Here is a 72,089-nt window from a genome sequence, read left to right as displayed (position 1 = left end):
TACTTTGTTTATTAATATCTCAGTAGTAAAATTCGTTAAAAAAATCCATTTCTCAGTTATTTAGTTAGTGATTGGTTAGTTGCACGTTCCATAGATCACTTCAACGATTCTTTTATCGAAATTATGTGGAACGAATCAGTTTACAGGATATGTATACGTGATTAGTGTTTACTTTTACTCCTACTCATGCAAGTGCATTTAATTCTTTTTATTTTTTCCTTTGTTTACTGGCTACTAGTTTTTAAGTAGATATTTGTCATTGGAATAGAAGGAGTTGTCCAGTAGAAATGATTGAAATTATCTTTCAAGCTTGCTTCACTACCTGCCAAACATTTTATGGTATGGGACAAATGATTAAAAATTTTTGTTGCTGCATACTGAACTCCTTTCTAAGCCACTGACAGCTTGAGCAATGGATAATAAAGGTCATTTTCCCTTTGGTGTTATAGGTATGGACTTCACTGTTCTCAGATTGTGGTGGATTATTTACGAGGAATTTCTTTAGTGAACATAAGTATTGTCATGCCACTGTGAAAAAGTGCAACTCCTTGAAGAGGGACCTACAGGAAGTCCATGGGTGAACTCCACATATTCTTACTGCTCGCTTTTGTGCATCAATATTTTCTTTCTAAATTTACCCCAGAAAATTATTCTGTAAGACATTGTTGAATGGATACATGTCTGGAGGTCGATACGTTTGTTTCCAAGAGTAGCAGTTATTCGCAGAGCAAAAGTAGTTGAATTTACCTGTTTGAGAAGCTCAGTCATAAGCTTTTTCCAGTTCAAGATTTCGTCAATATGAACACCAAAAAATTTGTTCTCCCTGTTTATTGACTCATGCTCATGTGCTACATCGGCTGTTTGTATGACTGTATTTGTTGTACATAGCTGAATGTAGAGTGTGGTTTTTTTTCAAAATTCTGGGAGAGTACATTTTCAGAGAACCATTTAATAATTCTTTGGAAAATATCATTTAGTAGCTCTTCTATTGCTTTCTCTCTAATGGTATTTATTTTGAATCTAGTATTGTCTGCAAAAAGTACAAATCTTGCTAATTGAATGGGTAGCGGAAGGTCATTCAGAAATGCGTGATGGACAGGAGTGTACCCAAAATTGAACCCTGTGGAACTCCCTTCATGATTTTTTTTTTCCTCAGCTGAAATATGTACATATAATGAAAATTGTAAATTTAAACGTGCTAACCAAGAGCATAAGAGATATATCGATTACAAAGATGTATGTGTGAAAGAACGCTATGAGGCAGCTATCGCTAAGGTAGAGCATGTGTAACAAAGAGCTTAGGTTGCGCAGTTGTAGGCAGTTGTTGCTCAGGAGAATCAGGAAGAGCGCGCCAGAGGCTGGCAGTGTCTGTTGTGACGCTCCAGAGTGGGCAGTCGCTTGGTATTAAATATTCAGTGTACTAATTTCGGTTTTGTGTATTAATGATTTGTGGAAGAAATAAGATTTGAAGTAAAATTAACTAAGAAAATTCTATAAATAATATTATTAACTTTCGATGAAGAATCTTTCTGTGTATTGTTTCATTGATCTACAATAAAGTAATCAATATTCGTGTATTTATGCGCTTTTGCTGTTGAACGAATTTGAATGAGATCAGCTTTGTATGTAGCCTCAATTTTTATTGTGTTTTTCGTAAAGATCATTTGTTTGTGTAAATGTAATTTTTATGATATGGCTTAACAACTGCAACTCAGTTTCATAATAAGGTAAGATCTTCAAGTAAAATATTACAGACATTCTCCTCAGTCATGTTCTACCTACCAATTCCAAGCCGTTTTTATCTAAACAAATTCTAAATGTGTCTCAGTCAAATATCTTACATTTTCGCTTTGCAGCTGTATGTATTTCAGTAGCGCAGAGAGCAAAACAGTGTGTTATCCAAGGGGTTACCAATTCAGGGTAAGAAATTTATTTCACACAGTTTATGGGTTTTCGCACAGGGATCACTATTGTACTTATTCAGATTAACAGGCTCTTAGTAAGATCGAGTAGATCTGAATGTACTTACCTCTAATTTGTCATTATCGAGCACAGGTTTTAATTAGTTTGGGTGTACTGGTGTTGCTGTCTTGCTAGTAGACAGATTGTTTAAAACAGGTTCACGTAATCAGATAAACAGTCAGCACACCACTCAATATACCTGTTCTTTGATAGACAGCCGGCCGGAGTGGCCGAGCGGTTCTAGGCGCTACAGTCTGGAACCGCGCGACCGCTACGGTCGCAGATTCGAATCCTGTCTCGGGCATGGATGTGTATGATGTCCTTAGGTTAGTTAGGTTTAAGTAGTTCTAAGTTCTAGAGAACTGATGGCCTTAGCAGTTAAGTCCCATAGTGCTCAGAGCCATTTGAACCATTTGATAGACACAAACACTACACCATACTTAAGACATACACGTCACACACTCATTAAAATTTTGTACCTTTCCTACATTGTCTGAACTATTCAGCACAACTTCTTGCGTTCTGTCCATTATGTATGGTACAAACCAGCTGTGTTTAAAACCATCAGTTCCATAAAACATGAGTTTTTCTAAGAGAGTAACATGATGTACACAATGAAACGCCTTGGAAAGTTCACAAAAAGTACCAACTAGCTACATGTTATTATTATATTTAATATGGTCATGTATCTGCTGGGCTCAGGCTTATGAAAAAGGTTGAAAATTGTCTTTCACTGTTGTTGGTGAAAGCATTGTGATCAGAATTCAGGTTAACGTGGAGCAGTGGAAGCAATAATCCAAGGGCTCAGAAAAAAGATGATACAAGTGATGTTAGCATCATTCATTGTAAAATGCATATCTACTTTGAAATGCAATAAAAAATTTACGCTCCAGTCTTGGAGAACATACATTCATTATCAATGTCAACGATGCTTTGTTGGGTGTGGTGTCAAAATATTAAGAAGTAAAATGACATAATGCAAGAATAATATAAGAACATTTAGTAATTTAAGTATACGCGCATGTGATTACTGATGAAAAAAGTAGTATAGGTGAACCACATATTGTTTTATGGATTCAGTAGGCCATTGCTTTGTCCAAAAATCAAATGACGAATTCTTAGGATAACAGTTTACATTATGAAGCCATTTATAATACTTTAATCATTATCTGTGTCCGTTGCACTACAGTACGAACCTCACGCAAAGATCTGTACAAACTGTGTTGCGGTTGCATGTGGCCCACGTCTAGGTCCTTGCCCTATACCTCTACCAATTCTTCTCACATTTGTTGAACTCCCATCATATTTAAATGACTCATATAATTTATGATAAATGTAAAGACTATCTAGTTGAAAGGTTGATTACCTTCCTTTCGTTTTTCTTTGGAAGTTTATCTTGAGGAATTCAAAAGTGGGATTAAAAGTAGGCTTCCCCAGCATTACAAATGGCCTATTTTCCGCATAGCGTATCCATCGAATTGATAGCCACTTGAAAGTATTTTCCTATTCATTCTTGCTGATATAAGGCTTGATATCAACAACGCAGTCCATTGCGTCAAATGAAACAAAATCACTTTGTTGCACTTTTATAACCTCCAAGATCTTGCTGGCTTTAGAAATGCCTTAGCCTAGTCGTTAGGAACGAAAACATTCTCGAGTTTAGACTTACGTTTCTCTATTATGCCAAAATCCCTATCACACTCCACTTACGTATGACATGGCGCCAAAAATTTATGGTCAAGAGCATCAAGAATATCTTACCTAACGACATACTTTCGAAACTTTGCCATATTCTTGTTTCTGTTCTGTCCTCCACAGCAGTCACTGTATGCTATGAGATGTCTGGCAGTTGGGTGTTCTTTCAGAAACATATTCAAACAGGAGGCAACCTCTTGCGACGACGCGATGTTACAGTTTCGTCCCACAAAAGCATAGTTGCTTTGCCTGTTCCTAAATTATGAGACCCAAAGTCTTTATATGTCGCATGTAACATACTTGGTCGTGAGAAACGGAGTTGGTAATGGTTTTTTAATATCAAATGCAATGGCCAAAACTTCACCCACTTCGTTCCCTTTAGGTATTGGATGGTCTTCATTCTTAGATTTCACATTGCTTTCAGCCAAACGACCGTGCGATTCCTGTTGTGCCTGCAATTCTTTGATTTGGCACGTATCTGTTGCTGATTTTATAGTCATGGCAAAATAATCGCACTTATTACATATATCTGAATGAGGACGGCGGAAGCTGACAATAAACTGAGTATTAGAAATGTGGCGATATTGCCATTCTTACACAGGTGTTTCATTACGCCAATTGCACTCTTCTATATCTGAGATATACCTTTTTGTTGTCGTCAAATGCTGCATAAGGTACTGTTTGTTGGGGTTCTGTAGCGTTGAGTAATAACTAGTGTATCGGAGGAATGAGCTCATATGTTTTCTAGCTGACTCTAGAAGAGGTATTGACGTTGATGGTATGCCTTTTCACCCTTTTCTATCGAGGGAAGACTCACCAGTTTCACCAGCTCCATTCGTTGTCCTGGTAAACCGTCCATTTGAAATGTCGAGCGTTTTTAAAAAGTCTTTACACACATTCTGTTCCCTGACACGGATCTGCTTGGTTGTCTTCTTGAGCGAAATCGCAGTTTTCTTACGTCGTAATGGAGTCTTCGAAGTCACTGTAGACACTATAAATGTATTTTGCAGTTTCCAAGAACCCAAAGCCTGAACTCACGGAAGATCTTCCTATGCGTTTCATCATTTATGTTACTTCATTGATACGTGCAGTCGTGCGTAATCTGCTTTAACGTTCTTCTCTCCTTAATCTTACCACCAAGTACAACGTATTCCTGGCCACTACTTCGTAATCTTTTCCTTACATTACATTTCCATATCCTGGTATATCTTTCCTTCGTCCGTTGTCCTTGTGATTTATCACTTCATTACGATCACAGCCTGAAATATGTATAATGTTCCATGACCAATTACTACAATGGCATGAAATTGGTGAAAGTCAAACACAATATAATGATACAACATTATTCGATACAAACCTAGTTCATCAAATCCTTCATCTGTGCTTGAACGTATTCGCCCGTATCAGTTTGGTGTAAGACACGCACGCACGTTCTTTCTTTCTATGACAGACACGTCCGATTTTTTTTTATTTTTTTGTCAGAACCATACTCTGAAATGCTCCGTCAATAGAATATAGAACCATTTATTTACTATTTTAATATTATATTAGATTAAGAATAATAGGCTGTTTTAAAACTGGAGTGTAACATTTATTTTACGGTACTATTCATGAAAATATCGCTTCGTAATCATTCCATACAATAAATCAATACAGCATTAAAATAAGAAATGTGGAATATTGATTCATAAACAAAGGACTATTAGATATCTTACCTTACATTATATCACAGATAATCGAGCACCAAATTGTCTTCTGTTCTCGTTTGTTTGCCATTTTGTGTCATGTATAGTAACAGAGGGTGTACTTGTACCACCATTTTTCTCACCAAACATGTGCTACTTCAAAGATTGCAAACTGTTAGACAGTAGATCGCAGAACCATTCAAGGTTGTAACTGAACCACTTTTTCCGGAGTTCTTATGTACCTGTCAAAACATATACCACTGAAAGATGTGTTTTTAATTTTTGCTACTTCTACCACTTTTAATGAGCCCTTCAGTTAACATTTTACTTCACGAAGTGTTCGCCGGCCGGTGTGGCCGTGCTGTTCTAGGCGCTTCAGTCTGGAACCGCGTGACAGCTACGGTCGCAGGTTCGAATCCTGCCTCGGGCATGGATGTGTGTGATGCCCTTAGGTTACTTAGGTTTAAGTAGTTCTAAGTTCTAGGTGACTGATGACAACAGATGTTAAGTCCCATAGTGCTCAGAGCCATTTGAACCACGAAGTGTTCGCTCTATGCGCCATTGCTCAAAGCGCGGACGTGACATGTAGAAACTGTAAGTGGTAGTGACACAACGAGAGGTTGTTGTGGCTGTAAACTTTACGGCCTAGACGCCCCAGCGACGTTCCAGCTAAAAAACAGATTGAAAATGCCTACAAAGCAATGCTTTATTCACCAGAGAAAAGAGGAAGTCAGTAAGTGCCATGTCATGAGAATGAGAGGGGTGAGACAACATTTGATATCCCAGAGAAACAGCAAGTGTAACTCCATCTTGTGTAGAATTATTTGGGCCATTGTATTGGAGGAAAATCTCCCGTTGAACAGCACCCTTCACCCTTTGTCTTCACAGCGTACTATAACTTCATCAGGAGAATTTTGTAGTACGTTCCTGTGGCAGTTTGTCCTTGGAATTTTATTTCAGCATTCTCGTTCACCAAGTTTTCTCCTTTCTTATGTACCTTCGCAATTATTATTCTAGGGACATTTTCATCTTCCAAGATGCATTGGGCTGCGCATATACACAACGTGTCCCAGTTCTGTTAGGACTCTGGCTATGAAAAGTAATAATGAGCTATGCTCATAAAGTCGTTGCATTTACTCAAAATAGTCTCCCCATGAACCAAACACAGCTGAAATCGTTTTAACAGTATTTTGAAACAGTCACTCCAGTTCTTTTTTGGGGTTGCATTTAGTACCGCAGTACAGTTTTCTTGGATGTCCTTAATTGCACCATTACGGTGTACTTTCATTGCCATCTTCAACTTGAGAAACAACCAGATGTCGGCTGGCTCATAATCTGGCGCATAAGGTGGGGATACTGGGCTGTGATCCATTTGCTGGCGAAAACCTCGTGCACAATCTTCGCTTTTGTGGGCTGGGGTGCAGCCACAGAGCAGCAACCAGGAACCTTCCTCTCGGTATTCGGGTCGAATTTGACTAATTCTCGTGCACAAACGCTGGAGAACTCAAAAAACTTGTTGCCTCACGGCTCCACTGCCATTTTTTCGGCGAGTGCAGACAGATACATATCGCAGCCGGGAAGCCTGCTGCAGCAATGCTAGCGCTTTGACTTTCAACATAGCTGTTTTTGAAACTTCAAGGATCGTAACGCCTCAGCTCGCGACGAGACAGCATTGCAGTTCGGAATTTCACACAAGCAGCCCTAACAAAACTGGGACACATTGTGTACATTTCTGGTTTGACGAACACTCAGGGACCCTTTACACTTCCACTTACCCCCTAAAGTACCATATCTTAATCCCATAGGAAATGTATGGGACTATTTAGGATCTTAGGTGAAACGAAGCAATCAACATCCTCGCAATCTCGTAGCCCTATGCCATCTAATCGTCAATGAGTGGCTTCAGTTGGTTATGGCCTATCGGGAAGAAACTTGGGAATCAATTAATCGCTGAAGTAAGCCCGTTATCAAGATCGGAGCTGGTGTGACGTGCTATTAACGTGATGTCTCACGTATGTGATTAATTTTTTGACCGGAGTATTTATGTTTTTTAGTTCGTCTGAGAGGTCTGAAGATATCCATCGCTGAATGAAATTCATTATCTGGACTTCTAAAAACTTGAAGGATAATGAATTTCCATCTCCATAGCTGAGTGGTCAATGTGACAGACCATCATGCGGGGACCTGGTTTCCGATTCCCCGGTACTACCAGAGATTTTTCTTTGGGGAGAGGAGCGAACAGAGGTGCGCTCAGCTTCGTGACCCCAACTGAGGAGTTACCTGAGTCTCCTGCCACACTTTGGTAGACCTGACGCCACCAGCAGTTGACCAGCGGTTTGTTCGCCCTGAAGATGATCCCTGAAATGGGCTGAAACCGGTCGGCACTAAAAAAATAAAAAAAACGCGATTAAGACTGTTTTCTTAATACTAAGTTAATTTTATAGCAATCGCTGTTACTCTACAACCATGTTGTCCAAATTGTCGTAACTATTAATAACTATATAGCATCGTTGGCCGAAAGTAGACGACGGCGAATGGTTTAACCCCAAAGCAAACGGAATTTTAGTCATTTTGGTCCTTGTAGTCCATATTTCGCTGGAGAATGATTCATACCGAAAATGACAGGCTGTAGGGACACCATGTAACATAATATGCGGTCTCCCAGGGCTCCTACTAAACCATACAGGAGAACGAATTTTATGTTCACGATGGTGCTGAAGGGACCTTTGAACCTTTTCACAATGACAACGTAAATAACACGCGACCTGTGGCCCTTTATCTGTACATTAATTTCTAACGGTGGCCGTGCCCCCATGATGCCTACGCTTACTAAATGCAGGAGCTTATTTATGGAGTTTGGAATGTAAATAAGAAAGAAATTTGCATCTCGTTGACAATGAACTGGAGCTTTGAAGCGCAGAAGAGGGATACTGGTAGCTTTTCTGAGTGAGGCTGTTCGGATAGCTGATTTCTTAAGAGCATCGCCGTGAAAGACCAAGCTCCGATCGAATTCGCATCCTGGTTTATAAGAACGGTTATAACTGTCAGTAATTTGCTATTTCTAATTTAAAAACGAAGCACCATCAGTACAATGCAACAAATTCATTTATGGAAATAGGTTGCATTCTATGTTACACACTACCTGACAAAAATGTGAAGCACTCATAATACATGATCTAATGTCAACGTAACTTCAAACATTTTGACACAATCGACGGGTATGTCAATGATTAGAGTATAGTAGAGCCAATTGGGGCTGAGGCTCCCTCGAATTACAAAAAACTCTGATAATACGGAAATATCTCTAAATCAATGGGTAAATCATGAATAAATAATTAACGAGCACAACAATGGTTAAAAAATAAATAAAAAACAATATAGTACATTCCTGTGTTATATGCACGTATATGGGCACACATTTCCAAACTGCAAATAAATAAGTTAAATTTGAAAGAAATTGTTCATTGTCCTTTATTTTAGCAGCAATGTCGCGCCTTCTTCTAAGAACATTGGTGTCGCTTGGAGTAGCTTCCGCTTGCTGCTCGATATAACTTAGTGCCATATCTGGCGCTGCTAAACTCTCGGTGTGAGTGATCATTGGTACAGTTTCTTCAGGCAGTTCCTCGTCGTCACTTTCTTCAGCGGATTCACGAACCACTTCAACAATTGCAAGATTGATCACTTCGAACTATTCATCCCTGTTCATCCATCATTCGCTTTCCCATTTTCACACCCAGCAAACTTTATCGTCAGATCTGCCAACGGTAGGTCACCTGCGTCTGAAGTGTAGGTATCCGTTTCATTCCGTAAAATCCGGTTCCAAGACATTTTTAGTGTCTCTGCCTTTATTTCAGACCGTGAATCGGCTGTCCATTGAACTACGTCTTTCATAGTTTTTTTATTATTTTTATTATTCTTTGGTGGCTCCTTCGCCTTCTGTTGTTTGTAGAAACGTCTTAAACAAACGACGAAAATACCTCTTTTACAAGCACTGTAAAACGCAGTGGTCCGTAGGTTGTATTAAATTCGACACGTTAGGGGGTAAGAACAATGCGCGAATACTGTAATTTTTTCCTCATCAGGCTGTGAACCAGGGCGTCAAGCGTTAAGATTGCTTTGCAAGGCAAGCACAATGCGCGAATACTGTAATTTTTTCCTCATCAGGCTGTGAACCAGGGCGTCCAGCGTTAAGATTGCTTTGCAAGGCAAGCACTTCTCTGTAGGTATTCTTTGGTCTTCGTAACAAAATCTTCTAAAAACCACGTCTTAAAAATATTTTTGTCCAACCTAGCAGATATTTGGTGGACATATGTAACAGGCAGTGCAGAAGCAGTGATTTTTTTTTAAAGCTATAGGCTCAGCAGACTTCCATATTACCAGCAGCTTCAGTTTATGGTCTCTACTTGCATTCGATGCAGCAAGAACTGTCAACGTCTCCTAAACTTTTTTGTGGTCCGGGACAGCCTATTCTTCTTTTGAGGCTGGGGTTTTAGATGGAATCATTTAGAATTTAGACGTGTTTCATCATTGTTATACAGTTGACCAGGAGTAAGATTTTCTTCTTGTACAGTTTTTCTTAATTTTTCACAAAACTGTGTAACAGTTTGAGAATCCACAGAAAGTTTGTCACAGCAAGTTTCAAGTTGTCTTACGCCATATAGCTTCTTCCACCTATTCAATCAACCTGAACTTGCAGTAAAATCGTCCTCGGCTTCCTTTAACACATTTCTAAAAACATACAGCTTTTTCTTGCAGAATAGACCCTGAAGTTGGATTTCCTTTTTGTCTTTGTTGAGAAAACTAAACAAACAATGCTTCACCCATTTTTTCACACTCAGATTTCCTCATCGACTTCCATTCAAATGACGAAATAGAACACTTGTTTGAAGAAAACTTCTCAATTTTGTCTCTGTTCCTTCGCCAATCTACAACTGTCACTTCACCGACTCCATACTCGGCAGCAAGTTTTTATAAATGTTTCTCCTTTGTCTAGTCTTTTAAAAGACTCCAGTTTCACATTCAACAGCACAAATTTTCTCTTACTCCTACCACTCATTGTAATATATCAATTAAAGCAATAAGTAAGTAACATATATATATATATATATGCCCACGGTACACAGTACATACATAAAACAATTTAAAATTAACGTGATAGAGGTGGGCTCACTACAGTGCAGATGTTACTACACCATCAACTACAGTACATGCAACAGTGGTCAGTCAGTGTTGTAAAATATGTACTGTATTGTTACTTGGCGTACTGTATTTTAATGGCTACTACTGCTGAGCAGACACAACAACAGGGGTAACAACAAGGATGGTATGCACTGTACAACTGATTGTAAGTGAAGGGTCGACAAAGAAAGAGCAAGAGCACTCGTCACAACCTAATGATATCTGTCCATCTGTAATAGAGATGCCTTAACAGTCTGAGGCCAAGGTTATTTCTGTGCATTATGAACGAAAACGCGAAGTCGGACAGTTTCATCTGTGCTGTGCATGGAAAATTGAAAGAAAGTTCAAAATAAAATACATTCGAAAGTGCTTAAAACGTACATGCAGACAACGTATGAGAACGGGTTTTTACTCTAGTTTTACGTAAAATTTTAATTTTTCTTAATAAAAGTTCGAATTACACGGAATCTCTAAATACCGGGGCTCGAATTACCGAGGCTGGACTTTAGTGTAATTTTCTGTGACAGAAGGAACTGTCACTGAGTGCGTTACTGTTATTCGTCTTCAGTGTTAGCTGGTGCTGTATATAAGGGACGTGAACAATGTCAGACGTTGAGTTGTCATTACGAAAGATTTAGAGACGTCACAGGCTCACGTGAGACAAAGTTAATAGCGACTAACAAGAGTTGGGAAGGGGTCTCATTCTGAATCTCCATTTAGCCGCCCGGGCGAATCGTGCAATATCCAGATTAGAGGGGCATTCGGATGTAACAATGCCCAAATGTTGGACAGCTTGGGAATGCGACGGCAGACATACTCGTCTTCAGGGTTCCGGTCGACCACATTTTGCCTTCCCACAAGGGAACCAAATGTTCAAATGAGTGTGAATTCTTATGGGACTTAACTGCTAAGGTCATCAGTCCCCAACCGTACACACTACTTAACCCAAATTATCCAAAGGACAAACACACACACCCATGCCCGAGGGAGGACTCGAACCTCCGCCAGGGCCAGCCGCACAGTCCACGATTGCAGCGCCTTAGAACGCTCGGCCACAAGGGAACCAAGCACAAAAATGTCCAAATGTGTGTGAATTCCTAAGGGACCAAACTGCTGAGGTCATCGGTCCCTAGACTTACACACTACTTAAACTAACTTATACTAAGAACAACACACACACCCATGCTCGAGGGAGGACTCGAACCTCCGGCGGGAGGGGCGGCGCATTCCGTGGCACGACGCCTCAAAACGCGCGGCCACTCGGCGCGGCTGAACCCAGCACATCCCAACCCTTTCACAATTGCGCGTACCAGACGAGTAGAAGTAATAGACTCCCTCTGTCATCCCGCACCATTGCTCAAAGACTAGCAGCAGCCCCACCAGGGAATTGTCGTCCCACGTATAGGCTCCACCACAACACAAACCGCTGCCTTTGGAAAGGTGCCGTGACTGAGAAGCATCAACTGCTGATGAACAGCGTCGTGTGATTCCGTACTACCCCAGACGTCCGTCGTCGGCAGGTGTATCGGCGACTCTGGAAAACGTTCCATTCTTCTAATGTTTTGGAGAGGCGCGGCGTTGTTTCTCCTGGCATCTTGATATGGGGAGTCATTAGGTATGACTCTGGGTCACAGCAGATAGTGATTCAGGGAACTATGTGGTACGTCACGGACACCCTGCTTTCTTATATGTCACGTCTTATGCGAGAGTATCGTGGTGCCATTTTTCAACAGGACGATGCTGGCCACATACACTATGTGATCAAAAGCATCCGGACACCTGCCTGAAAATGACTTACAAGCTCGTGGCGCCATCCATCGGCAACGCTGGAATTCAGTATGGTGTTGGCCCATCCATAGCCTTGATGACAGCTTCCACTCTCGTAGTCATACGTTCAGTCAAGTGCTGGATGGTTTCTTGGGGAACAGCAGCCCATTATTCAAGGAGTTCTGCATTGAGGAGATATATCGATGTCGGTCTGTGAGGCCTGGCACGACGTCGGCGTTCCGAAACATCCCAAAGCTGTTCCATAGGATTCAAGTCAGGCCTCTGTGCAGGCCAGTCCATTACAGAGATGGTAATGTCGTCTAACCACTCCGCCACAGGCCGTGCGTTATGAACAAGTGCTCGATCGTGTTGAAAGATGCAATCGCCATGCCCGAATTGCTCTTGAAAAGTGGGAAGCAAAAAGGTGCTTAAAACATCAAAGTTGCCCTGTGCCGTGATAGTGCCACGCAAAACAAGAAGGGTGCAAACCCCCTCCATGAAAAACACAACCACGTCATAACACCACCGCCTCCGAATTTCACTGTTGGCACTACACACGCTGGCAGATGACTTCACCGGACATTCACCATACTCACACCCTCCCATCGGATCATCACAATGTGTAACGTGATTCGTCGCTCCACACAACGTTTTTCCATTGTTCAATCGTCCAATGTTTGCGCTACTTACACCAAACGAGGCGTTGTTTGGCATTTACCGGCGTGATGTGTGGCTTATGAGCAGCCGCTCGACCATGAAATCCAAGTTTTCTCAGCTCCCGCCTAACTGTCATAGTACTTGCAGCGAATCCTGATGCAATGTGGAATTGCTGGGTGATGATCTGGATAGATGTCTGCCTATTAGATATTATAACCCTCTTCAACTGTCGGCGGTCTCTGTCAGTCAACAGACGAGGTCGGCCTGTACGCTTTTGTGCTGTACGTGTCCCTTCACGTTTCCACTTCTCTACCACATCGAAAACAGTGGACCTAGGGAATCTCGCGTACAAACGTATGACACAAGTGACACCCAATCACCTGATCACATTCGAAGTCCGTGAGTTCCACGGGGCGCCCCATTCTGCTCTCTCACGATGTCTAATGACTACCGAGGTCGCTGATATGGAGTACCCGGCAGTAGGTGGCAACACAATGCACCTAATACGAAAAGCGTATGTTTCTGGGAGTGTCTGGATACTTTTGCCCACATAGTGTATGTCTATGAACTGACTGTGTGACATTGAGATATTACCGTGACCAGCAAGATCACCAGACCTTCCCCGATAAAATATTCATGGAACCAAATTGGACTCAACTCTGTCCCATTGTCAGTGTCCAGGATATCAACGATCAGTTACGACAGTTGGGGCCACCTAGCCTCAGATGAGGATACAACGGCCTTATGACACTCTTCCCAAATGCATCCAGGCCTAAAAAGTTGTTTAATACTGCCAAGTTCTTTGAAAGCTTGGCTCCATTTCGTAATCTCGGCAGTAACATCACATACCCTCTCAACCCGTGAAGTTCATTCCGTTTCCTCCTCCCCTCTGGGCACTCCACTTTTTTTGTCAGGCAGTGTACATAGCTCCCAATGGGAATCTAACGTGTTAGAGTAACTTTTTTTTAATTCCCTTGTCCAGATTTCAAAGTGATTTTCAAAGAGATTTCGGCCGTTACTTTGCAGATAAACATGAAAAATAGGCCTACTTCCAATTGCTTGTCATGCGTAACGTTGTCAAGCACCACCGCCGCTTTTAAAACGTTCCAAGTGTCACATGTCTCTAACTACAGTCACAAGTGACTTTGATGGTATGTTTCAGCAATAACATGCTAACCTTTTCCGGTCTATTTTCGTTGTGCAATTAATTTGCGTTACACTCAAGGTAGCTTCGACTCATTTCCAAAATCCACTTGTCTCTGTTGGCTAGACGGCTCACTAAATATCAGACCTGTTTCAGTCGGCGACCGTTCAAGTGGAACGATAGGTATTGGGAGAAACAGTTAATATCACAAATAAAAACTTGAAAAGGCGATTTCTAAATCAGGCCTGATTCGCTGTTTCACGATGAAATTAAATTCAGTTTCAAGCATAAGGGATAGCCATCTATGTAGTCCAGCGTCCGTCTAGAACATCATGCAAGGCATTCGTAGCATCGATGTCTTTGCCCAGATTAGACAAGGGTGGGGGACGTTACATAACCTCGACATTTTGAAAACAAAATTAGTTTAGGAAAATCACACAAGAACTAAATTTAGATTGTTGGAATACGACTCCAATCATCGCTCGGATGCTAGGCGTTCGCCTCGTAAGATGCTGGGAAGCTGGCTTCCAATACACACTGTAGTCAAAATTTAAGCGGAGCTCAACGGAAAATGTTTATTGTCAGTGGTCACACAAATGTCTGCTTGAAAGAGTCGTTGTAGTTGCAGAGTGTTCGCTCAAAGGGATATGCGCACGCATAGCGAAGCGGCAAACATTAGTGAATCAATGAGGAACAGTTTTCCGGAAGCTTAGCAGCACTAGCGATTGACATTGAAGACAATATAGCAAAATGAAAACGCGACAAAGCTAAGTTGTCTGTGACAGCAGTCTTTTTTTCTCTTAGCACATAAAAGAGGCTTTTAAATCGATCCGTTCATCACATAGGACTGAAACGAGATATACTCATTACTAAACAATGTTTTGATTGTATTATGTGTTCACTATCGAACAAAAGCTTATTATTCCCCGTAAATCCACAGAAAGTTGTTTTGTCCACTTAGAGACAGCTGAAAATCCAAAAACAAGGCCAACATTCTGTAACATCGGAACTGTTAGCATTCGTTGAATCTTTGACTAACAAATGCCAACCGATACGGCTGAATAATGACTACACTGACTTCAAGTACGTATGAGAATTCAGTGTACCGATGAAACTTCTATTTCAGGTCAGTTAAATGCATGTTATTTGTCACTGTGTCTAGTCAGGATCGAAAGGTACGTCTGGTGATGGTTTCGACTAACAATATGTTAATTCATAAAATTTATAGTTAGAGGTAGTACAAATGCATCACTACATTAGCTACATGTTTTGTATCAAGCTATGGATATTCTAAGACAAAAATTCTGCAGCTTTCCGTGATAGCTCTGGGAAAAGAGTGTCACATCTCAACTAAATCAAACAGTGCAAAAAGATGACGAGATAAATAATATAGGACATTTATTAATTGATTTCCCACTTAAGGAACTATTTTTATCGATCACTTTCATTATCTGCTGATTATCTGACTGATTTGTAGGTCGTTTGTCACTTGTGAAGCTCCATGCCTTCCCATTTTGAGTTATTTTCTTCGTAGCTTCATCTTGCTATAACTTGTTTCATACTTCGACTCATCCTCGTTTCTTGTTCTTTGTTCTGATGGCAGGCGCTTTATGGGGCAGCTATTCGACCAGCAACCTTATGATTTTTCGTCGTAATAGTTCCTGCTTCCGGAAAATACATAATGCGTAGTACTCCTACTTCGTAGTCGCTCATGGGCGTGAAGTATTTAATAGTAGGTCCAGTCAGCTGCCCACTTTCCGTAATTTTGTAAAGGGGTGTTTTTGTGTTCTACGTAAATAATTCGCTTTCGAGTATGGCTTCCGATCCTCGACCCTCCCTTCTCCTAAATTCTTGCTCTGATGGCAGAATGATGTGTACCGTTGACTGAGATATATTGTAGGTTGTAGTAGGTCAATTTGGTTCTGACTTGGCTAAACCAACGAATGTAAATACGAAATAAAGATTGTGCTAACAGACGGATCAGCAGCGTACCATAGTGAGCCACAGTCGTAATGTACATGTTCCCGATGATTTGTTACGCTCAGTTATTGTATTATCCATGATCAGTGAACAACTGTGTCATGTGGTAATAACATGTTGAGGTATGAATAGATTTCCAGCTTAGTGAAAGACATAATAAACATTAATTGCCAACGAACACGTAACGTGAATACATTTCGGAGTATTTATCTATTGTTCACAGAGGGTGTGACTAGTTTAATCCCCGAATCTGTGTCTACTACTGAAGGATATTCCAGAAAGAAAGGTTATAGCAATTTTATAAGTGGATAAAATGTTAGTTTCCTAAAATAACCATCCAACAAATAGCTTCTTTTGCCGCGACATTCTTCTCTATAATAGAAGTACCTCAGATAAGCTTTTTCTTCCTGCGGAAAAAATCGCTGGTGGCGTAATGCAGCGATGCCTCCCGCCTCAACATATTATGGAACACATACGAAAATAAGCGTCACGTTTTGTAAACAACGAACTAACGCTGTCAGCAAAATACTACTCGGGCTACGTACAGCGCTGATGTGTGGCCATTAGAAAACGATGGCGAAACTGCTTCTGGGTTTTGAAATATAATGCTACACAATAAAATTCAGTGTCTGATCCACTTTTTTTCCGAACTGCTTTGTATAACGGAAACTGTTTACGTGAGCAAGGGACGGCACATAATCTATAAAATTTTCAGTATCTACAATGACTTCTTTATCTTGGGGTTAACATCCTGTCGCAGATGTGTGTATGACTAACCTTAATGAAGATTGTTCTTAGTTCTTGCATTTATTCCATGAAGTGAGCTGTTGGTTTGCAAGAAAGACATATTACTTATGACAAATTACATTAAGGAATAAGTGTACTGTGGGGCAGCAGTCAACCTACAGGCACATAGTTCTTTGAACAGGCTTCTGCAACACATTCTTGAATTCAAACCGAAAATAATTCGCAACACACACTTAGCGAACCGGAAAACGTAACCTGGCTCGATTATTCGGTAAGTCATCCCAAAACATTGAAACGTCCCCTTAGAACAATTTATACACGACTGTGCTTAATCTGACACACAATATTTTTAGCGCAACGCAATCTGACTTTCAATAATCCCTACAAAAGAATGGCCCTGACTAACATTAACCTATACCTTTCACAAATCACTTACCTCACAAAAAATCTTCGTTACTCGAACTACTGCAATACAGCGAGCACCACTACTGCCAGCTAAATAAAAGATTCTAACTACTGAAGGCACTAACTACTGATAGGTATAGTTAGCAAATGAAAGATTTAATAGAGAACAAACAGTGTATTTACCTTAATAGTCAAAATATATATGATAGTTCATGACATCCAGTCTTACAAATTACAAAACTCCGCCATCTCTCTCCCCACGTCCACCACTGCTGGCGGCTCACCTCCAACTGCGCAACGCTACGCGCTGTAGGCATCCAGCTGCCTCTGCTCAACACTACAATGTCAGACAACAATGCAGACTAAACACAGACTGCACACGGCACAGCCAGTGACTTTTTCATACCGAGCGCTATGTGGCGTTACCAACAAGAAAACCTAAACAGCCTACTTACATAGCCCCCATGCTCCTCACAAAAAATTTTTACAAGTTGTTTTGGGCAGTGGCCAATAATGATTTGATAAAATTTTTCATAATTACTATAACAAAGATATCAAATACACACACTTATTGATACAATGTTGGTCAAAAGCTAAAATTTTCTCACAGTCCATAAAGACAGTCCTGATCGTTCATCACAGTAAAATTGCAGTGTTTTTTTTTTTTCAAAGTCTGAGCAATAAAAGAAATTGCACTTGGAAGTAGTGGATTTCTAAGCAGTCTTGAAGAAGTAGTGTCGTCCTTCCAACGAAAGACAGTGCTGACTCTTGACATGCAGACAGGTAATGGGCCACAACAGAGCAAACCCACAGCAGAGTCAGTCGAAGTTTTGAAGAATATTGGTAGGTAGGTCATCACAGAGTAGACCCCTTGTAGTCCTGGTAGAGATTACGGTATTGGTGGGCCACCAGAGGTGCAGACCCATTGCAGTCCTTGTAGAAATAATGGTACCGATGGGTCGTCAAAGATGTAGACCCACTGTAGTCCTTGTAGAGATGGTCAGCAGCCATCTGTTTGACTGTGCAGGCGCACAATCACCATTGAAGAGTCTTGCGGATAACATAGCAAGTCCATAACCCACCACTTGTCCACTCACAAAGTTTTTGGAATTGTCCTTAGAACCAGCAATGCTGTTAACCAGTCCCTTGCTGAGTTATTAACACATGTGCAAACACTATCAGTCCCTACTTCTCACATATTGTCCATATACTATGACCAACAGAAACGTGTGCAGTGAAATGTAATTTACAAGTTACTTAATTTGATGAACTGGTGTCAATTACAATTTTATAACATAAGAATGCAATAACAAAGGTACAAAATACATCTTTAAAGAACATAACACTACAGATAACATTTGCAGTAGTACAGGCTTTACAAAAGAATCGAAATAGCAAATACATCAGTGTTACGAAAATTACGACATAAGTACATACATAAAAAAATCAGAATAACTTTTGAAACATCAACTTCACACATGAGCATTAGAACAAAACATAATAAATAATGTGTCAACCTCTTTACAAAGTAAATAACATGTTATTAATGCAAATTATATTTGAGGATAACAGTATTCCTCATCATATTGAATGTAGCTTAGTATTAGAAAAATTCTGCAACATAAGTCTTATCAGATAAACATATAAAGACAGGAAGAACATAAATACACAAGGGTACACAAACACATAGTGGGATAACACAAGGAAAGGGCAGGGTTTGTTTTACTGCAGTATTTTGCAAACAAAACTTTCTTTACTTCTCGGAGATCTCCCATCGTTCTTCATTATTTCCAAAAAGTCCTATCTATACCTGCTTTCTGTACTTTTCTCATCCTCTTTCAAAAATAGTTTTTCGCCACTATACACTACTTTTTTTTGGCCAAATCATTTTCATATAGCTTCTCAATGCTTCTCTTCCAATTCATCATAGTTAGTTTCTTATATAGTCTACCCCCTCTTAAGCTAACTTAAAATCTACTGCGCTCAGATGCTAAACTAAGGGACGATGCAATGCAGCAGCACAAAACGATTAACACAAACAGCAATGAATAAAAATTGCAAGTAAGCATAGCAAGCAGCAATAAATGTAATAACTTATATCTAAACATGACAAACCCACAAGCAGAAAAAATAGTACACTAAAGACAACAATGCAGATAAGGGAAAGTTATAATCAAATCTTAATGACTATGTAATTAAAGTGGTGCACCACAACTTATTCTATTAAATAAATTACCAAGTACTTGAAAAGAAAATTATGTATGCAGTTCCTGTTACTAGACCCTTCTTATTGTTCTTTCCTTTCCAAGTGCTCCTTTTTTTTAAGAATGTGGATCATAAAATTATTATTTAACAGATCTGTTGACAGAAAGTTTTCACATTAGCAAATGCATTTACTTTTATTTCATAAAATCAATGATGCAACACAGCTGGAAAACAGATATCAAATGAAATAAGCAACTATGGACAAAGCATAAAAATATCATTCAATAGTCATGTGACATTTCATAAGTTAGTAGAATTCTCTCAACTCTCGTAGAAAGACGTTTGTTATAATCAGGTGTCAGATGTAAGTATCTTTCTCAGTAATGAGCGTGTCGTATTTGCGGTGCTTTCTACAAAGGAATGTCAATAGAGAGGATAATGGCCTTTTTTTTTACCTGTGCCTCTGAAAGGCACACACTAATGGCTTTCTTTTGTCAGGTGGTTGTCGCGCAGCTGGGTGCCCACGACGCATTACGTGCAGGTGGTCACTTAACTGTCTTAACGAAATATTTACGACACCAGTTTCCGCTACAGTGGCAGTCTCATGTAAAAAATTTCACAGGTCAAGAATTTGCGTTACACATCTGTAGAAACAAAATTCTATTAATGTAACAGTGTCCAAAAATTTTTGGCGGCCTTGTGATACATTCACGCGTATACACACATTTCATAACTCTTAAAGTACGATTCTTGGTTTCCAACATCCTTTTTCACAAACCAGAGTCCCTAACCACTACTCATTATTCCTTACCTTATTACACATATATATATTCGTCGACACTTCTTCAATATGTCATCATAACAGATACGTATCATAACCAAATAACTCATATAGCATCAGCTTAAGCAAACTTCAGCAGCATAATTCACATCGTCGACGTAATAATAACATCATAACACCACAGTCAAATTCTCAAAATCTCCGTAGCTTCCTCCAATAATTTCAAAACCTAAAAAAAATTCTCTGCTCATGTCAAAAGTGTCATCTGCCTCAAACGTACTTTAAAAATCGTGATCCCATACCAAATATGTCATTCGAAGCTCTCATAGCATCACAATGGTTCCGAAAAAATATGAACAGTTCACAAAATACAACTTCGTAAGTGTGAAGTTATCCAATGGTGTAATTACGTAAACATCTGTCACTGATGTAGTAAAGTAAATGTTTGTCTCTCTCAGTTAAATGATCAGATAGCTGTGTAATTTATGTGTTAGAGAAATATGGTACCGATGTGTTAAGTTGTATAAACAAATACCATATTAGCTAGGGCTCCTTGTGCTTGCCAAACACATGGTACACAAAGTAAGCGTGTACCCCCCTGAGGATTAATGTAATTATATCCTCAGGTGTTACAGATTACAGCAATGGAATGAAATGTATCACGGAAAACTTTCTTTGTAATTCAAATATGTTGAAAAATAAATAGTTTAATGCGTGTCCTGTAGCGCTAAATGTGCGTCTTGCTGTAAGACAATCTCTGTCGAAGTGTCGTAGTTATTGTCCTCCGAAAGCTACGTTCTGCAGAAGTCAATGTACTTACCTCATGATAAATAAAAGTGAAATGCTTTGCGTATAGATATCGTATTACTACTCTTATTGCTGTGATGAAGTAAGTACTGTACTGTAACGTATTGTTGTGCTACAGAAAAGGCTGTCTCATTGTAGCTATACCACAAACGTTACTACTAAAACATGTTTTACTTTCCAGAATAATACAGAAAAACTGTGCAGATATAAAACAGATACAGTGCAAAAGCAACATTGTAAATTGTCACTCATTAGTAGCGTCGTGATAAAATCGTGTAGCTGTCACATAAACTAACCACTGTATCATCTGGTATCTCACAGAAAGTACTTTAAATCCAGAATGTATTTTCAAGTAAACCAAAATGTTGCATTAAAATCCCATTAGCAATACTGGTAAATGTTCTAAGTATGTGAGCCTTATGGTCGTTACGTAATCGTGCAACTAACAAGCAAGAATGTACACGCACAATAACGCTGTGACGTCTGTTCACTATAACAATGCATTCGTAATTTCTGTTTAAATATGTTCTGTAGGTTCTAGACTGGATAGTAAACTTCAAACATTGTTGCATGTTAACAGTTTCTCAGTGTGACAAAGCATACTAGAAATGTGAAGTGAAATGTTTTATGGCAAAGACAAAGTTAAAAAGCAGATTATATTTCAATAAACGGTTTTACATGTGAAATGTGGTGCCATCATTTACTCTTTCTAGTGCGCAGAGTTTCAGCTTCCAAGTAATTATCATGTTGTATACGTCGGCACGGAATGCTAAAATTTTTTCTGAAGGTTAGCGTCTACGCGGCTGCCTGCGGTGTGAGTCATTGTCTGTCTCTTTGTTGGCGCGCGCCGGTAATGGGATTAGGGGACCTAACTTCTAAAAATTCACCTTGCCGAGAGGGCCCTACCCTGTTTGAAGCTCGCTAGTTCTGATGGATTTCCGGTCTGTCATTATGATTATATCGTCTGTCGTCATGTCGGTAGTTCCTGTAATTTCTTGTTTGTCGGTCATGTGGTGGAGAATTTCTCCCTGAATTATCACTGCGGGCTGGACCGTTGCGTCTTAAGTTATTCCGTCTCCCTTGATAATAATTATTTTGGTTTCCACATTGTCTGTTTCTCTGATTGTCTCTGTGATAGTCATTACCGCGGAGAGGTGATCTTTCCCTGTAATAATTACTACTCTGCCAACGGTTGTCATACGGGTGGTGTCCGTTTTGGTCACGATTTATGTTGTACGAATAGCCTTGTCGTGTATTATTTCTGTCATCTCGGAATTGTGACAGGTGTGACCTGTAATTGTTGTGTTCCTGTTTTCGCGTTCGATTGTCAGTGTCAATTTCCAGTTCTTGTTACAGTCCCTGAAAAGCTTCAATGTCGTCTTTGCATCGTCCTGCTAAAATAATCTGTCGTAAATGTTCAGGTAATTTGATTAAGCAAATGCGGATGAGTTCTGAGGGGCTGTATGGGTTTGAAAGATACTGATTCTTATGTAACATGTCTTCAAAATATTTGACAAGACTGGAAAATTCAGATTGTTCGAAATGTTTCATCATTATGATGCTATGTTTTACTCGGTCTTGTGTGGCTTGGGACCAATATGCTGAGAGGAAGGCATGGTAAAATTCTCCTTCACTGTGGCAATCGTGAATGACCGATCGCATTCTTACAGCTGGTTCATTCTCTAAATAGCCACACATAAATTCTAATCTGTGCTCTAGTGACCAGTTGGGAGGAAAACAATGAGAGAATTGATGGAGCCACGCTTGTGGATGAATTTCGTTGCCAGAATTCTTAAATGTTTTGAATTTACGTGCAGTAATGAACAGCTTATAGTCAAAATCATCGTGTCGGCGGGTCGCATATCGGTCATTGTTACGTCGTTTCGGCGGTTCCATCTCAAAATTCGGTGTACTTTGCCAATTACTTTCATGATTTCCGAAATGCCCTGTGTTATTATTTTGTGGTTGTTCTGTATTGCTATGTCCCTCTTCCCATACTGGGGCGCGAGTGTCCTCTGAAATATGTAATTCTTGTATTACTTGAGCCAACTGATCTTGTACTTCCCGCATTTCTCTTTTGTACTGTGTGTTGATTTGATTTTGATTCTGTTTGAATTTCCTAATTTGTTCATACTCTTCAGTGTCAGTGAAGGCTACAGGTTTTGTGTCATTCAGATCATCATCTACCTTCGTAGATAAGTTGGTGAACTGATCTGAAAGTTCGGATACTTTATCCGACAGTGAAATTATTTCCTCTGTGTGTCTTTCTGAACCAATTTTCAGAGTATCTACTGTGTCCTTTAAGTTCGCTTGAGTTTTTGCAAGTTGCGTAACCGAATCGGTAGATGCAACTGAGTCAATTTTAGCTTGCAAGGTCTCATGATTTTCATGAACAATAGTTTTCAGTTCTTTTATGGCTGCTTCGTGATTCTGTAATGCATTTTCATGCCGCGAAAAAATAGGTTGGAAATGCTCACAAATTTGTGTTTTTACGTCATTACAGACTTTTTGACATTTCGATTCAATGTTATGTAACTCATTAGTTAAATCTTCACGTGTTTGTTCAAGCGTGGTGTCTAACTTTTGAAGCTTTTGTTCCATTGTGTCTAACTTTTGAAGCTTTTGCTGTGTTTGTCTCTGATTTTGTTCCATTGTGTCTAACTTTTGAAGATTTTGTTCCATTGTGTCTAACGTTTGAAGCTTTTGCTGTGTTTGTCTCTGATTTTGTTCCATTGTGTCTAACTTTTGAAGATTTTGTTCCATTGTATCTAACTTTTGAAGCTTTTGTCCCATTTGTTGCATTAATTGTAATAACAATGCACTGGTGTCTGAAACATGTTCCTTAGTCCTATTCGGCAATACATTTGCACTGGCAATATTCGCAGTTTGAAAAACAGAAAATGTGTCTTGACTTATTTGAGAAAACGGTGAGGACGCAAAACCTGAATGTACAGTATTTGCAATATTGTGTCCTGTCATTTCGGAATCCTGAGGCGAACTGTTGCCGACCGATCGATCGATAACGCTTTCCTGTTCACTAATTGTTTCACTGCCTACACCATTATTTGCAACCCGCTCCATTTCCCTATGCACAATTACCAAATTACTACTCTGAACATTAGTTAATTCATTACATGGTGGCGCCAACACACTGCTTTCGTCTTCACTGTCATTTCTCAGTTTACTTTGGAGCCTAGTATTACGTTTTTCACACGCCATTATTGTCACAATATTTCACACGACAACACAAAAAAGCACAATTTGAAAAGCAAAAATAAGAGAACACATTAACATATCACTGAAAATAATATCTAGTTAATTGCAAGCGCAGCTGCGAAATACTTTGTGCAAAACTACATGCATGCCACAACTGTTTTACTGTACAACAATGAAAGACTGCAACTACAAAGGAAATTCTATGATTACGCGCTAGCAATAAACAAAAGCTACACTAATTACACAAACTACAAGAAAAAAATCAGAAGATTCCAGTGAGGTATCCTTGGCTAAGGGTCGACATATGAAACGTCCCCTTAGAACAATTTATACACGACTGTGCTTAATCTGACACACAATATTTTTAGCGCAACGCAATCTGACTTTCAATAATCCCTACAAAAGAATGGCCCTGACTAACATTAACCTATACCTTTCACAAATCACTTACCTCACAAAAAATCTTCGTTACTCGAACTACTGCAATACAGCGAGCACCACTACTGCCAGCTAAATAAAAGATTCTAACTACTGAAGGCACTAACTACTGATAGGTATAGTTAGCAAATGAAAGATTTTAATAGAGAACAAACAGTGTATTTACCTTAATAGTCAAAATATATATGATAGTTCATGACATCCAGTCTTACAAATTACAAAACTCCGCCATCTCTCTCCCCACGTCCACCACTGCTGGCGGCTCACCTCCAACTGCGCAACGCTACGCGCTGTAGGCATCCAGCTGCCTCTGCTCAACACTACAATGTCAGACAACAATGCAGACTAAACACAGACTGCACACGGCACAGCCAGTGATTTTTTCATACCGAGCGCTATGTGGCGTTACCAACAAGAAAACCTAAACAGCCTACTTACAACATGACCTTGTACGATGTTGTTGTTGTTGTGGTCTTTAGTCCTGAGACTGGTTTGATGCAGCTCTCCATGCTATTCTATCCAGTGCAAGCTTCTCCATCTCCCAGTACCTACAGCCACCTACATCCTTCTGAATCTGCTTAGTGTATTCATCTCTTGGTCTCCCTCTACGATTTTTACCCTCCACACTGCTCTCCAATACTAAATTGGTGATCCCTTAATGCCTCAGAATATGTCCTACCAACCGATCCCTTCTTCTCGTCAAGTTGTGTCACAAACTCCTCTTCTCCCCAATTCTATTCAATACCACCTCATTAGTTATGTGCTCTATCCATCTAATCTTCAGCATTCTTTTCTAGTACCACATTTCGAAAGCTTCTATTCTCTTCTTGTCCAAACTATTTATCGTCCATGTTTCAGTTCCATACATGGCTACACTCCATAAAAATACTTTTAGAAATGACTTCCTGACACTTAAATCTATACTCGATGTTAACGAATATCTCTTCTTCAGAAACGCTTTCCTTGCCATTGCCAGTCTACATTTTATATCCTCTCTACTTCGACCATCATCAGTTATTTTGCTCCCCAAATAGCAAAACTCCTTTACTACATTAAGTGTTTCATTTCCTAATCTAATTCCCTCAGCATCACCCGACTTGATTCGACTACATTCCATTATCCTCGTCTTGCTTTTGTTGATGTTCGTCTTATATCCTCCTTTCAAGGCACTGTTCATTCTGTTCAACTGCTCTCCCAAGTCCTTTGCTGTCTCTGGCAGAATTACAATGTCATCGGTGAACCTCAACGTTTTTATTTCTTCTCCATGGATTTTAATACCTACTCAAATATTCCTTTTGTTTCCTTTACTGCTTGCTCAATATACAGATTGAGTAACATCGGGAAGAGGCTCAACACTGTCTCACTCCCTTCCCAACCACGGCTTCCCTTTCATGTCCCTCGACTCTTGTAACTGCTATCTGGTTTCTGTACAAATTGTAAATAGCCTTTCGCTCCCTGTATTTTACCCCTGCCACCTATAGAATTTGAAAGAGAGTATTCCAGTTAACATTGTCAAAAGCTTTCTTTAAGTCTACAAATGCTAGAAACGTAGGTTATGATAATCAAAGTGAGGAAAGTGCGACAGTTTTTTTAGGCCAAAAATCTCCGACAACGGATACACTGCATATAAAGATTGGTTTAGACGTTTCAGTATTTCTACTGTATCTTCTTTCCAAATTAATTTATTACTAACTGTCAATACCAATAATTTAACACTGTCAAGCTCTTCGATATTTGTTTCCTAAAACTCTGTGCATGTATTAGATGGAGGGACAACGCATAAACAAGTTATGTTACACACGGGGAAAAAATGAAAGGCGGTGGCTCATGTGCTTTTAGTATAAGTGGAAAGAACAGAATATGTGACAAGGAAAAGCATTTACAAGTAGTTCAGACACTTTGAGGAAACTCTCGATGATGCCTCGTGTCTGAGACGACGTCGAAATGCACAAATAAAGAGAATATGGGCCAAGAGCGACAGATGCTGACTCAACATTAGTTACTGTGATAGTGATATAAGAGGAACTGGGTACCAGAACAAACTACAAAGATTTGCGTATGTGTAAGATTTTTTTACTATTTGTTTTTCATGCATTGACTGGCAATCAGGAGGTAACATGTGAAAAAGCTACTGGAGACTTCATTGAGGCGTATATGCGAGCAAGATCCACGTTTCCTGCAAATTAAGGTCACAGAGAATGAGACGTTACCAGTAGAACAGGTTACCATCATAATCGCAGTGCGCGGCTGTCCTCGTGTGATATCTATTCCAAATCTTGACTGATGGTTTTTTCCGTATTATTTACACATTAAGATGAGATGGTCACAAATGAAATGATGTGCGGCGAAGAAAGATATTTTGTGGTACCTCCTGTTTTAATTGTATTATGATATCATTCAACAGTTCTATTCATTATTGACCTTGTGAAGACAGCGACTGTTAATTAAAATGAAAAAAGACATATAGCTTTCAGTCAGTCAAAGTTTTTACTTCATCCATCAAGTGTTTCAACTGTTACACCATCGGCATAGGGATGTTACAAACCGACTGGTTAAAACCGATACCGGTATTTTAGATCTGACTAAGCTCTAGTTTTTGGTATTGCCTGGTGTCAGCTACAACAGGTGTTTTTTAACTTTTTACTGATAACCGCGGTGCTGAAACTTTTCCTTTTTAAATGCACTTTTTTTTTAAAAAAAAAAAAAGGAGTAATTTTAACGATCATTGCTATTTTAATAACAATTCCGACAGAAACAGCAACAAACACGTGGATAAGAAATGGTACAGCATTGCTGAGACCATAATTTCGCTGTTGCCGTGTGTCATGGCTTATGATACGCGTCTCCATGCGGTATGCAGGAATTGTCCCCATCTGTCTTCGGGGTGCACTCAGCCTCATGATGCCAATTGAGAAGCTACTGGACGGCTCCGGTCAAAGAAAACCATCATAACGACCGGGAGAGCGGTGTGCTGACCACACGCCCCTCCTCTCCGCATCCTCAGCTAAGGATGAACCGGCGATCGGATGGCCCCCATGGGCCACTTGTGGCCTGAAGACAGAGTGTTTTTTCTTTTTTTCCCTGGTGTCGTCGCCGGACATCCGTTGTGCTGCAGAGTGGCACCAACCCTAGACTGGAAATATTTTCACGAAGTGAGGCGCAATGAAGTACAGTACCTTATTTGCTTTAAAAGCTTAAAGATTTGTCTCTGATTTCGATGAAATTTTAAAAGAGGAATAAAATTATGGTAACAGTTAAAATTAAAGACTAGACTGGAAATGTTTTTACGAAGTGAGGTGCAATGAAGTACAGTACCTTATTTGATTTAAAAGCTTAAAGATTTGTCTCTGATTTCGATGAAATTTTAAAAGAGGAATAAAATTATAGTAACAGTTAACATTAAAGACTAGACTGGAAATATTTTTACGAAGTGAGGTGCAATGAAGTACAGTACCTTATTTGCTTTAAAAGCTTAAAGATTTGTCTCTGATTTCGATGAAATTTTAAAAGAGGAAGAAAATAATGGTAACAGTTAAAATTAAAGACTTAACAACAGTTTACTGGTAGCACACAATAAAAGTAGAAAGAAAGAGTAGCTGATATGCCGTTCTTTGCACACAGTCCTTGAAAACGGACAAATGAACGCGGAAAAAAGGAGTTTTTCAACCTCAGTTTTCACCTTTTAGTACTAACTATTTGTAATGCCCAAATATTAGTATGATCCCGGTTACAACTCGATTTTTGAACAGAGTTTCAAAAAATTAGGTCACCAGGAGAATACTGGTGATTTATTTGTCGTATTGAACGCTTATTACTGTCCGCCCCCGGTGGCTGAGTGATCAGCGTGACAGAATATCAATCCTATGGGCCCTGGTTCGATTCCCGGCTGGGTCGGAGAATTTCTACTCTCAGGAACTGGGTGTTGTGTTGACCTAATCACCATCATTTTATCCCCATCAACGTGCAAGTCGCCAAAGTGGCGTCAAATCGAAAGACTTGCACCCAGCGAACGGTCTACTCGATGGGAGGCCCGAATCACACGACGACGGAACGCTTATCACTTTTCGAGAAAAGCAGCGAACGGTGGACGGACAAAGCCTTCTTTTACTTGCCTATTTACAATTTAATGTTTTAATTCTATGTACGAGGGTTGGAACTTAAATAGCGGCAACTATTTATTCACAACCGATACAAAAGAGTTACATGTTTGCACCTGTTACTGTCCTTCAGAGTAGTTATGCGCAACCGATACAAAAGAGTTAAATGTTTACACCTGTTACTGTCCTTCAAATTAGTCACCAGCGTTGTGTAGAACCCGTTGCCAGTGATGTGGAAGGCGCAGTACCGTTAGCAGAACCTGTTCTGTTGACGGTGCGAATGGTGCGGTCTAAAGTTATGGTGATTCTCGTGTACGACTGTGATAGTGTTATCCTAACGCATTACGTTCTTCCACGGCATATCCTCAATGCACAGAATTACTGTTCGTTTTTGGAGCATCACATGCGACCAGCTTTGCGGAAGAAGGGGCGACACTTTCTGTGCAGCCTACCCATCATTTTGCACGACAAAGAGCGGGTGCATACAGCACAAGCTGCGGCTGCTCTGTTCGGTCGATGGGACTGGGAAGTACTGTTCGATCCACCATACTCACCGGACTTAAGTCCTTGTGACTTTAATTTTGTTCCGAAGATGAAGGAACCACTTCGTGACATTCGCTTCAGAACTGTTCCAGATATTCGACAGGCAGTAGACCGCTCCATTCACGCCATCAACAGAACAGGCTCTGCTAACGGTATACTACACCTTCCACATCACTGGCAACGGGTTCTACACAAGGCTGGTGACTACTCTGAAGAACAGTAACAGATGCAAATATGTAAGTCTTTTTATCGGTTATGAATAAATAGTTGTCACTATTTAAGTTTCAACCCCGGTATCTTGAAACCGAGAGAGTCAAAATATGTCAATCTTTGTTCGGTTTCCACGTGTATTACAAGAATAAAAAAAGAAAATTGGTTATTTCAGAAACTGATTACTTTGCGCGGTGCTGACAGTCAAGTTAACCTGGCGTGGGAATAAACCGATATAATAAAAAACCGGTTGTTTCAGCGATAACTGCGATCCATAGAACTTCATCATCAGGTGGAAGGTAAGTTCATTTTCTACACAGCTGTTTTTGATAGTAAGCATCGGCCATTAATTTCAGTAGAATATGGACTCGCCATTTGCTTCGTCCATTTATGTAAGTCAGTAATTTATTAAAAATGCTAACTGCAGTTTAACCTAGTGGTACCGGTACTTTAAATGCTGCTGTAAGAAATAGCCGATGTTTGTCACTAAAAACAGCTATGAATGATGTCTTTCACCTGGTAATGACAATGTAATCGTCGAGACGCGAGAAGTAAAACCTTTGTGACTAACTCACATTTGTAAATTTTTTCATGGTATAATTAACCGAACTTTTCAGACATATCTTTTACATGTGTAGAGCAATCATCCAGTTATGATTTAAACTACACTGCTAAGGGCACAAAGAAGCTGTACGCAATGTTACTAAAATACATGCTTGTATCGGCTTTACTACTCACTTTATAAATTTTGCGGAAAAAGTTTTATCTTTCGTGATATCTCCAGATGTTTTCAGATTAGTGTTTTCAACTCTACAGGCAAGTGTGTAACAGAAAGATGGATGAAAGAGAGGAAGAAATGATAGGAAATTTTTGTGACTTGTTGGGTGAGCCTAACCTCAGCAGTGAAATTGTACTCAAAGAGGTAGAAACGAAACGTTCAGCCAAACCGCCGTGCAGAATAGAAATTGAACTAAAAGATGAGCAGCCTTGCCTAGAGAGGACGCTGGCACTAGTAAAGCCAGAGGCAGTGAAGCACATACAGACGATTAAGAAACTGATTTTAGAAGCTGGATTCCACATAATGCAGGTAAGATGTGGATAGTAGTGAATAAGTTCTAAAAAATCTAAAGATGTTAGAGAAAATATATATTTTTAAAATGTTAATAAAGATGTACAAGATGTCACAATAAACAAAAGAGCACCGACAAAAATTCTAGTCATTCTACGTCTCCATCCCTACTTTAAAAATTACTGTGAAGTGCATGGCAGGAGGTAAACTCACCAGACAATATCTTAATCACCCTTAGAGAAATTACTACAAACGCCATTTACAGCGTGACAGTTATTGAACTATAAGAAAAGAAAACGTAAATTAGTTACAAACTACTCCGTGGACACACTTTATTCAAAATGTCAACATCACTATGCATATTTGGATTTAGATTATGACATGTTCGATATGCGCCTCATCATTGTCAACGATGTGGCGCAAACGAATAGCGTAATTCTGCGTGACCCGCTCAAGAATAGGAACTTCGATGCTGTCCATGACCTGCAATGATTTGGGGTTATTGCTATACGCCTTGTCTTTAATATAGCCCCACAAAAGAGGAGTCACGTGCGTTTGGATCCGGAGAATATGGCGGCTAATCGAGGCACATGTCAGTGGCCTCTGGGTACCCCAGAACGCCGGCCGAAGTGGCCGAGCGGTTCTAGGCGCTACAGTCTGAAACCGCGTGACCGCTACGGTCGCAGGTTCGAATCCTGCCTCGGGCATGGATGTGTGTGATGTCCTTAGGTTAGTTAGGTTTAAGCACTTCTAAGTTCTAGGGGACTGATGACCTCAGAAGTTAAGTCCCATAGTGCTTAGAGCCATTTGAATCATTTTTTTTTACCACAGAACCAGAATGAAGTCCGTAAAGCGTTCCTCCAGGACATCAAACACTCTCCTGCTTCGATGGGGTCGAGCTCCGTCTTGCAAGAACCAAATCTTGTCGAAATCAGGGTCACTTTGGATAATGGGGATGAAATCATCTTCTAAGACCTTCACGTACCGTTTGTTAGTAACTGTGCGGTCAAGGAATATCGCACCGATTATTCCATGACCGGACATTGCACACCACACACCACCCATTGAGGGTGAACAGAATTCTCGGTCACGAAATGCGAATTCCCAGTGCCCCAAATGCACCAATTTTGCTTACTGATGAACCCGTCCAAATGAAAGCGGGCTTCGTCGCTAAACCAAACCATACTAATTCCCATCATGCCCCCCGGCCAACCATGCAGTTTGAACGTGGTGGTGGTGGTAAGTTCCTATGGGACCAAACTCCTGATGTCATCGGTCCCTAGGCTTACACACTACTTAATCTACCTCAAACTAACTTATGCTAAGGACAACACACACACACATGCCCGAGGGAGGACTCGAACCTCCGATGGGGCGGGCCACGCGAACCGTGGCAAGGAGCCTCAAACCGTACGGGTACCCGGCGCGGATACTTTGAAGGTCCTAACGCATATGACATATAGTCATACCACTTGACAATGGCCAAGGAGTGCTTGGCCGAAATTTCGTGTAGTTGTAAGCAATTGATGCGGTTAAAAACCCCAGAACATTTTATTCCACGTGAGGATGATGTTTGGTTTATGGGGCACTCAACTGCGCGGTCATCAGCGCACGATTCACAAGCCGTGAAACATGTCTCCGGTCCCTCTCAATCAGAACCTTTTCTAACCACAATTCTGACGTCGTGTTTTGAGGCCACGTGTGTTACCCCACTGCTTGAAGACACGTTGAACAGTTCACCGCAAAACACCAACAAATGCTGCAAAATTGATACACCGTATGGCCACGGACACGGCCAAACAAGATAGCCCTGTTTTGCCACTCCATCACGTTCTCACATAAATTTCCCAATGATCGCTACTGCATGCTCTCGTAGATGCAGTGCGTGCACGTTTGAACACGTGACTTACTTGCTGCGCCGTATATTATTCATCTGTGCGTGCGCACTGGGATGACTAGCTTTTTGTCTCACTAATTAGGGCTTCTCCCCACTCCAGTCGCATGTGACGCCCGGGTTGAACGTTGCTGAAATACCTCTGAGCAAGTTGCAATAAGACTAATCTTGTCTTCGCGATCCCCAGGAAAGTGATACGCGGAGAGCTGCCGTATATTGTAGATTCGTCACATAGAGCTGGTTCTTGAAACGTTTTAAGTAGGCTTTCATGGGTTAGAATGTGTATGCCACCTAAGGTTTTTCAGCATTTCCTGAATTCTCCTTTCGACGAATCAAACCAGTGGCTGTTCATGCTGGCCTTCTTTGTATACAGTCGATTACTTTGTCGCCCTTGATGCTCCTCTTAGCTAGGTGCCACAAGCGACCATTACTGTGTGATAGGTCGGGTACAGAAACATAATGCAGGGCCAATGACGCCTCAAGCAGCGGCTGTATCGCTTGGGCCTTAAACCAGTGCTGGATGTATAAGAGATCTGTTTCAGTTTCACTTAGTATTCTAACAAAATTTTTGAAGCACTGTAGCTCAAAAAGTGTGCTACAGCTCTCCGTCATCAAAAATCGACTAAAGAAACCTTCGGTCATACAAGGTGCGACCAAGTTCATGCGTCGATACCCCTCTGGAGGCGGTGTTTCCATGTCTGGAAGGCATCCTCGAACGCCTTTTCCGGAATGTCCTTTAGAGCTGATGTAACATGCGCCTGGATGCTTTCATCGTGTCCCAATGTTTTTCTTTCATGACTCCTTTTAACCGAGGAAACAAAAAAAACGTCTGTGGGAGCCAGGTCAGGACTGTAGGGAGGCTGGGGAGCCAATGGGGTCTTGGCCTTGCCAGGAAGTCGTTGACAATGAAGGCACTGTGACTCGGTAAGTTGTCGTGGTATACGTTCCACGTGCCCTTGATGTAGCTTCGGCAGTGTGAGACCCTCGTTTTCAGTCTTTTGAGCACTTCCAAGTGGAAAGATGAGTTTACTGTAGTCCCGGTAGGTACGAATTCGTGGTGGACAATGCCTCTGACGTCAAGGAAGACGATGAGCATTGTTTTTATCCTGGAGTTGCTCATGTGTGCCCTCTTGGGAAGGGGCGACGATGGGGTGTGCCACTCTGAACTCTGCCTTTTTGTCTCAGGGTCGTACTCAAAAATCCACGACTCATCTACAGTGATAACTGAGTTTAAAAAATGAGGATCATTTTCAGACATTTCCAACATTTCTCGGCACCGAAGCACTCGTATGTCCTTGTGTTCGTCGGTCAACACTTTTGGGACGAGTTTGGCACACACCTTTCTCGTGTCCAGATCTTCGGTCACAATGCGTAAAAGGTTGTTTTTGACATGTTTAGAGTTTGTGGTACCAATTGAAGGGTCAGCCGTCTGTCAGAGTTCAAACAATAGCGCACACGCGTCACATTTTCCTCGACTCGTGCGGTTGATGGCCGTCCACTGCGAGGTTAGTCGGTGATCTCCTCTCGGCCCACCATAAACGACTTGTGGCATCGGAAAACTTGTGATTTGGACAAGCAATCATTCCAAACTGCATGCTGAAGCAATGGAAACGTTTCGGTGGCAGACTTCCGAAGTTTAACGCAGAATTTGATAGCGTACCGTTGCTCTACAGAATGATCCATTGTGCCGTGTTATATAAACTCAAAACGGGGTTGACGGAAAGGCACGTCCTGACTCTCTGGCAGCTCGCAGCCAATGAGACAAAGAGCGTTTTGAAGCTAACACCCTCCTCCACTAAGCCCAACCGGTTACAACACGTTGTGGTGTACCGTTGCGTCAGGAAAAAATTGGTCGCATTACTTATGGAACGCACTCTGTATGCAGCGGTCAAAATAGATGTTGCGTATTGCCGAAACATTAATATTGAATGTTGTGATCCAGAAATACGTTATGATGTCAGTACATTGGTCGGATTGTAATGTAATTCTAGAGCAAACAGTCCACGTTTCTACTGTGAGGGGGCAGTATCTTCAGTCTGTGGCAGCCGTCACCAGTAAACATTGAAGTGCTTGTGCTGTATGCCATTATCAGAGCTGTGTTGCTCCAGGGTGGTTTGCACAACAATAAATTACTCCGTAGAGTCGCTCCAGTGCGGTAGCGAATGAGACAGACGGACGTCGCAGTGAATGTGTCTAGGAAGTAGAACAAGTTTCTAGCGACAAGATCAGTAGATAACAGTAGTGGGTGCGTAAGAAAAGAGAATAGCTGTGTAGGACTAATATCTATGTACAACATCAAGTAGACACACTTAGCACGATGTGACACGTCTGCGGCCGCAATACAGGATTGCAGCTGTTAACACAAACGATACGAATAGGCTTTGTGAGCAATGATTACAAGTCAGAAAACTTCTCAAAGTTTCTCCTTTAAATCGGGTCTCGAGTCGCACGGGTGCGAAGCAACCCTTTGTGGAATAGTCAGCAATGGGAAACGACGCTCTTTTCTGATGTAACCTGTATCAGTCTCCTTCCTGACAGCACTGATATTCGTGCGTGGAGGCAACGAGATCAACGTTTATACCCTAACTGTACCGTAGACCGCCACTCTTAACAAGGCGATTCAGTCATGTTTTGGGGTGGAATCATATATGGCCACAGGACACCCCTTGTGCCAATACACAGGATGCCTGGTGTGAAGCATCAGGACATCATTACACACGTGGTGGTTTTATTTGCTGTACATATTGAATCGGGATTCACACTGATGGACGATAATGCACGCCCACATCGTCACAATCTTGTGAACACCTTTCTAGTGGACCGTAAAATTAGTCAGATGGAATGACCTCCATGTTATCCGGATCCCAAAAGTTCTCAAAATGTACAGATCATGCTAAAACTAGCGGTTTGCAATCTTCTTGTCCCACCAAGAGACCTTACAGGGCATCATGCATGCCGTTGCAGAGGAAAGGGACAATATTCAGATGTAGTTGAAAGTAGGTTGAAGCAGAATATTAGCTTAAAGAAAAAAGACAGGTCGGGATCAAACCAAAATAGAAAAAGAAGAATTCTACATATAGACAGCAGTCATGGGAGGGGTATGGGTCAGCAGCTTCAGGAGAAATTAGGTGCAGAGTACCAGGTCACAAGTTTTGTGCAACCAAGTGCTAGCCTTAGCCATATGACAGGAAACTTAGGTCAGATATGCAGGGACTCTGAGAAGGAAGATCAGGTAATTATAGTTGGGGGAGGAGGAAACAGCCTGGTTATGAATCCAAGACACGGTATTAGGAGTGACCTGCATAAAATAGGAGCAGAAACTAGGCACACAAATGTGGGGTTTGTGGAGGTCTTTCAGCCCAGGATCAGCCCTGGGTGAACACTGCTGTAAGGCATGTTAACACTGAGCTGAACAGGATGCTCCAGACACTGGCAAAATCTCACGTAAGTGTTGGTCCAGTTAATGCCATTGGTAGGTGGGGATACACTACACATGGCTTGCGCCAGAATAGGAAGGAGAAAAATAAGTTTGCTTCTCTATTAGCAGAAACTGGAAGGGGGCCCACAGTCACACAAGGGGTTCTCCCTGTGGTTAATAAGTCCAGGAATACAAGTTTTTTAGGTTAAAGCCAAAGTCCAGACAGACAACAATCAAGATACATGGAACAAAAAAAACACTTAGTGCTAGTAAATAGGCGCAAAGCTAAGGGCAGTATCAGTTTACTTAATCAGAATATCAGGGGAATAAAAATTAAAGCAGATGAGCTATTAGTGTGTTCAGATGATCTCAAATGGTTCAAATGGCTCTAATCACTATGGGACTTAACATCTGAGGTCATCAGTCCCCTAGACGTAGTACTACTTAAACCTATCTAACCTAAGGACATCACACACATCCACGCCCAAGGCAGGATTCGAACCTGCGACCGTAGCAGCAGCACAGTTCCGGACTGAAGCGCGTAGAGCCGCTCGGCCACAGTGGCCAGTAGATGATCTCAAAAGTAAGAATAAGATTGATATACTCTGTCTGTCCGAACACCATGTAACTGTGGGGATGGATAGTGTCAGTATAAATGGGTATAATTTAGCATCTTACACTTGTAGATCTAGGATGGATAAAGGAGGAGTTGTCATTTTTGTAAAACAACGGTATAAATACAAAACTGTAGAAGTAAGCAAATTTTGTGTTGATCAGCACTTTGAGGTTTGTGCATGCGAACTCCAGCTAGATAATATAGTATTGATATTAGCAACAGTGTACAAGTCCACTTTAGGAGATTGGGAGCTGTTCATAAAGAAGTTTGACCCCCTATTATGCTGTCTATCAGACACAAAGAAGAAGTTATTAATCTTTGGTGATTTCAATGTTAACTTTCTAAGTAATTCTAATAGGAAAAGTGAACTAGAAATGTTATTAACAACATATAACTTAGAATCAGTGGTCAATTTCCCTACTTGTATAGCTCAAGACACCAACACCCTAATAGGTAATGTATTTGCACAGAAAGAGGATGTAAAACAAACACATGCTTTCCCTATAGTAAATGGATTGTCAGACCATGATGCACAACTGATTAACTTACAAAACCTAACAGGGTGTACAGTTCACAAACCATTAAGTAATAGTGTGAGGTTGCTCAACTCGATATATACAAAGCACTTCAGAGAAAGTTTAAGAAATGTTAATTGGGGAGATTATATGATGAGCCAAATGCTAATGATAAATGCAATATATTTCTTGAGAAATTTATATCCCTTTTTGAACGTTGTTTCCCAAAGAAAATTACTAAATGTAAGACCACATACTTTTCAAAGAAACCTTGGATTACTAAAGTGTCTTCAGAAAGAAAACGAAAACTGTACGAGACAGCAAGAACTAGTAAAGATCCAGAAGTATTTTTACACTATGAAAAATAATTGTAACACATTGAGAAAAGTTGTAAGGAAATCAAGAAATATGTGTGTTAAAGAAGAAATTAACAACTCCAGCAATAAAATCAGATCAGTATGGAATGTTGTTAGAAGGGAGACAGGAAAAGTAACCACTGGGGTAGGTAGTATTACCATTAAAGAGAACGAGACCATCCTAACCAACAGTAAACAAGTAGCTAATGTACTTAACAGATATTTCTTAAGTGTAGGAGAAAAAATTGGTGAGAATAGTTAAAAAGAAAAAGGCAGGCAGTACATGGAAGAGCCAGTTTTGAAAAAATTTAGTCAGATTAAGTTTCACCTAACTACCTCTTGTGAAATAAGTAAAATTATTAAATCTTCGAAAAATAAATGTTCTGTTGGAGTAGATGACATCTCTAATGAGATATTAAAACAATGTGGAGCAATTACAGCTGATGTTCTGAGTCACATATATAATGCATCACTAACTCAAGGTATTTTCCCAGGCAGGATAAAATATGCCATTGTCAGGCCTCTCTACAAAAAGGGGGACCGTCAAAGAAAGCCACAGTGGTGAGGGAGGCTCTGGTCGAAAATTCCACAGTGCAAAAGTGGCTGGTATTAGTCTGTCTTATTCGACCGTTTTGTAATAAGAACATCCCTTCACATTTTATCTAGGCTTTGCGCTTAGTACATGGGTATGTTTAAATTTCCTTTTTCTTATCTTTTGTCTGATAGAAACACGAAAGATTAAAATGCTCAAAGTTAAACGATGACCAGTAATGACAATTCTTGCTGCTTCCAAATATTTAGCTGTTCATTTTCCGATATGTTGCGATTTCGGAGGATGTTGTTAGGCAGGAACCCAAGGGCACAGCATTTATATTCTCGCCTTATATGAATATTTGACTGTTCATTTCCAAATATGCCGCGATCGATTTCTGAGGATGTGGTTGGGCTGGAAATCAAAGCTTCTCTGCGCAACAACGAGCAATTTCCATGCGGTGTCGATTCATCAAAAGAAATAGTTCATTCGTTGCGCCGCTCAGTTTGAACAACATATCTCCTTTTCCATTTCACTGACGCGCATGTACGCACTGGAACATTACTGCGCGCTTAGGAACACTGTTCCGTGGTGCGCTATTCTGCACTGCTCAGCGACGTAATTCAACACAACCTAGACTACAGGCCTGCGCGCACACTTGTGACGTCACATAATGATGGCCGGGTCTGAAAGTACTGGAATCTCAATAATCTGGTAGGACATAAGAAATACTAAACATTTTCGAGTCACACTAATTAATATAAGTATTCTGTATGACAATAGTTGCAAATACGAGAGACATTTCACAGCCAGCTTCGTATTAACCTCGCAGCGATGGTCCAGAATTAAGAAACATATGATACTGGTACAAGATACATAACTGCTTTTAAAAACAATTGGCAAATGTGGTGCAAGGGAAACAGATAACACGCTATAAATTTTTTGTCATTTACTTACCCCTCAATGATGCGTAGACACAAATTCCTGTCTGGGAACAGCTGCAATCCAGTGATTTCTCAACTTCACACATTTGGGAAATCGAAACATGTGCACTTTAATGCCTTTTTGGGATTTATAATCTCCCTGACAAAAGGAAATGCAGCACTTGTATCCAATACTTCGAAGAACTGTAGGCGAATACTGTATGAAATATGTGTCAATTTCACGTGTCGCATACTTTCAACACAACATACATGCCAACAGGACTGCCGACTGAAGATAAGATGGCCAACAGTTTGTGACGTCTCGTGCCAATATGGCCGCTGTGTGTAGGCCTAGTGTGAACGCGGCTTAAGTGCACAGCTGGGAATTCTCCGACTGAAACGAAAAGCAGTGACAGTACATCTCTCTGCTGCAGCGTCAGAGGAAGCCGTGAGGGAGGCTCTGACCGGTAATACCACGGTGCAAAGCTGTTCGGTCATAAGTGCCACGGTACCTGCGCCACTTACACACGACTGGGAAACGCCACTGAGCCCGCTCGCCGACTTTTGAGATCCTACCAAACGGCAGCAAAGTATCAGCAAGAACTCCTGTGTTGGAGATGAGCAAGTTGTGCAGGTAGCAGCTGTATGAACTAAGCGCATTGTTGCAATACGAAACATGTTGGAGATAAACCTCTGTATGATAGCAGTCGTTCCTTTCTGATGAGGCTTGTACGAAATGACACTACTATATATATATGCGACAGTTACATCAGCGTTTGTTTACACTCACAGCCAGGGGAAAAGACTTCTTGTCGTAGGCAAAAGGGAAACGCGAGTCTTAGGAGTACTTACACTACAAAAGTCATGGGATGGCGATATGCACATATACAGTTGGCAGCACCATCGCGTACACAAATATAAACGATCAGTGCGTTGGCCTGGCTGTCATTTGTACTCAGATGATTCATGTGAAAAAGTTTCTGACGTGATTATGGCTGCACGACGGGAATGAATTCAATATCGCGAGATCCAGTGGTAAGAGTGTTCTGAGAATACCAAATTTCAGGCATCACCTCGGACAACGCAGTGGGCGATGGCCTTCACTTAAGGCCGAGAGCAGCTGCCTTTGCGTAGAGTTGTCAGTGTTAGCAGAAAAGCAACACTGCATGAAATAACCACAGAAATTTATGAGGGACGTACGATGAATGTAACTGTTAGGACAGTGTGGCGAAATTTGGCGTTTATTTGCTATGGTATTAGATGACCGACACGATTGTCTTTGCTACCAGCACATCGCCTGCAGTGCCTTTCCTGGGCTCGTGACCATATCGGTTGGGCCGGAGTGGCCGAGTGGTTCTAGGCGCTACAGTCTGGAAACGCGCGATCGCTACAGCCGCAGGTTCGAATCCTGCCTCGGGCATGGATGTGTGTGATGTCCTTAGGTTTGTTAGGTTTAAGTAGTTCTAAGTTCTAGGGGACTGATGACCTCAAAAGTTAAGTCCCATAGTGCTCAGAGCTATAGTCATTTCAGCTGCACCCTAGACGACTGGAAAACTGTGACCTAGTCAGATGAGTCACAACTTGCTTTTACCCGTGATTCTACTATCAAAATGATCAGACAAGTTGGATCACAATGAAAAACAAAACTGAGGTTTCTCCTAACTGCATTTCAGGCAAATCCCAAAATTACTAATACTAGGCATTGATCACACATATGTAACACCCCACCCATTGCTTGTCCGATTTTTGCGTGTGTTCGCCCCTGACAAACAATTTACAGAGGAACTGGGAGTGGAACTGTACGCAAAAATGGATAACGCTAGATTTAAATGTGGCCCTGTCACCCCTAATTAATCTGCGGTGGTAGCGTTGACGATAAATCACACCTATTTTTACTTCCAAACATGAACGATCACGAACACTTAGGCTGTTCAATGACATCAAACTCACAAACAAAAATAAAATAAAGCAAAAGGGCGAATTCAGGATCAACAAGTAAAGGCTCTACTGAATCACAATAATTTTATTATAACCTCCAGATCAATGCTGAATAAAACACAATGAACAATTTACAAATTATCCTTCTAACTGGCATTGGCAGTAACTGTGTTAAAATCGGTCCAAAAGGCGATCTCTTATAACATATATACGAAGAACCACTACACTCCAAAGTACCGTGAAACCTCTGTGGAAATAGCAATTGCACGTGATCCGACTATTTAACGTTACTCCTAACACAGGCCGAAGCGGGAGCGATCGCACCGTAATATTCCTGTTGTAGCGGCGGTCTCCGACGGCGACGGCGCAACGGTGCGATCGGCTTGTGGTGTCTCGGAAAGTACAGTCCTACAGTATTCAAACAATAGACTGCTGTCCGTAAACTTCTTTAATTGCGACAATGTTTCCGTCAGCAATGAGCTGGCGCCGCTAACGTCCTCTCAGAACGAGAGACCAAGAGGGGAGACGACTTGGCTAACGTCCTCTCAGTACGAGAGCCCAGAACGGAAGACCTCTACCGAGAGTCCAGCAAGATCGCTCACCTTTGTTTTCTCACCTCAACTTTTACCGAGCTAATCACATCACTAGAAGCTCTCAAAATACCCAGTTTGCCAGTGCCGATCAATGTACGACCTGGGAATCGAACTCTTTTGCACGATTCTTTTATTTCTACAAAATTTCACAAGTAAAATTCGCCCTCGCCGCCTGGGAAGAACCACAGCTGTGCTGTGGGCAATAACACGTTTACTGGAAGTTTTCTCCCAAGAGACCACTTGAGATTTTCCCGGCAAGATTCCTCATCGTAGCGAACACAGATTCCTGCATTGAAAGTTTGTTATTCGGAATTCCTGGCCTGCCCCACTTGAGTTACTCGAAGGCGTAAAATTAGTGGGACATAGGCGAGAGCACACACAGGAAAGCCCGTCCAGCTATCTACTGCTCTGTTTTGGTAAACACTTGAACACCTGCAGCCACGCGTCCCTCAAAGGTTGGCGGCCGCTGTGGCTTCTCTAAATGTATTACAGAAATCTGCCAGTTTACCATTCATACCGTCAGGCTGTGGCCTTCGGCTGGTAGGTGGGGATGTAGCCGAGCTCTGTCTTGCGTACTGCCTTTCCGCAAAATCTTGTAATTCCAAAATCGCGGAATTCTCGCGTGCCGATACGTTTCCACATAGATTTCCTAAACCGTAATTTAGAGTATTACTCCAGCAAAACCTAAAGTGTCACGTTAAATGGACTCATGTAAGGTGCAAGGCTGTTGCCACCTTACAGAGGTATATGGGTGAGGTGTGATGCCGAGGCAAATGGTGTGGAGATGGACGTCAGCAAGTGCAGGACATATCGAGACCTGGACGGACGCGCACAGCCACTACAAATGCAAGTATCAGGAAGGTGGATGAGATGATTAAAGCGAACCGGCGTATCACCATCGATGGAGTAGAAGCAGAACTTGGAATCGGACTTGAGCGAGCTCACTAGATCATCCACGACATTCTTCTATACAAGAAGGTGTCTGCATGATGGGTGCCGCGCCATCTGACCCCGACACACATGGAACAACGCATCTGCAGGTAAAGTGCTACTCACCGTTTTCTGGGACGCCAAAGGACTTTAGCTGCTGGACTTTCTGGAGGATGCAACCATCAATGCTGCGTGGTTTTGTGCCACTCTGTCGAAACTGAAAGAGGTAAGCCGGCCGCGGTGGTCTAGTGGTTAAGGCGCTCAGTCCGGAACCGCGCGACTGCTACGGTCGCAGGTTCGAATCCTGCCTCGGGCATGGATGTGTGTGATGTCCTTAGGTTAGTTAGGTTTAAGTAGTTCTAAGTTCTAGGGGACTGATGACCACAGATGTTAAGTCCCATAGTGCTCACAGCCATTTGAACCATTTTTGAAAGAAGTAATTCGGAAAAAGTGGCCCGGCCTCAGATCTGGCGCTCTGCTGTTGGATGACAATGCGAGACCACACACGGTGATGGCAGCGCAAAACCATATTGCGACTCTTGGTTGGGAGCGCCTACACCATCTGCCTTACAGTCCATATTCGCACCAAGTGACTTCCATCTGTTTCCTGCTTTGAAGAAGACTCTCGGCGGAAGGTGCTTTGGCAGCAATGCTGACGTTAAACAAGTCGTTCAACACTTCTTCCGTATGTAATGCCCTGATTTTTTCCTGTAAGGTCTTTTGAAGCTTATGAAGCGGTATGACATGTCTCAATGTATTTGTAAATTATGTAGAAAAATAAAGATAAGTCTTATCTTTAATGTCTCATTCTCTTTTTTTTTCCTTTGACACACAACTCTGACCACATGTATAATAAAATTTTTGACTATGTTATCACTTGAGTACATTGTCCTTTCTTCGGATGTAACCAAAGCTTACATTGCTACTTTACCGAGCGAGGTGGCGCAGTGGTTAGATACTGGACTCGCATTCGGAAGGACGACGGTTCAATCCCGCGTCCGGCCATCCTGATTTAGGTTTTCCGTGATTTCCCTAAATCACTCTAGGCAAATGCTGGGATGGTTCCTCTGAAAGGGCACGGCCGACTTCCTTCCCCATCCTTCCCTAATCCGATGAAGCCGATGACCATGCTGTCTGGTCTCCTTCCCCAAACCAACCAACCAACTGCTACTTTAATGACACTATAGAAGCTCAGTTTGTAATTTGTAACCCTGCTTTTTTAAAATCTGTAAATTTTTTTATGTTTTTTTAATATTTTAATGGCTTTCTATATGATTCTGTGGTTTTTGTAAACTATGGAACCAAGTGTAAGTAATCTGTTGCGTATCAGTTTGCGGTAACTGTACCAAATATGCATTCATCTTTTACATAGGTACGTCATGTAAATAACGCTGTAAGAATAGTTTCTTAGAGCCTAACTTAATTAATTATTGCCAATAATTTTGTAAACATGCGTTTAGATATACACTCCTGGAAATGGAAAAAAGAACACATTGACACCGGTGTGTCAGACCCACCATACTTGCTCCGGACACTGCGAGAGGGCTGTACAAGCAATGATCACACGCACGGCACAGCGGACACACCAGGAACCGCGGTGTTGGCCGTCGAATGGCGCTAGCTGCGCAGCATTTGTGCACCGCCGCCGTCAGTGTCAGCCAGTTTGCCGTGGCATACGGAGCTCCATCGCAGTCTTTAACACTGGTACCATGCCGCGACAGCGTGGACGTGAACCGTATGTGCAGTTGACGGACTTTGAGCGAGGGCGTATAGTGGGCATGCGGGAGGCCGGGTGGACGTACCGCCGAATTGCTCAACACGTGGGGCGTGAGGTCTCCACAGTTCATCGATGTTGTCGCCAGTGGTCGGCGGAAGGTGCATGTGCCCGTCGACCTGGGACCGGACCGCAGCGACGCACGGATGCACGCCAAGACCGTAGGATCCTACGCAGTGCCGTAGGGGACCGCACCGCCACTTCCCAGCAAATTAGGGACACTGTTGCTCCTGGGGTATTGGCGAGGACCATTCGCAACCGTCTCCATGAAGCTGGGCTACGGTCCCGCACACCGTTAGGCCGTCTTCCGCTCACGCCCCAACATCGTGCAGCCCGCCTCCAGTGGTGTCGCGACAGGCGTGAATGGAGGGACGAATGGAGACGTGTCGTCTTCAGCGATGAGAGTCGCTTCTGCCTCGGTGCCAATGATGGTCGTATGTGTGTTTGGCGCCGTGCAGGTGAGCGCCACTATCAGGACTGCATACGACCGAGGCACACAGGGCCAACACCCGGCATCATGGTGTGGGGAGCGATCTCCTACACTGGCCGTACACCTCTGGTGATCGTCGAGGGGACACTGAATAGTGCACGGTACATCCAAACCGTCATCGAACCCATCGTTCTACCATTCCTAGACCGGCAAGGGAACTTGCTGTTCCAACAGGACAATGCACGTCCGCATGTATCCCGTGCCACCCAACGTGCTCGAGAAGGTGTAAGTCAACTACCCTGGCCAGCAAGATCTCCGGATCTGTCCCCCATTGAGCATGTTTGGGACTGGACGAAGCGTCGTCTCACGCGGTCTGCACGTCCAGCACGAACGCTGGTCCAACTGAGGCGCCAGGTGGAAATGGCATGGCAAGCCGTTCCACAGGACTACATCCAGCATCTCTACGATCGTCTCCATGGGAGAATAGCAGCCTGCATTGCTGCGAAAGGTGGATATACACTGTACTAGTGCCGACATTGTGCATGCTCTGTTGCCTGTGGCTATGTGCCTGTGGTTCTGTCAGTGTGATCATGTGATGTATCTGACCCCAGGAATGTGTCAATAAAGTTTCTCCTTCCTGGGACAATGAGTTCACAGTGTTCTTATTTCAATTTCCGGGAGTGTATTTTCGTTCACGTTTTGCCTAGAAAATTGTAATGTGATCAAACAAATTATTTCAAGAGAGAATATACATGTTACACTTGCCGACGCATCAGTCGTCTAGTGTGTTATGTACCTGCCAATTCGTGAAAAAGAGTACTCTTACTGCTATTTTAAGAAATAGAAAATAACATGTCTGCCGTGGTATGTAGTATTTCTGGTTTATTGTATCTGATGGTGATTATTACACTTACTTTGTATATAGTTACACTGTATAAATGTTTTCCAGACCTGAAGATGGTAACAGTGGCTACCGAAACCGATTGTCGAGAATAAAGATTATTTATTAGCGATTTTGGCAAAGAAGTATATTTTCTCTTGTCTAAAAATCGAAAATGAGGAACACCATCTAAACGTAGCGCGCACAGACAAAACATTTTCTTTGATGTAGCTACACTGCGCTGAGATTGTTCGAGTTTTCTATTCCAGAAGATAAAGAAAGGGAACAGGTTAAATAGGAAGGCTGCTCCGTTTGAATTTTCTTCTCATTTGCAGTTAGGCCCAACGCATCTCGTTGCCGATGCAGTTGGTAACAGGTCGGCAGCTAATCACTTCCTGCGTAGTTAGATAGGGTTCCGCAGAAGGCGCGACTGCAGAGTAAATTGCTTGCAATCGTAGCCAACCAGTTGCCGACTACTCGGCGGTGCCAAGCGCTCTGAGTTGCGTCGTCCAGTACGTCATCGGCAGCAAATTTACGAAAAGTTGTAACTCATACTGACATTATTCTTCGTGTGATTAGCAGCCTTCGTCATTCTGCAAAATTACATTGTCAAGTGGGAACGGACAGTGAAAGCCCACAATCCGTTACATATAGGTTCAGTGGCGTTCACATACGAGTGATTTATCGAGCTTTTCCGCGTATATAAATTTCCAAATATTTCGGTTTTCAAAATGAAAGTAATGATGTATTATTTTGGAAGAAATCATCTTCACCAAATCATCGTACCACCCGTTTAGTCGTTCTTATAAAAAAAAAAAAAAACATGAATTTCGAACTTGTCTATTAATGCTCCTTGACTGCTACATACTGCCTGCAGTTTGTACTTCTTTGGATGTACGGATGAATCCAGAATTTTCTTTGTTTTCTTATTCGTGTGTAATAATAACACAGAACCACATGTTCCTCTGATCATGACTCGGTGCTCGACATGCCGGGTGTAGCCGAAAGATGTCCCGAAAGACGTCCAGATGTGACAAACAATACTGTCTCTTCTCCATACTCGCACAAGGCAATTGCAGTTTCTGAGTTGCCCCGTGTGCGGACTGCGTTGCCAGCTGGTCGACAAGTTGTCCAATGTAGAGCGCCTGCCCATTACATACATTTCAGTCTAAACGCGTGCGGACGGCTTTAAAGAAACAATAGTTCCTAATGTAGGGTGTTTCAAAATGAATGTACAGTTTTAAGGCTTTGTAGCATTTATTACATTCAACTTACAAATATAAATTACACGTCAAATGAAAGAGCAACTCCAACAGTTTTTCTTACAAGTGTTCAATGTGAGCACTATTCGTCATACATCAAGTCGATAGGCAAGATCTTCCCAAATCTCGGTCAGTTTGTCTCGAGTAATTGTTGCTACAATGCTGTTTCTAAAGTCGGGTAGGTCAGCTGGTAATGGAGACACATTTATGAACCCTCAAAGATCAAAACTGGATGGCATCAGAGCGTTTGTGAATTTGGAGGTCATGCAAAACAAATCCGGCCCCTTCCGGCCAATCCAGTGGTTGGATACAATGTTATTTAACAAATCGCGTGCTGTGTTATGCCAGTGAGGCGTGCACCACCTTACTGCCAAAGAAAGTTATGTGGATCAGCTTCTTCCAATTGAAGAAAGAGCCATATTTATAGTGCATGAAGATAGGAACACCGGTTACAAAGCACTTGCCCAGGGATGTCAAAGGTCTCGAGTTCGAGTCTCGGTCCGGCACACAGTTTTAACCTGCCAGGAAGTTTCATTTCAGTGCACACTCCCCTGCAGAGTGAAAATCTCATTCTGGAAACACCAGATACAATTGCTTCGCCGAAAAAGAAGAACCCACACAATTTCCACCGAGATATGGCACAAATACACACTCAGTTTAGAGGAAACTCGCAACTGCTGACCTAAGGATATGTACGAAGGTCACTTCAAAAGAAATGGACATTATTTTTGTAAAAATACAGTTCTCATTATGCATGTGTGAAAGTTTTACAGTGTGTAGATACATCCTTCCCGCTTGTTTATAAACATAGTTCAACCTGTTCCCGTGAGTGGCGCCGTCACAGCATTTCTTCAAGATGGCTGCTACAATTGACGTTCATCAGAAGCAACGTGCTGTCATGGAATTCCTGTATTGTGAAAACGAGACAGTGGGAAACATCCACAAGAGGTTGAAAAAGGTGTATGGAGATGCTGCAGTCGATCACAGTACAGTTAGTCGGTGGACAAGCAGGTTACATGATAAAAGCGGGCATGGCAATATTGAAGATTGTCCTCGCAGTGGCAGGCCTCGTACTGCACACACTCCAGACAATGTGCAGAGAGTTAACGAATTGGTGACTGTTGACAGACGCATCACAGTGAACGAATTGTCACGCTACATTGGGATAGGGGGAAAGAAGTGTTTGCAGAATACTGAAAGTGTTGGCGTCAAAAAAGGTTTGTGCCAGGTGGATTTCCACGATGTTGACAGTGGCTCACAAAGAAACAAGAAAAACAGTATGCAGCGAACTTTTGGAACAGTACAAGAATGGTAGAGATGAATTTCTTGGAAGAATTGTGGTGATGAAACATGGCTCCATCATTTTTCACCAGAGACGAAGAGGCAATCAATGGAGTGGCATCCTGTAAGTTCACCCAAGGAAAAAAAAAAATCAAAACCACACCTTCTGCTGGAAAAGTTATAGCTAAGATGTTTTTCGTTTCTGAAGGACTCTAGCTTGTGGACATCATGTCAAGTGGAACCACCATAAATTCTGATGCATATGTGACGACACTGAAGAAACTTCAAGTTCGACTGAGTCGTATTCAACCACATTGGCAAAAGCAGGATGTTTTGCTGTTACACAACAATGCACGGCCACATATCAGTCAAAACACCATGGACGCAATCACAAAACTCAGATGGACAACACTGAAACACCCGCTGTACAGTCCTGACCTGGCTCCATGTGACTATCATCTCTTTGGGAAACTGAAAGACTCTCTTCATAGAACAAGGTTTGAAGGTGATGACTCCCTTGTGCACACTGCCAAACAGTGGCTCCAACAGGTTGGTCCAGAATTTTACTGTGCGAGTGTACAGGTGCTGGTTCCAAGATGGCGTAAGATAGTTTAGAGAGATGGAAATTATGTGGAGAAATGAAAATATTGTTCCTAAGGGATGTATCTTCATACTGTAAGACTTTCAAACATGTAGAATAAAAGATTGATTTTTTAAAAAAAAAATGTACCTTCTTTGAATACATGAGAAGTAGGGGCTTTTCATGATTTTTCAATTAAAATTAAAATTAATGCTACATCTGATAACATAGATTTATTCTTTACATTGTTGCCATTAATATATCATTTTTGTGTCCATATTGGACAGTCCCTGTAATCACTACATCAGGTGGAAGGACTTCTTGCAGTCAGAATATTGATCATTGGCGGGAACTCCTGAAACCCTCCTCTTGGATCTGCAACAAAATAATTTCCTATAAGTCATTATCAATACATTTCCTATCACCATATCTAGGATAACTGAAAAATATTAAGTTCTAACAAAATTGTGAGATGTTCAAATATCATTTCATTTGCCCTAAACACTGAGACAAAAGTGTTCACCGAAAATAGACTATACGAGGTATCACAGAATGACTCCATACACTGATATAGAATTCAATTTAGAATGCTAACATCAAATTCTGAACAAAATTGTATGTACCATTCTCGAGTTATATTTCCTACCAATATGAAAAATACTGTTTTGAGAAAACGCATTTAAAGTTTTGGGTTACATTTTTTTGTAGTTAAGTTAAACATAATTCCAACAAGTGATCTCTGGTCCACAAGGCAATCCTTCCAGAACCAAAAGGAGGTCCTCCTTCATCTTCTGGTAGTTGTGCCATTCTCTTTGTTAGTCTCTTGTCATCTGCTGTTCTGCTTGCTTGACATGCTTTTCATCCACGTTTGTTCAAAAACTGTAACAGGCTGGTCTGATCTCAGGCTCAAGCATGTCCAAAATTTTCATAATGCCTGTTGGGTCATCGCTGAAATTACGTGCTTCCACATTTTCTGCACTGTCGACTGTTTTCTATTTTTTCCCCCACTGTAGATGGTTTTTGGAGACACTTTTTCACAAATTGCCATGTAACTTGATAACAGAGCTTCTGATGAACTTAGGATGAACACTACATTAAAGTAGACTTGCCAGAGAACATAAATCAATTTTTTTTTTAATTTTAAAAGAGGGATATCCTCTTAAATAACAGGAAGATTTGTGCAAGATTGAACAGTTAGGAGAAATAAATTACTGGTAATATTAAGAGTTTAACTTGTGTATAAGATAGTATGATTGTGGAAGTTAAGGGAAGTGATGAGGGATTAGCAGCTCGAATATCTTGCAGAAATTCAGAGTCTGAATCAGCTATAGTGCCAGATGAAGTAACTTTGTGCTGTATTGAAATGAATGAGTGTGTGAGTAGCAAGATTGGTGACACTGATTTAGGCTCGGTGGTATATACTCATTAGAGGTTAATGGGTGTTTTGTACTTGCTGGAGAGCTGGGGTCAGGTGTAATCCTAGATGCACCAATTATTTCTGTGTTGTGCAGAGTGCAGTAGGAGATGGTAATTTTTTGTAGCTACTGTGAAGGATGCACAGGAAGCTATTTATTATATTAGTTACATTACAGTGCTGTGGATAATAGGGTGGATCAGGCACATTTAGTCATAAATAGTGCGTCAGATTCTTTCCACCTGTTATGGTGGCACTTCCTGCAAAGGGGGGAGGGGGCAAGAGAAGGAAGAGGAAAAATGCTTTTAATACAAGTCTTCAGGCCAAAAAGGCTAAATCCATTCAGTAGCATGCTCCTGAGGATTGAAATGTCCATAAAGTTGATAATACTTGCAATGTAATGTTTACTGGGGTTAAGAGGAAGTGTCATGTGGAAACTGATCTTTGCCAGTGCTTCTTAGAGCTCAATTGAGGCATTGTTCCAGATGAGGGAAGCTGTTGCCAATGACGTACTACTGCAAAGGTCTCCCCTGTGAAAGATGAACCAATTAAACTGCAAACCAACTCATTAGGACTCAGTTCATGTGATGTAGTATGGCGAGTCACAAAGAAACATAGCATTGTAAGAAGGAGTCAGCCTGTAGTTAGCATTAAAGTAAGGGAAGTAAGTGGGACTGTCTTAGTAGCTACTTATAGTATTGTAAGTGATTTATGTGTGAGCATAGTTTTAGGGATGAAATTCCTAGGAAAAGTTATGGTGAACTTTTATTGCAGAGACAAGGTTCCGAGAGATGTACTAAAAGAGAGAGTTAAGTAGCCACTGGATAGACAAAAGGAAATGCCAAACATGAGAAATCAGTTAATTAGGACCTTTTTTCAGTTGGAAGATGATTTGTTAAGGGAATTTGTTAACAAGAAGGAGGAGATCTCGAGTATTATTATAGCCGTTGATTGTATTGTTTAGAATATGATTCAGTATACTAATGGATATGTGTGAAAAATCAGGAAAGTTCATTGGGCTTGTATCGATGCAAAAAGGATACTTTTCCAAGGAGCAGATGCTCCAGCACATACAGCAATACCGTGATGATTGATGCCACTAAGTCATTATGATGAGTGTCTCAATTACTGGTACCATTATGGTTCCGACTCTATTCTATTTCAGACAGAAAACTGCCCATCCACTTGAGCACCCAGGGCATCAGCTCCCTACAACCTGGGTTACTATTATAAAATAGTAAATAATGCACTACGCAGCCAATGAATATTGTGGTTCAGGCTGGATTAGGACTAAGAGAATCAAAATGTATTGTACACAAATCTCAAACCTTGAGATATGATGCCAAGATTTTTCCAGAGATACAGAGATCTATGATGCACTGGACTGGACATCCCAAAAAGGGGAGGTGTGTTGTGCCACAATCCTGTCTGACATAATGGCTAGCTCCTGTGACTGTCACTGTAACCATATATCATAGGAAGGATGACACAAGAAATTTTGGCAGTAGGTGTACTTGTGCAAGAAGATGTATTCAGTACAATGACATTGCAAAAGTCACCATCCAGGGCTTCTGAAAAGTGAGGTTGTTACACCATTACCGCACCAACATGACTGTGAAATTGTTGAGATGACAGGAAAACTGGAGTGATGATATCACAGTTGCTCAACTGGCTTGCCAGTATCTCACATTAGAGACCAGAAACGTTGCCATTTCAAAAATTGTTGCAGACCACACTTGCATACATTCATCCAAATTAAGATAGGCATTATCAGTTATTTCCAGCTGCTAGCTACGAGGAGACGTCCACAACGGTCTAAGAGTTGAGATCAGTCTACAAGCTGCCACAACCAGACTATATCTTCACTGACTGTGGGTTTGCTGCCTGTGCTATAAGTCTGGATGCTGCTGACTTGGCACGTTCTAAATGGCTGGCCGCCTGCTGGCCAGCTTCTGACATTTGGTGGTCGACTGTGTTGGTGGCTCAAGCCTGGACCATCTGTCTGCACAGTCATCTCAATTTGAGTGAGCAAACACAGTCACTGTTTGCCATCACCTGTGCAGATACAAGTCACCACTGTCAGCTGCCACTGTACATGCTGGTAACTGCAGTTTTTTTCCTTCTTCCCACCTTGCCCTGTGCACTGTGCAGTGTGAATGAGGCCATAGGTGCCGTCCAGTCCAGCCTGACACCTGAGTCAACTGCTACAGCTGCCGTCCTGGCGTGTCTCATTTCTGTGCCCACTGTCTTTGCTTGAGTGAAATGCCACACACTGTCTGTAACAATAGGCCACTGCTGAAATAAACACATTTTCTCATGTTGAAACCAGAATGCATCGTGGAGAGCCATGGCAGCCTCCCAAAAAAATCATCCTTATTGTACTTTGTTATGGAGTGAAGAGATTGTTTGAAAACACTGTTTTCATGATAGAACATCAGACAACCACCTGACATCTGTTACCACACCATTGCAACCATGCCTGGGGTGATGAACTACAGGCTATCCTGACTGTTCACAGCCCAACTCCAGCATCCATTGTAGATATCACTCACCCCTGACCTCTACAATTCCTTTCCCCTACTCGATGTTATCTGATTATTTTCCTTTATCTTCCTTTTCTGACTGTGGTAAATGTTGGCTCTTTATCTGTATTTGCTATGATTATGCATTCTCTATACTGAGCATAGTAGCACACCTGTATTCCCCTATTTGATTTTGTTTTGAGAGTACTGTACTTACTAGACCTGAATTCCTGTTCTTCTTGCCACTGCACTTCACTAATTCCCATTACAGTGTACCTAACTTCAACCTAGTAGTTCAGTTTCTATTTTTAAATTCTCTAACCTACTTGTCAAGCCATGTACACATTTAGGAGTAACAGTGTGTAGAGATATGATGTGAAAGGATCACATAGGCTCAGTTGTAGGTAAAGCATATGGTTGGCTACAATTCACTGGTAGGATACTGGAAACATATGAGATGTGGTTTATCCATGCAACATTGTCAGGGGCTTTATTTTACAGGTCTGTATTGATCACTAAAACTTTTACGCTTCAGTATTATTGGTTTTGGCTACTGCCATCTTCAGACCATAAAACATTCTGATATAGTGTCAATGTCAAATTCAACATGTAGGTACATAGTAAGTGCACTTACTATTTACCTATATGTTTAGTTTGACATTGATACTACATAAGAATATTTTATGATCTGGAGATGGCAGTAACCAAAACCAGTAATAGTGAAGTGTAAAAGTTTTAGTGATCAAGACAGACCTGTAAAATAAAGTGCCAAAAATATGATCACGGACTCATTTTCAGACTTTATGTCTTCAATTGATAAAATTGTTAGGGGCTACACAGTTTCTTGGACCCAGTAGCAGTGCTACCCAGTTTTAGCAGGAACATTAAGAGGTTTGGATCCAAGAAAGACGGTCATGACCTTTGGACCTTCTCCTGTTAACTTTCCTCCTAAAAGCTGGGTGGTATTGCTGCCAGGCCCAAGACAGTGCACAGTGTGGAACACTTGTTACATGGATAAATAGTCACCCTGCAACACCCCCCCCCCAAAAAAAGGGGATGCATTTACAGCACAGTACCTCATTCAAAGAATTTTTTTCAACAGGGCCCACTATCTAGAATTATTTAGGAAGCTAGGCATTCTAACTGTTTCTTGTGAGTATATCTTTCAGAACATAATGTTCATTAAGAAAAATCTCAACATGTACAACACAAACAGCCTAATATATGACCATGAAACAAGAGCTTGTCACCACCTCCATCTAGATAGAAAGAACAAGGCAAAGACGCAAAATTGTATATTTTATAGTGGGATAAAACTGTATAACAAATTACCACAAGAAATTAAAGAAATAAATGAGCCTCTCACTTTCAGACAAAAGCTTAAAACCTTTTTAGTAAGTAAAAGTTGTTATACTGTAAAAGAATATTTAACATAGATGTAGATTATTAGCAACATATGACATTATCACCAAAATATTATGTAATTATAAATGTGTGTATGACTAGTTATAAAAACTACACAAAATATGAGAAACCTGTTTCATTGTAAATGTAAATGTGTGCTCATGTGTTGTAAACTGACTACATACATACAATATTTATTGTTCCACAGATGAATAAATAAATAAATAAATAAATCTGAACAACAGTTCTGAGTTTGGAAAATGTATGCCATCTAATCTCTAATCTGAGAAAATGGATGGGTGGAAATTATTGTGAAGTTGTGAAGGCCAACTCAGCTCACTGTCTCTGTGGTAGAACACTCCTTTACATGCTAACACTGGTCACTTCTATTTCAACTCACTTTTCAGTCAATCCAAAAACCTTGTATAACACGAGTCAATCATGTTTTTTACTGGTTTCTAAGTTTTTAAACATAATGATATCTCTTTTCTCCCCAGTTCAATCCAGTACCTCGTCATTAGTTATTCAATCTACTCATGTAATATTAGTTTTATTCTGTAGCATCTCATTTCAAAAGTTTCTATTCTTTTATTATCTGAACTGTTTATCATTGATGTTTCACTTTTGTACAAGCTACACTCCTGACAAATAGCTACAGAAATAACTCTTTAACACTTAAATTGATATTCACTGTTTATAAAATTCTGTTTTTCAGAAATTATTTTCTTGCTGTTGGTAGTTTGCATTTTATATCCAATTTACTTCTCCGATGTATGGTACTGGCCATTGTCTTTCACCTCAGGAATTTCAGCTGATGTTTGTTTAGTGATTTTTCTGACGTTTTGGTAGCGCAAGTGGGTGGTATTTTCAAAGATTCATCCTCCACCATTAGCAATGGAGGGAGAAGCTTTGATGTGATATGTGATATGTGGTTTATTCATCTCATTACATACAATTTTCAAATCATTTGATTTGATGTACAGGAGACATTTCAAGGTTTACAAAAGAAACTTTTTTCACTTTTTTAAGAGAAATACAAAAGTTTACATTATATTTTACATTTCCAAGTCACATGTACATAAAATAATAAGTGTAATACAATCCCTGTGTTCAGATTGTGAAGCTGTCCTCAATGAATTCATCGACAGAATAATAACACCTTTCCACCAGAAGAGTAAAGAGCAATCTTTTCAGTGAACCCATTTCCATTTTAAATATATTACTGCCTTTTATTTTATTGAAAATTTTTAACCCCATATACTCTGGCGTTTGGGCATAAAGTTTTAAACGATGTGTTGGAAGTTTGAAGTTATCTCTGTGGCGAGTGCTGTAGTTGTGGTCAAAATGGAAAGTGTCTAGTGTATGTTGATTTCTATATAGGAACACCACCATCTCATATATGTAAAGTGAGGGGATAGATAGTATTTTTAAATTTTTTAACAGTGGTCGACAGGATTCCCGTTTTTTTGCAACACACATGTTTCCAATTACTTTCTTTTGTAATACTAGGAGCCTAGTGACATTTGCTGAATTTCCCAGGAAGATTATGCCATAACAAATAACTGACTCAAAGTAGCAGTGATAAACTATCTTTCTGGTATCCATGTTTGTGGCACCAGACAAAATACACATTGCAAATGCTAAGTTGTTCAGTTTATTTGCTAAGTAATCTATGTGTACCTTCCAATTTAAATTTTTGTCAAGATTTAGGCCTAAGAACTTCACGTGGTTTGCTTCTGTGATATCCTGATCATTGCAAGTTATCTTTATTTCACTCCTTTCTACTGATTTGGCTTCAAATTGAATCATTTTGGTTTCAGTTACACTTAGTTTTAGTCCATTTTTATAGAACCAAGATTCAAGTTTTTCTAAAGTATTTTTGGCTTTTTCTGGAATATTTTCAGATACCTCATTTTCAATTAGAACTGACGTATCATCAGCAAATAAGACTGAATGAACATCAATAGCAAATGGTAGGTCATTTGTGTAAAAAAGAAACAGATAGGGACCCAATATCGAACCTTGTGGGGGCTCCTTGGGGAACTGTTTTCCAGTCTGATGAATAATTGGTTCCATTTGAAGTTAAAATTACTCTTTGTTTCCTACCTGACAGGTAAGAGCTAAACCATTTTAAAGCAGTGTCTCTGATTCCATACATCTGTAATTTGTGGAGGAGTAATGCATGGTTCACTGAATCAAAAGCTTTAGTCAGATCACAGAATATACCTGTGACCTTTCTACCTTTATCTAACGTGGAGCATATGTTTTGGATAAACTCATTTATAGCATTCACAGTGCTTTTACCCTGTTGGAATCCGAACTGGTTCTTAAAAATTATTTCATTTACAGTAAGAAAGTTATTAATTTGTTTTGCTGCAATCTTTTCAAACACTTTAGAGAAGACCGGAAAGAGAGAGATAGGGAGGTAATTCCCCATATCTTCGGTCGATCCTTTCTTGAATAGAGGTTTGATCTCACCATATTTCAATACCTCTGGAAAGCATTCCTGTTCAAAAGATTGATTTATAATAGTTGACAATGGTTGGGAAATAATATTGTACACATACTTGATTACAGATGTTGTTATTTCATCCCATACATGTGAGGTTTTGTTTTTTAGAGACAATATTTCCTTTTCCACATCCCTTTGGGTGATTTTTTCAAATTGTTTAAAAGATGTGCTCTGGCTGTTTTCCAAATTTGTGATGCCCTGATAGAATGTCATATCCACATCCGATCTTACTACATTTAGGAAAAATTCATTGAAACAACTTGACATCTGAACAGGGTTTACTATAATTTCATTTTCATGTCTAGTTTTCAAAAACTCATGAATTTTTACTTTGGCTCCTAGTTCGGACTGAACAACTGACCTCACTGCTTTTGTCTTATTTCTGTGTTCTCGTATTAATTTATTATTTGCCATTTTTTTAGCTGCCACTACAACTTTCCTAAATACAGCTTTATACTGTTTGACATAAATAACAAAATCTGGATTTCTGTTTGATTCTAACTCATTGTGGAGCTCTCTCTTTCTGGCACTAGTGATTTTTATTCCTGTTGTAATCCATTTGAGTTTACCATTAACTTTCTTTTGCTTATATCTATGAGGAAATGATTCATTAAATACCTCTAAGAAACAATTTAAGAATTTGTCATAGTTTACTGAGCTTGAACTATTGTAGTCTACAGGCCAGCTTATTATACTTAATTTACTGTGGAATAAATCCATTTTACTTTTACTGAGATTCCTTTTTATACACACTTCTGGAGGCTTTAGGTTTCTTTCCTTTGGGAGCTCAATAAACAGAGCTGAGTGATCTGAAATACCCAAGTCTAAGCAGTATTTGTTCTTATTTCCACTGTCAAATTTGTAGTTAGTAATAATATTATCAATGCAGGTCACTGATCTGCTTTTCCCTAATGCCTTCAGAAAAATTTAGCTTGAAACCAGATTTCTGAATTAAGTCACGAAATTTTGTGGAATCATTGCTTTCAACTAAGACATTTAAGTTGAAGTCTGCTGCTATAACAACTTTTTTCTAACATCTCATTGTGGTGAAATATCAGAAAAATCATTATATATAAACATCAGCCAAAGTTAAGAGACAAAAGCCAACAGGCAATAAACCAATTTATTCACCATTGACTACTTACGGCAGAATAGGTTTGAACATTAAATATACAATTACGAATAATTTTCACAGTGAAGTAAAAATTTACAATTTAGTTCCATATCTTTTACTCTTGTCGAATGGGTGTTAGAGTAACCAATCATACACCTTAACTTTGAAAAGCAGACAGTGGAAGTTCATTAAATAGTATTCAGTTTGTTGTTTTGTGTGAGTCTGTAGTGTTTGTGAGTCTGTGTCTCAGCATATCAAGATTCAGTTTGCCTCTAGTATTGTGAGGCTGTATCATCTCTCTCGCAGTGGACTCATTTATGTTGCTTTTGACATGAAGCAATGTTGTACATATGCATAAATTAACAACAGTTAATATTTGGAGTATGACAAAGAGGGGATGGCAGTGTTCCTTAGGTGTAACTCTGCTTATTATTCTGGTGGCTTTTCTTTTAAAAAAATTTCAGAATTTCACTGACATAGCTGGAACATCCCAATAGCACTATGCCATAGGATATATGTGTTTGAAATAGGCCAAAATATGCAAACCTCAGAGACTCACCAGTGACTACATCCGTCAGTTTCCACATGAGATAGCTTACCGGTACTCTTGCAATTCTCTTGCAGACATGGCTAATATATTGTTCCCAGTTTAATTTCCAGTCAAAGTGAAAGCCTAACAGCTTTACTGATTTACTTTCCACAGCTGTAGCCAGACTCACAATTAGATGTTGTGTTTTGTCAGAACTGTACAGGAGTTCATTGGAAGAAAACCAATTCCTTGCTAGTTCTAACTTTTCCTGTGTTGCCATATGCAGTTCTGTCATGTCACGATGGGTACTGAGCAGTGTTGTGTCATCTGCGTTAACACATTATCGAATCTGCTTCTACATGCTGCATGGTTAGGCACACAGTTAACTGTAGTGATGAACAGTGGCACTCCAATCCAAACTTCTTTGAAAGAAGAGCATCTGTATTTTACTGATACAAAATGCTTTCTGTTGCTTAGATATGAATCAATTACATGTAAAGATGGGCTGTATATGCCATAATATGTCAGGTTTGCAAGTACAGTGTTAAAGAGTATACAGCCAAAGGCTTTGCAGACATCACAAAGTATACTGATACTAGATCTTTATGTTCAAATGCAATTAACACCTGATTAACATCTTCAGTGACTGTAGCAGTGGTATTTTTGTCATGTTGGAATCCAAACTGTCTGTTGGAGAGAAGATAAGCCTCCTGAATAGCTATTTAGCTAGTTGTACATTAGATCCTAAAAACTTTGGAGAAAATTGGGAAAGTAGAAATTGGTCAGTGGTTTTGGGGTGATGCTTATCTGCCTTCTCTAGATTCTAAACAAATGTTGAAGATGATATAGAGAGGTTGACAAATGATATGTATTATTTTTTTTAGTCACATAGTTGGAGAACCAATAACAGTCCATACTTCTGGGGTTTGAGGATCTTGACACAGCTTTTATAATATCCTTGAGGGTGACAACATTCTATTGGAAGTCATGCCCCTTAGGTGGCTCAGCACCAACAAGATCTAAAGCACAAGTATCATTTTGTTTAATTTTGTCTTTCAGCTTCTTCACAGAGATTATAAAGTAATTGTTTACTTCTTCAGGGTCCAGTGCTACATCCTGTGTGTGGGTTTGAGACTTTTCTTCATTAATTATGTCTCATTCTGCTTTATATCCATTGGGAGCATGTTTACATGCAAGTTTGTCTTTGTAGTTCTTTTTACATTATAAAAAGACCTCTATACCAGGTGTCATCCAGCTCAGGCTCGTGTACAGTCTGAGCATATCTTCCCTAGTATGAGCCAGCTCATCTGTGTACCATTTGAGCTGTTTATTTTTCTGTTTATGCTTAGGGCTAATTATGGTTAATGGTTAACAATAGTACAATATTTCAGTGAGTTTTTTGATGAAAATAATCAAACGCTTTTTCCCCAGTGCCCTTCCCAAGTTGTGTGTTGTACATAAGTCCCTGATAACATCAGCTGATCTGCCAACAAATAGATTAACATATTCATCTTTCTGGCCTCTTATCTATGTAGAATTAGACTTGATGATGGCTGATGAATCTGACTTAGACAACTGATCACAGCAAAATATTAAAATTAACGGTTCTTAGTCTGCCAGTGCCTAACTAACAAGTCTGTTATCATACATATCTCTAGAAAAATTAACCATAATGTATGCAAGCAGGCATTATTCTGTATGGGCCTGTAGTTTGTACAATGTACATTCAGAGATCTTAGTATATTAAAAAAAAATGTCCTTGGAACATGTTCATCCCAGATGATCATTTCAGTGTTGAAAACACCACAGGTATTGGCTTTTGTCTTAGTTTTCAAAATTTTCCTCATAAGCAATTCAAATCTTTCATCAGCAGAAGTTTGAAAGAGTGGATGGTCCAAACATACATTCAGTTCTCTATTGAGAAATCAGTCAGCATTCATTGCCACCATTCAAGGAGCATTTACCATACACCTTCTTTGGGAATGAGTGACACCAATCTTAGAATTAAAGATTTGGTAAGGTTACTAGGTTTCATTTCCCTTTTTGTAGCCATTAATGTAGAGCTATGAATAAAAAGTAGTGCATGCAATACTAAGTACTATATATATACTAAGATGGTATCTGTTCATTCGGACATGTCCAAAAGAACAGATATCATCAGTGACCATGAAATTACAATGAAATTAACACCCTTAGCTGCTTACAGCTACGTCAATGAGGACAGATGAAAATGTGTGCCCCAACCAGGACTCGAACCCGGGATCTCCTGCATACATGACAGACGCTCTATCCATCCGAGCCACCGAGGACGCAGAGGATATTTAAGGCTCACTGGTCACTTGACCATCTTCTTCTTCTGTGCGAATGCACAAACAGTGCCCGAAATCTTACGGGAATTGGCAACGTGCCACGAGTAATGAGTATAATTGGCGGGGGCACTACGAATGTTGTGCGGGACAATACATTGAGAATGCGAGTTTCGCGGGAGGTGTGCCAGAGATAAATCCCTGCAGTTGTGTTATCCTCTGTGTCCTCAGTGGCTCAGATAGATAGAGTGTCTCCCATGTAAGCAGGAGATTCCAGGTTCGAGTCCCAGTCGGGGCACACATTTTCATCTGTCCCCATTGACGTATGTCAGTGCCTGTAAGCAGCTAAGAGAGTTCATTTCATTGTAATTTCATACTAAGTACTCTTTGCGGTGAATATGGTGAGTTTGATTTAGCCATCTGATTATTGCCAAGAGCTCAAACACTACTGATTACTGAGCTTAATTCATTGGATACTTTTTGTTGCAGTTATGCTTCAGCAGTTCTAAATTACTAATGATAGTTCCAACTTAATTGATTACAGGGTTTATTTCACTGTTGCTGTTTGCTGTACTATAGACAATTAAAATCATTTCAAAGATTCATTTTAAAAAATTCTTTATTCTTGAGTATAAACCATGTCAGTATGCTGTCAAACATGATATTCACATATGTGGCTGTATCTCATCTCTTCAGTCTTCATAATATAGGCTTTCCTTTTGCTACATCAATGAAAATATTAAGCATTTCAGAATGCAATGTACTAAAGAGAAATGATACCTACAAGCTCAACATTTTCGAGTGTTGTAGTTTCTCAAAACCCAAAAAAAATGTGGCAAACAGCTGTGGCTAATTCATTACTAGCCATAATTATATTCTCCAGAAAGCAATTTCATTCATTTGAGAAATAAGTATTGAAATCTGAAATCCTTCAATTGCCATCACATTCACTGAAATATACTCATCTTGCTTCATCTTCTTGATTAAGTAGTAATATCATAATTATAACATACAACATCTAATAAAACTATTTTTGTTTTCTGTAGGAAAGGAAAGTGCATCTCACTCCAGAGCAAGTGAGTGAACTGTATTTTCAACATTATGGGAACCTGTACTTCCCACTATTAGTAGCACACATGTCCAGTGGCCCAGTCATTGCTCTTTGCTTAACAAAAACAAATGCTATAGAAGACTGGAAGCTTCTTATGGGTCCAAAGTGTGTTAAAGTTGCGAGAGTGGAGTACCCTAAAACACTTCGAGCAAAATTTGGAGATCCAGATGATGAAATCAGAAATGCACTTCATGGAAGTGACTCTGAGGAAATGGCTGAGAAAGAGCTACACTTCTTTTTTCCTGAATGTAAGTCCATGTGATACAAGGTTATTTAATGTCAAATGTTTCTAGTTATCAGTATAAATTCTCATTACTAAGCAGAAAGACATGTACAGAGCTACACAGAGAAATAGTTTATTAATGTTAAATAATCTTAAATCCTAGCATTGGCATGTTTTTCTACTTATTCTGAGAGAACTTCTGTGATGATAAAGGATCTTATGCAAACTATAGCCATAAAATATCAAAGAGTACATTTGCTTTGTAATTAATTTTCTATTTGTGAAAACCACACACAGATGGAGCCATCAACAGGAAAAACTTGCATTAATAACAGCTTTCCTATTTATTTGTTGTATGTCACTTGAAGACAGGTGCGAAACATCCCATGAAAGCCTACTTTCAAAGTTTCAAGAACCAGAACTAAGTAAGAAATCTAGGAACATACTACCATTTTCAATTTATTGCTCTCATAAGGACTGCAAACATAAGAGTAGACCAACTAAAGCATTCACAGAGGCATTTAAACACTCATTCTTTCCACACTGTGTACACAACGGGAACTGGAAGAAGCTCTAAGTGGTACGATGGGAAGTACCCTCTGTCAAACGCTTCACAGTGGTTTGCAGTGTATAGATGCAGATGTAGGACTTTCATTGATAATAAATGAATGAGCAGTATATGTGTTCTGTTTGCAAGTGAAAGCAACCAAGTTCTGACAAACTGATAAATTATGGGCCTGAGCCATGTTAGTTTGCTTCCAGGCACATTTCAGACAATGTGCCAGCATTGAGTAATGTGAGTTTAATTATTAATTGCTCAAATGCTAATCTTCAGTGATATGTTGAGCATTATAAATGATGACTTAACTGTGTACTTTACTTTTGGCAAAGAAAGTGTTTTCTCCACTTCCTGTTAAACTTAACATTTTACTAAAGAGAATTTTTCAGCCATAGGAGCTAGTGTAATAAGTGGGCATCATTTTCATCACTTATGAGGGCAAACACATATGTTTGCTGGAAGCAATATACTGAGGCTCTAAGTTCCAAGACAGAGACCACAAATCATTATCCAATATGATCATGACTGCTTGATGGGCAATAGCAGTACACTTGTCTGACAAGTCAGAATCTTACACTCAGTATGACATTTTTAACCCTAGTAAAATATTCTTTACAAAAATTATGGACCTTTTTTTGATGGCATCTGCAACAGTTACTCTGGATTAAGTCTGAGCTTATTTCAACAGTTAAGGTATCAAATGTTACCATTACCGATTCCAACTTGCTACAAAGTCATCATCAGATTATTTGAATATGTTACATAGTAACTCATTTTATTACACAGTAACCCATATTGTTTACATAATAACAATATAGTTATGAAACTCATGATACCTATTCCACAAAGACTTAAGAGCACAACAAATGGCTGTAGCCAATAAATTTGAGGCAGTGATCAATCTGAAAATTACTTTGAACTTTACAGTGTTTAACTTAGCATATTCTGATTGAATGGCAATAGATGAGTTGAGATTATACACATTTCTTTTACCTTAGACCCACAGTGAAGAGATCTTTGTGGATGTCCATTACATCAGAAAACCAAAGCATAAATTATCTATCCCTATGCATAAAAGGAAATGTCCTGACTTATTGACTCATCAACACCCAGCCCGAACTGCAAAGGATGGAAACTTGAAATTTGGAGAGGGTGTTGATCTTATACTGAGGCATAGTTTAACTCCCTAAGGGTTGAAATAGGAGATGACAGGTTTTTTTAAATATGCCATTATTAAGGTAATTTTGAAGCTAGAAATGTGGAAATTGGTATTTGGTTTCTTGGTGAGAGATTAAAAAAAATATATGCATTTCAGCATTTTTTGAAATTTAGCCCCCAAGGGAGCGAAACAGCAGAGTAAAAATTTTATGAAAACATTTCATTATGAAAGCAGAACTGGTCAGAAGTAGACCTACATTCAGAAACGACATGCTTCTGTGGCCTTAATTAGCATGAAAGGTTCGGAAGGTTTTGCAATTTGTGAACTAAATCAAAGAAAGATATTTAACAGTCACCACAACAAACTGGCTTTGTCAGAATTGCATATAAAAAGAAATGGATCTTTAACACATTTAATTTTTCACTGTGCTCAATATATGTTTATAAAGTTATTTTGTTGTAATTATTATGCAAACTAATAATTACTGATGACAAAATAGATGTGATACCATGTTTAAATATGATTCTGTGACCAAAACGTTACTGAAACAGAGGATGACAGACTAAAGGCCGAAATACTAAATGTCTTCTTCCAAAGCTGTTTCACAGAGGAAGACTGCACTGTAGTTCCTTCTCTAGATTTTCGCACAGAATACAAAATGGTAGATATCAAAACAGATGACAGAGGGATAGAAAAACGATTAAAATCTCTTAAAAGAGGAGAGGCCACTGGACCTGATGGTATACCAGTTCGATTTTACACAGAGTATGCGAAGGAACTTGCCCCCCTTCTTGCAGCGGTGTACCATAGGTCTCTACAAGAGTGTAGCATTCCAAAATATTGGAAAAGGGCACAGGTCATCCCGTTTTCAAGAAGGGACATCGAACAGATGTGCAGAACAATAGACCTGTAACGTAACATTGATCAGTTGTAGAGTTTTGGAACATGTATTATGTTCAAGTATAATGACTTTTCTGGAGACTAGAAATCTACACTGTAGAAATCAGCATGAGTTTTGAAAAAGACGATTGTGTGAAACCCAGCTCGCAATGTTCATCCACAAGACTCAGAGAGCCATAGACACAGGTTCCCACATAGATGCCATGTTTCTTGACTTCCGCAAGCCATTTGATACAGTTCCCGCCATCCTTTAATGAACAAAGTAAGAGCATATGGACTATCAGACCGATTGTGTGATTGGATTGAAGAGTTCCTACATAACAGAACGCAGCATGTCATTCTCAATGGAGAGAAGTCTTCCAAAGTAAGAGTGATTTCAAGTGTGCCGCAGGGAAGTGTCATAGGACCATTGCTATTCACAATATATATAAATGACCTTGTGGATAACGTTGGAAGTTCACTGAGGCTTTTTGTGGATGATGCTGTAGTCTATCGAGAGGTTGTAACAAAAATTGTACTGAAATGCAGTAGGATCTGCAACGAATTGACGCATAGTGCAGGGAATGGCAATCGAATCTCAGTGTAAACAAGTGTAATGTGCTGCAAATACACAGAAAGAAAGATCCTTTATCATTTAGCTACAAAATAGCAGGTAAGCAATTGGAGCAGTTAATTCCACAAATTATATGGGAGTAGGCATTAGGGGTGATTTAAAATGGAATGACCATATAAAATTAATCGTTGGTAATTCAGATAGATGCCAGACTGAGATTCATTGGAAGAAACCTAAGAAAATGCAGTCCAAAAACAAAGGAAGTAGGTTACAGTACACTTGTTTGCCCACTGCTTGAATACTGCTCACCGGTGCAGGATCCGTACCAGATAGGGTTGATAGAAGAGAGAGAAAAGATCCAACGGGGAGCAGCACTCTTCATTACAGGATCATTTAGTAATTGCAAAAGCCTTATAGAGGTGATAGATAAAACTCCAGTGGAAGACTCTGCAAGAGAGATGGTCAGGAACTCAGTACGGGCTTTTGTTGAATATACCTTCACTGAGGAGTCAAGCAGTACATTGCTCCCTCCTACATATATCTCACGAAGAGACCATGGGGATAAAATCAGAGAGCTCACACAGAGGCATACCAACAATCTTTCTTTCCATGAACAATACGAGACTGGAATAGAAGGGAGAATTGATAGAGGTACTCAAAGTACCCTCCGCCACACACCGTTGGGTGGCCCGCGGAGTATGGATGTAAATGTGGATGTAGATTGTATGGATGTATATTCAGTAGGGAACAGGCTCTCTGACCACAAGGCATAACCAGCTATACTAAACAGCTTATCTGATTACAATTAAGTTATATGTAAATAATTTTCTATCATGTAGATAAGAAGCAGAAATACTTCTCTATGCTGATGATGCAAGTACTACAATCAAGCCTAGTTATCTTCACTAAGACTAATGCTGAAACAAATTATGCCATAGAGAAGTTACACAAGATACCATCAAAGACAGGCCTTCAAATATCACATAAGAAAACTCGTTAAATGGACAAATTACATTAAAACATCAGAAGATCCCCAATTTAGAAAGAGCCATTAAATTCTAAAAAGCATACAGCATAATATGGATTTACTGTGATAAAAAAGTAATGTCTAATAATGTGAAACTTCAGCATTAGGACACAGTTGTTTTGCCTGAAGCATTATATGTTTCAGAAATTACATTTCTAGGAGGCCACTTAAAATTTTATGAAGTTGACAAGGAAAAGTGCAAATTTCTCAGAAAAAATGTGGCTCCTATTAATATAAATGGCATATGGGTTAAAAGAAAAACTACAGACATATGCACAACAGTAGATAAGTTCACTGATGCAATCTAAAAAGATTTGTGGATTTCTATGATTGCAGCTGCTGAATGGACAACACTAGATTAACTAAAAACCTATGTAATATAATAAATTTATAATAGGTGAAAATTACTTGATTAGAAGGAATTATGTAGGACTTAGGAGAAATGAATGCCACACAAGATACCATTAGATTATGTAAAGCCTTTGGAATCCTACTTGCAAATCACACATTCACAGAGAAGGATAAAAGGGTCATGGAAAACAGTGGAAATCAAGAAACAACAAAGAGACATCATGAAGAGATTTTGGGATGACAAGAATAAAAGGAAACTGTCAGACCAAGGTAACAAGTTCACATGTGCTCTTTATCTGGGGATAATGAAGAAAGGAGAAGTAGAAGGAGAAATTATTTACACTATACACCCCTGAGCCATAGTTGGCACAGAAAGAAGTAAAGCATTCAGCCATAAAAAATCTTTGACCACCTACCCAGTGATGTAAAGTATTTATGAATTTAGTGGATAATAAATTCAACTTCAAACAAAAACTTAAATCACATCTATGCATGTAAAAAAAAACGCCTTTAAATGCTAATGTAAATGGTCATCAGTCTGTAATATTTTCCACTGAGAGGCTGTACTTCAATTGTAAAAGGGACTCATTCCATATAATAGTGAGGGCTGGCAATTACAAGTCCTGGAACATGCAAATAACTAAGTAATAGACTTAAAGACTAGACCATTCTGAACACGAAGCTTTCAGCTCCTCCTTCTCCTGAATAATTCTTAATGAAATAAATCTTAAGTGAATGGGTGGATGTCAGTGTCCAATGGGTACAATATTCATGTGCTCTGACCAACTGGATACCTAAGAGCTGATGCTGGGCTTATATCTCCTCCTTCCTAACTGGCATTCAGCATGTCTCCTCCCTTCCTCCTGCCACCAAATCATTCCATCTGGGGTTCATGCCTAGGGATACATGCTGGTAGCATCTTTTCTGTGGCTCTGCCTTTCCTTGAGGTCAGTTCATTGTAGGATATCTCCTTCTTCTTCTTCTTGACCAGACTCATTTTGGATTTCAAGGCCTTACTAAGAATGTAGCAATCAGTGGCTCCCTTGCTCAAATCTCAATAAATTTTTTAATTACATAGTCACAGAAGTTGGACATATGTGTCAGAACCTTAGTATGGTCATAACCTCTCTAGTGTAATTCTGGAACGCAAAGTTCTGCAACTGCTGACCTGTTAGGCAGATGCGGCCTGATGTGCCATTGCTGTTCTCAACAATGATCTTTGACGGTACGCTCAGTTTGGCCATTGTAAGTCGTGCCTCATTGTCAGGCAATCTAATAGACCCTGAATATCTATCAAATAGTGCCTGTGTTTTATCTGGTGTAAAGAAGACAGTTTCCACTTTCCAAAGAATGCATCCAATCTCCCTGGACAGCGCACCATAAAATGGAATAAATGGCAGCACTTTTATCAGAACATTTTCCTCATATGTTCCAGTTCTGGGTTGAGGCTCTCATTGTCAGAGAGGGTGCAAGCTCTGTGTAGCAATGTTTTGAGAATGCTGCTTCTCTGTGCCTGGTGGTGGCAGCTCTTACAATGCGTGCTGTGGCCCAACATGCTGTCAGCTCTTCTTTTCTTTTTACCAGGACATCCAGAAAAAGGAACACTCCAACATCTCCAGCTTCTGTTATAAGTTGATGTTCTGTTGTATGAAACTAAGATGCTTAAGAAAATCATTCCACTGATCTATTCCATTTGGTCATATGATGAAGGTGTCATCAACATACCACAAGAAACCCTTAGGGCTTCCTCCTTGAAGTGTTCCACATACATGTTGGTGACAAAAGGTGAAGGTGGACTCCCCATGGCTATGCCTTCTGTCCACTAGTAGTAACCACCATTGAAAAGAAAGTATGTCAATGTCAAGACCTGTCTGAAAAGTATGTCTCTGTCAAATTTGCAAAGGCATTCTGATGAAAAGAGACAACATTGACACTCACAAGGATGTCAGAATCACCAACCTTAAAGTTGTTAAGACAGCAATATCCATGAATCTGGGAATATGATTTGGACATTTTTCAACATCAGGTACTTAGTGTGGGAATGCTTCTGTGTACCAGTGTTGCCAACTGGGCGGGAGGGGGGGTAAAGGCCTTTGAAAGTCCATAAAATCTCAGTGGAACAGGGACTCACTTTCGTAGATTCTTGAAAAGTTCACCAGGAAAGGCAGATTCTTTGAGAAATGCCATGATCTTCCTCTCAACTCTCTAGATAGCATTAGTGTTGATAGAAATGTTTGGTTTCATAGGTTTATTTCACAGAAGAGCATGACCCCTATCTAGTAGCTTCGACATGAAACTTATGATGGCCTTTCAGGCAGCATCAAGAGGTATTCTCTCTGATACACACACAGATTTTGATGTTTGATGTCCAGTGACCTTCCTTCATATGAAGTCTTCTGTGTCCCAGGTGACACCGTCAGTCCATTCCCATTTCCAGGAACAGAACTGTTCGGCCAGCTGTAGATGTTATTTCAGTGGCCCTGTAATGGTCAAGTCCAGGCACCAGAGAGTAAGGCATTCTCAAGGCATACTTTCTCCTGTAACATGGCTAGGCTGGCACATTTCTGCATTCTTCTGGCTGCCATCAAGTTGATGTGATGCATTACCTTCTCAAATTTCAGCACCACATCTTCTTCATAGCATCTTAAAAATGAGGGCAAAGGAAGTCAGCAGATGGCTTTTCCAGTGGTGTAGCTTGTCAAATCTTTTCATGCTGTGATACATCTCCTCCCTGTAGGGGTATATGATGCATTTCTTCAGTTTCTCCTGGCATAATTAGTTAAGAAATAGTTCACGGTTGATTGGGTGGAAGTCAGTGTCCAACGGGAACAATATTTTGGCAAATGACCACATTACCATCATAAAGTGCACCGATGAACTGAATTCCTAGGAAATGGCACCAGAATTATATCTCCTCTCTCCAACCTGGCATTCTGTATGAGGCCCATGCCTGGTGCCAGTTCCTAGTCATTTAATTTTTTGGCATATTTGATGACAGCAATATGGTCGTTTGCCAAAATGCTATGTCCATTGACACAGAGATCCAGCCATTCACCCATGATCTATCTTGTCAAGAAGCTTGCTGATATTCTAGAAATAGAAGTGTTATTATTTGTTGGAACAGAACATGAATGACAAACAAAATTTAAGCAGGATGTCACTGATCAGTAACCTATTATGAAAATATAAATGTTTGTTATAAGGATATAAATTATTAACTGTAGAATAATGCGCCATCTCACTAACTACAAACAAACTACACTGCTAATTTTTTGTTGTGTCTCATATACCCATATAAGGTGATTAATAGGTGATTAATAAGTGTATAAATCACTATTTACTAGTCACAGTACTCCATAAAAAAATTTCTCATTGTTTTATACCAGAGAGAGAGAGAGAGAGAGAGAGAGAGAGAGAGAGAGAGAGAGAGAGAGACTGAAAAATTGTTAAGTATAAATCACTGCAGGCAATAAAACAAAGTAAAATAAAAATAAAGGTAGCTTATTGTTTAAAATAAAATCATATAACTGACCAGCACATTACCATACTTTTCATTCAGAAAATATATTACATAAAACAATGAAAATTAAGCTATAAACTGATTTCCTCTAAACATATTCTGTAACTTATTAGTGAATGGAAATATGCAACTTAGGTTCTGTGTTTTTAATACCTATAGAAGGAATATAGATACTGAAATTTTTAATAAGTTTCCGCAACTATTGATGCTTTCATACTGGCTCTACTTTCCATTGACTGCAAAGACAATATGGGTTTTCTGCCTACTAAGTGTAGCTTGTGGTTGTAATATAAGTTACTTTAGGTACTTCTGGGTCAGTATTATATATGTTACATAACAATCAGTATACAATTAATACTGATAATTTTGGTCTAAGATATTGTGCAGATAGGTAGTTAACTAATACAAAGTATTACCAAAAGTGAATTGCATTTACATTCAAACAACTTTTACAAGATTCTGGTATATAGGCTACTGTCTGCATATAGATGATTGATATGTATGATTGTCCATTTAAGTGATCATAAAAAACATAGACTTTATCAACCTTAGAAAACTCAGATATAAATTTAATAGTGTTGTTAATATTTGACATGATCCATGGAAAAGGTGTTAATCTAATCTAATCTCTAATCTAATGCATATGTTTACATACTTACCATATACTTATTTCAGTTCCCTCCACTTTACAGTGTTGTTGGAATCTACACTGAAAGGACACCATCCAACATTCTACTTGGCAGAAAAAGTAAACCCTACTTTGGTTGAAGGATTGACTGCTGTTTGCAAAGTGAAACCTGTAGATCCTGTGATATGGCTTGCAGATTGGCTGCTCACACATAATCCCAACAGACCCAAAACAAATGAAATCTTGTCTAACTTACCAACCTAAACCACAATGTAATTTAATAAATACCTTCTTGCAATCTAAAACAAGACATAAGAATTTTTTTTCGGTGAATGTGATGTGAAGGATAACAATATAGCAAACACATCAGCTCTGTTCTGTAATCAATAAAATAGTATTTACACAAGATAGTTCACAATACATAGTGTTAGGTGCTGTTTTACTTACAAGTCAAAACTCAGTGTTCTGGCTCTGTTGGGGTCAATCAGAGACAATAAAGTAGACTTTGGAAGCAATTAACAAAAACTGACATGGCTTTTTATGGTAATGGAATGTTCTGGGTGGGATCCAAGTAACTTAATAGGTACAGAGGACCAGTCAACATCAGAAATACCAGTACAACTTCATAGTTTCCTAATTAAGTAAAAAATTAGTTAAGAGATGATTTAAGCAAAAAAAATTGATGATGTTACAAGCTAGTTGACCAAAAAAAACGAGATGATTCCAAAACAGAGTTGTCTGCTACCGCAGCAAAAAACAAAAAGGGCCACTTTAGATTAGTTGGAGAAAGATTTAGATGCTCATATTAGCTAATCAAGTCAAGAGAAAGTAGAAACAAGCAAAAGAATTTTAATGCAACAGTCCAAGGTTGTACTGCTAGTTAATGGTGTCTAACTGGAACAATATTTCAGTGATCAGACATGTTACCATCGTCTGGTCGCTGAAGAACTGAACTCTTGGCTGAATAATATCCTCTGCACCCACGAGCTGCTTGTCCATGACCATGCATCATCAGTTACAGGGAGACTAGTGTCAGCATCTGTGATAGTGATGATCTGCCTGGATGCCAGATCCTTTTGTTTGCTGAGAGTATCCTCGATTAAACTCAGTGCTGGTTCCCAAGCCTTGCTAAGATTGTAGCCACAATCTCAGCTGACGAGATCATCCCTGATGACAATTTCTAGCCTCGTTAATGACACTGTCCCAGTGTCTGGAAGTCTGTGCCAAGATCCTGGTATGTTGGTACTCCATAGCATGATTCTCGGAGAAACAGTGATCTGCAACCACTGACTTATTGGGAACAACAGTGCCTCTGACATTCTTGGCAACAATCTTCAATGGTGTGCACTGTCTGTCCAATACATGCCTTCCATATTGACTTGGAAGCTGGTATGTGCTGGCCTACCACAAACCAAAATCATCTTTGACACTTCTCACTACCATGGTGTATAACAAAGTGATGTCAAAACGCACCAGGATATCTGAGTCTTTCAACCTGAAGCTGTCAAGATGTTTTACAAAATCCAGAGAATTGCAGATATTATGAGTGCATTTAACCACTCAGTGGAGTACGAACATATCTGGATCTTGATACAGACTTCCAAATACTGGTACAGCATCATTAGGGACACAACAGAAATTTGCACCATGGATGATCTCATCAACTGAGATGGGGGCTATAATTTTAGTAAAGCTTGGGAACAAGCACTGAGTTTATTAAAAAGACTCTCAGCAGCCAAAAAGATTTGG

General features: G+C 40.1%; 1 protein-coding gene across 1 annotated transcript; it reads left to right on the top strand.

Annotated features, from left to right (window-relative positions):
* Positions 1-15,134: 15,134 nt before the first annotated feature.
* Positions 15,135-70,648, top strand: LOC126278671 (nucleoside diphosphate kinase homolog 5-like). Its single transcript, XM_049978914.1, has 4 exons — positions 15,135-15,263; positions 30,334-30,604; positions 61,356-61,668; positions 70,405-70,648. Exons 1-4 carry the CDS (start codon positions 15,178-15,180, stop codon positions 70,602-70,604), a joined length of 870 nt encoding a protein of 289 aa, XP_049834871.1. The 5' UTR covers positions 15,135-15,177; the 3' UTR covers positions 70,605-70,648.
* Positions 70,649-72,089: the final 1,441 nt, after the last annotated feature.

This window comes from Schistocerca gregaria, chromosome 1, assembly GCF_023897955.1.
Source record: "Schistocerca gregaria isolate iqSchGreg1 chromosome 1, iqSchGreg1.2, whole genome shotgun sequence".
In the NCBI taxonomy this organism is placed as follows: domain Eukaryota; kingdom Metazoa; phylum Arthropoda; class Insecta; order Orthoptera; family Acrididae; genus Schistocerca; species Schistocerca gregaria.
The sequence above is the reverse complement of the archived record's forward strand: the minus strand, read 5'-3'. Positions and strand labels throughout refer to the sequence as shown.

Coding starts and splice junctions, on each gene's coding strand:
- LOC126278671 (XM_049978914.1), top strand. CDS start 15,178: ATGAGAATTCAGTGTACCGATGAAACTTCTATTTCAGGTCAGTTAAAT. Junction 30,605..61,355: donor CTGGATTCCACATAATGCAG/GTAAGATGTGGA, acceptor TGTTTTCTGTAG/GAAAGGAAAGTGCATCTCAC. Junction 61,669..70,404: donor ACACTTCTTTTTTCCTGAAT/GTAAGTCCATGT, acceptor TCCACTTTACAG/TGTTGTTGGAATCTACACTG.